Genomic DNA, 72,089 nt, shown 5'->3' with positions numbered 1-72,089 from the left:
GTTGAAAATCATGCACCTATGTGCCTTAGCCTCGTTGTTTTCTCAATTTCACTCAATGCCTTGTACTTTGAGCTGCAACAAAAAAGTATGATAGGCCACTCTTTGTTTCTTTATGCATCTGCGGTAGGTGAGAGTGCCTCCATGATTGTTCCCGTGATCAAATAATCAACCATTAGTGTAAATGAAGATCATAAACCCTCCAAATCATGTTTAGATGCTTAATCCTCCTCTAATTTTAAAAATTAAAAATTAAGTCAAAGCTAGCAATGGGTTCAAAAATATTTTAGAGGACTTTTGAAGCATCAAAACCATTTGTAATTCAAAAGGATATCCGACTACATTAATTTTGGTTGCACCGGTATCGTTCATTCTCATGAATTGAGATGAAGCAATTTCCATTTCAACTATGAGGTAATGGGTTTAGATTCTAATTTTGGCCAAAAGTGAGAAGTGAATTTTGAATGAATTAAATAAATATGGCTCATAAAAATTCTAATTCTAAGAAAACCAAAATCCTATGGTCACGCGAGTCCTAGCATGCGTCAAAAATTTACAAAGTAAGAATAACGTGGGCTCTACTCGTGTGTTTATCATGATAACAAGTCAGGCTAAACATCATGGTCAAGATGAAAAGTCTGATAGGATAGGGATATATGGTTCTAGTTTTCCAAGAAATATCAAATAAAAAATTGGGATGGCTGAAGTCACTAGTTTATGAAAAAGAGAGGAATAGAAAATGACTGAGCGAATAAAACTCCAAATATTATCTTGACCAAAGGTTCAACTTATTTTAATGTTCAGTAGGTATGACGTAGCAAAAACTGTGACTCACGTACTTGACTCTTCAAATAACTCCAGGGTTGTCCTCCCAGTAGCTTATTCTTGACTCGATGATCGGGTTGCCTCCCGCAAAGCGCTTCATTTATAGTCTATAGCTAGACTCTTCAATTATTCACTTCGGACAAGCGCTAGGTGCCGGCACTGTAGTCTTTGGCACCCACTTCTTCACCATCTTTAGCTTTGATGCAGGCACATGCTTGGCTATCTTTTTGGTCTTCACAGGCTGGCATTCTTCCTTCTTCTGGACAATAGCAACTTTTTGTGGTGGCTTCTTTTGTTCTGCCTTCTTGTTCTTCTCCTCTTGCTTGACACGATGATATGGTGGTATATACTTGCTAGAAATCATGTTGCATACCTCAATGCATGGGTGAAACTTGAACACGCTCTAGTGCCATTGATGTCAAACTTGATCTCGCCCTTCCCAACATCTATGTTTGCTCTTTCGGTCTTCAGGAATATCTTTCCCATGATGAGTGGGGATTTAGCTCCTCCTTCCATCTCAAGTATCATGAAGTCAACTGGGACAAAGTGATTCCCGAACTTCACAGGTACATCTTCAGCAATGCCTTCAGGATAGCGAACGGTGTTGTCCGCCAACTCCAGGCACATAGCAGTTGGTTCTAGCTCCAACAGTCGTAGCTTCTTGAACACAGCTTTAGGCATGACGCTCACACTTGCACCAAGATCAAATAATGCCCTTTCAAACATCAGCGCTCCAATTGAACATGGGACGGTTGGACATCCAGAATCTCTTTTCTCCTCGAGAGCTTGATTAGCGATTGCAGCACTGCACCCTTCTATCATCTTGATGTGATCTATAGTGAACTGTGGAATCTCTTGCTTGTTCGTCAGGATAGCCTTGAAGTAGCAAGCATAGGTTGGAACTTGTATAGCGTCCAGTAGTGGCATATTGATGTTCAACCCGCGCACAACTTCAACAAACATCTCAAACTATTTGTCAATTTTACCTAGATGACGGTGTGGTTTCCTTGGGTAGAATCTTTGTGTCATCTTGCTCGACCATGTCAAACTCTAGCTCTTCCTTTTCAATCTCCAAAGTTGGGGTAGATGTTTTCTCCTTTGAAGTCATCTCTGCTTCTGCAGCTGATTTAGGCTTCCTAGCTCCCGCCGGACATTCTAGATCTTCTGTTTCCTTACCTGAGCGAGTTTGAATAGCTTTAGCTAACTCTGGATTCATCGGTTGTCCTGGAAACTTTCCTTGATTGCTTGTAAAATGCCTAGCTAACTGTGTAACTTGAGTCTCTAGCATCTTCATCATGTTCATCACTTGGTGGTTTGAACTTTTGACCTGTGTCACTTTGCTATCAATAATTTCCAGAATCTTGTCCATAACCTTGAACTTAGTGACAGTGTCTTTGTTGATCTTGCCTTGCTCCTCCATGAACTTCTTCAGCTGAATGTGTAGAGGCACTGTGTTCTAAATAGATGAGCTTGCATTGAATTGAGGTCTATTCTATCCATACCGATAGTTGGATTGTGGAAACCACTCACCCTTCTTCATGTAGTCTAGCAACTTTGCTTCCTTTGGACAGTTCTTCCCAACATGGCTATAGACGCTACACTCTTCACATGTCGATATTGCTTGTACTGCCTTCAGGTCTATTGCTTAAGCTTCCTTTATCTTTATCTTCTCCAGTTTCCTCATTAGTGAGTCATTCTTTCCTTCGAGTAATTGATCACACTCTACTTGCAACATTCCTTGTGTATTTCCAGTAGGTTTAGCGGAAATAGGCGCCCAAATGATGCCAATGCATCATTGTCCGCAACCTTCTTAAATAACTTGAAAGCTTGAGTAGGGGTGAGGTCTATAATTGATCCTCCAGCCGATGCGTCGATAATTTCCCTTGATGCTGGTGTTAGCCCTTGATAGAACTTCTGGACTAGGTCCTCTTTTGGGTACTTATGGTGAGGAACTACACGGACGTAGTCATTGAATTGCTCATGAGCTTCAGCAATCGTCTCAGAAGCATATTGAGCAAAAGTAGCTATCCCACTTCTGAGATTTTGAGTCTTGGCTAGCGAATAATGTTCAGTTAAGAAAGCCTTCATCAGCTCATCCCAATTCTGAATTGTTGCCACCGGTAGAGAGTAAAACCATCGAAGAGCTCTTCCAAGTAGAGAGTAAGCGAACAACTTTGCCCTTAGTTAATTCTATGTATCTCCATCCACGTCGATGGTGTTGCATAGCTGCGTAAATGCTTGTAGATGAAGATTAGCATCTTCCTTGCCAGTGAAAGATGAACTCTGCAAGATCCTCAATCTTGAAGTATCGATCCCAAATGGTCGGCCAATGCGGCCCAATTCATGGATAGGTAAGTCATTGATGTTCGGAATGCAAAGTTCCCCAATAGTAGACTCTCGCTCCGGTTGTTGATCTCCTATTGTAGGTTCTTGCGGTACTTCTGGAGAAACTGCTGCTGCTCCTGGACTTGCTGTGGTGTCGACTTTTGAGTAGATGATGATGATGATTTTTCTGACACGTCCAATTCTTCCTTAATAGGTGAAGCTTCGATCTCCAGCTTTCTTGCTTGTGCTAAACATCTTCCTTGCCTGTAAAGTTTTTCTCGATCACCCACAAAATTTTTCAGTTTGTTGGAGAGGTAGCCATCCATCTCCTGTTAGTGTTAGTGAAAGCAAACATATATATACAAGAACTAGATCTGAAATTCTGATTGAGATTGCACAAAAATAAAAATATTAAAAAGAAAATACTGAAAAATCATGAACAAAAAGTTATATCTACAGATGCATAGTTAAACTAGAACTTGACTATTAGTTCCCAAGCAACTGCGATAGAAAAGCTTGTTGACGGTTGTTAGCACACCAATTTGTGAACCGCAAGCGTACAGATCAGTTGTAGCTCTTCCCTTAGAGTATTTCCCCAATGTTTATCAATCCGTGGAACTTATAGCACAAGATCCATTTCAACTAGCATTGTTAGTCTTAACTTGGTGTTTCTGAGAGATTCAGATCCAATCTACTAAGCATTTATAGACAGATAACAGATAGAGTAAAGGTAACCAATCTAGAGCAACCTAGACTATGCATATGTTATAATTCTGAGCATGGATAGCAAAGCAACACATATATGATCTTAGTAAAAAGCATCTTTAAATCTACACCCTTAGTCCGGATCCTAAAACCCCCCACCTTACTGAAGAAATATCCTATCACGATCACCTCTATCAGTGCAAGCAAGTTAAGGGCATGATCATAAGAACATGTCATACTCATCGGTATATCAGGCATGCAAATCTAGTCACCATGACCACAAGAACACCCTAGGCAATCTATCATCGATTCATAGATTGAAAAGCAAGGAAACCCATAAAACCATCAAAGAAGATACTTAGATCGCTAAGAACATAAACATATCTATTAATTCACCATGAATGATTGTACATCACAATATCACCACCAAGATCCTACTTTGATCTTGATGACTTCTAGCTCCAGAATTCCAGCGTGATCTTCCTCACAAGGTGATCACGCTAGCAGAGGTTCGCCTACTCTAGCCCTCGACAACTCCATTGCCCTCAGCTCTCCGGGGAGGTGTCCCTCAAGCTCCTTCTGCTTCTCTGCTACTTCACATCGAGTACGTCATCTTGGATATGGGGCTTAGTGGATTTTTCGGGGTATTTATATTCTAGAGAGCGTGTGGCAAAAATTGGAAGGTGAGGGGGCGAAGTAAACCCCCACTACTAGATTTTAGGGCTATTGCCATGGCCATCATCCCATCAACTCAAATTTCGTTGCAACAGGTAGGGGTTATTGCAACGATTTTGAGTTTTCATTGCAACCGGTAGGCGTTATTGCCACCATTTGAAAATTCGTTGCAATAGGTAGGCGATATTGCCATGTGTGTTTTTCGTTGCAATAATTAATATTTTTTGTTGTAATATCGACAGGTTATTACCATGAAATACGCAATGTTGCAAGGCTTTGACATGTTTGCAACGAATTTGTCACGTTGCCACATAGCCCAAGGCAACAATGGAAAATCTGTTGCAATAGGTCGGTGTTGTCACAACGAGTTGAAAATGGTTGCGAGTTGCTGAACAAATTGCCACGGTTTTTTTGTGTTGTTATAAAGTTTTTTTTGCGTTGCAATATCTAAGGGTTATTGCCACGAATACGTAATGTTGCAAGTAGGAAGCAATATTGCAACGAACTTGTTACGTTGCTACATAGCCTATGGCAACAACAAGAAATTTGTTGCAATAGGTAGGTGTTGTGGCCACGAGTTGAAAAATGGTTTTGAACCCTAGTTTTAGAGACCACACTCCAACACCTTACCATTGCACTACACCAACACATGAGACAAAGTATGGTATCCTATATTTTATACGTTCATTTTCTCGTGTTTTATTTCGAAAAAATTAAAAGATGCGCAATGGGGGAATCAAACAAGGGTCTCCAGAGTTTAGACTTGAGCACCTCACCACCACGCTACGCAATTGTTGGATAATGGATAGGAGCCAAAGTAAAAGAAATAAATTCTATGTTAGTTACAGCAATGTATCTATAGTGTAGGTTAATTACTGAGTTCTTTAGTGCCCACCCTATTGGAGAGATCAAACGCAGCATCATTGAGGTTGAAGAAAGGGAAAAATTACTATTGAAATAGATTGAATAAACATAATTTCTACGAGATATTTGCATTTCAGTGTAACTGTCATGGATCCTATGTGCTGCAATTATTATGTGGTAATTTGGAGATAGAAGTTTGAATTGTCCTAAGAAGACAATTGAATTTTTCATCTATCTCTAAGGCATGGGCTAGAATCGAACATACAAACTTAAATATAATTTTTGTGCATTTTTTGAATCTTATTGGTGGTACACATAGTTCAAGTTAGAATTACTTTCAATAAACACGCAGAAATTCATTTAAATGATAGAAAATACTAAATCTATTAAAAAATTCTTGAAACTCCTACATGACAACTTAGATGTTTTCGATTACATGCAAAAATATAATTAGGGGTATATAAAATAATTATTTTGCAAGTTACTTCACAATGGTGTATTAATTAGTTAGTTACAAAAATAGAAAAATAACTTTTTTGCACAACAAGTGGCAATGTAAATCCACAAATATCAACAACATGTTAAATGTAAGGTTGTGTCCAAATTTGAGGTGCGTACGAGTTCGAACATGTTACGAGGTATTCAAATCTCAAAGTTTGACTTGAGTTGTGTGAATCAATGTGAGGGCTCTATCCATTTTGTGAACAACGTACACTCCAATTTTTATGAAATCTTATGAAACTTTTATGTCAAACCCATAATATAATCAAATAATATGAGTAGAAACTATTATGAAAAACAAGGAAAAATGAAAACAAATGAAAAAAAATCTTTGCCGAGTGCCCAATCTAGAACACTCGGCAAACAAATTTGTTGCCGAGTGTTACACTCAAGACACTCGGCAAAAAAAAAAATCCCGCACCCCGCGCCTAAAATTCGGCAACCGGCTGCCCCTCCACTCCTCTACTCTTCCCCTTCTCCCGACCCGCACCCCTCCTCTCCCGGCACCTGCCCGCCGGCGCCCCCCTCCCCAGGCCCCCGCCGGCCCCTCCCTCCCTCCTCCTTTACCGGCGACCCTCCTCCTCCTCTCCCCTCTTCCCTCTCTCTGCCCCGCCCTTCTCTCGCGTGGCGACCCCTCTCCGGCGGCGACTACAGCCGCTGCCCCGTCCCTCTTCCCTCGAGCCGATGGCCATGAAATCGAGTCGGCGGCACCCCTCCTCTGCTTCCCCTCGAGCCGGCGGTGCCCCTCCTCCACCTCCCTCAAGCCGGCGGTGCCCTTGCTCCGCCTTCCTCTCAATCCGGCGGCGCCCGTCCTCCGCCTCCCCCTCGAGCCGGCAGCGCCCCTCCTCTGCCTCCCCCTCCAGCTGGCGGCACCCCTACTCCGTCCCCCCCCTCAAGTCGATGGCTCCCCTACTCCGCCTCCCACTCGAGCCGGTGGCGCCTGTCCTCCGCCTGGCCGTTCGGTAGCCTGGCCGTGTGGGGTGCACTGCCCCATGCAGCGGCGATGCAGGCTAGCCGTGCAGGGCCCGAAGCCGGTGGTGGGAGCTCCTGGGAGGCGACAGTGGCCCCGAACGACCGCGCCTCCACCTCCGCTCACTCCTTCCTCCTCCGTGCAGATTGAGGTGCCCCGCCAAGGTAAGCCCCTCCAATCGCATGTCCTTGCTGTTATAGGAGAGATGGCATATATGGTTTCAGTTTTGCATGATATAGATTAGACGATGTTTATCGGTAGTTAACCACTACTATTAGGCTCTTCATACAACATATATGTCTTTATATTGCTTACCTTCCTATTAGAATGAAAGAACCATTTACTTGCTTGCTTTGGATCGAAATACTCAAGGCCACTCTATTCTTGGATAGAAATGCATCCTAGGTGTTCAGCATTTCTTGGAGCCTTGCAAATAACCCATTTAATTTTTTTTCTATTAGTAATACATGAACCAGTACTTTAGAATGGTAAGCAATGCTGTGAATTGATAATTCATTTTAAAACTGAGCCATTGGAGCTTTCTCAGGTTTCAAACATGCTCCCCTTGCTGAAACATGGCATTGGCGTGCATCATTCTGGTCTGTTGCCCACCTTGAAGTGATCGAGATTCTCTTCTAGGAGGGCCTGATCAAGGTTAGCAAATTTTATGAATCTTATGATGTCATGAATTGATGTTATTGCTGAGCCTCAAAAGTACCACATTGCTGGTGGTATATCAACACTCAGCTAGCTACTTTTTATTTGGAGCAATGATAGTTAAGTGTAGATGTTTCTATATACATGTTGTACTTTTCTTTTTTGCTTCAAGCAAGAATTTCATGCTTCAAAAACTTAGGTGATAGCTGTTGATTCCTAGCAGAGAGTAGATTCTGCTAGTTGCTACTGTGTTCTAATTCCATAATGAGGCTGGAATAATTCTTCTTTGAGTAACACGTAAAATGGATAGATCAGGGTTGGGACTATGATGTTGGAATAATTCTTCTTTGAGTCATGTTCTTTTATTCTTCTTCTCGGTAATGAAGGTGTTCTCCCGCTGAGCATATTTATAATGTTTCCTTTATAAGACTATGATGTGTGTTGTGACTTCTTATTTCTTGCTAATATTAAAACCTGGTGTTACAGTGTTCAACTGCCAAAATGATGCTGAAAGGAAGTGCTGATAGTTTGAATATGTACATATCATGGATTCCTAGCATTTCTGGCACCTGTAGAGCATATTTGTTATCTATCCTGGTCGAATGATGTTCATGAAAGAAAGGAAAAAGATAAAGACTCGGATGAGCGGATCCTCTCAATCTGATAAATTATTTTGTTAACATTTGTTCTTAAGATGGTTGGTAGCAAGGTCCATTCTGATACTTGCATCCTGAAATCTTGAGTTAGCATGCCAATGCTCAAGTTCTGATCTGCTGTCCATTTCATTGTTTGAGTCCTTGTATGTTTCTTGTAGTTAAAGTGCGAAACTGTTCTATTCTGCGAAACTTGTAGACTACGGAGAGATATTGGCGCAAGACTAGCATTGGCTACACCAATGGTAAATCCTTTCAGCTGATCATTGTTAGCAAAGAAAATTCCTTATTATCATAGCAGCTTTTACATCCCAGTAAAATTGCAAGGCAAAGAATTTGGCATATATTATCATGGTTGTTTGATCTGTTAGGCACCTAACAGGCCTTGTATATTTATCTTCAGATAAGTGCATTTTAGTAGTTGTAATATTAACAGTGAATCTGAGATAGCATTACCTTGTACACTTTGTTTACTTTTCATCAAACTTTAGTGTGCAGCTGGAGCTGTGATGCTACTATTACCAGTGACTAGTTTTGTTCATTGTACTAGTTGACAATACATTAGAGGACTTGTAACTATTTTCTATTACATTTTGATGTGTATTCTTGGTTGTGAGGATTATGTCGGACTACTTGCTCATGTGTATTGATGACTTAATATCAATGCTATATGCTTTTTAATGAATCAATGCAATATGTTCTCGCTATTGATGTATCTTGTGATGACTGAATGAATTGGTGGTATAAAATCAATGCAAAATATGCTTCTAGGATTAATCTTTGTTTTGCATTTTTTTTATCTACTCAGGCATGCCTTTGCAACTTTGTCCATCATTGCCGAGATTTTCCTTTTCCTGTATGTTGGTATGGATGCTTTTGATATCGAAAAGTGGAAGGTTGCCAGTGACAGGTTAGTTTAATGCACTTTCAGCTATAAATACCTTTCTTTATTTATGAACACTCAGTTTTGTTATTTACCATTTGTAGACCTGGAAAATCCATTGGCATAGCTCCATTTTGCTAGGATTAGTTCTGGTGGGAAGAGTTGCTTTTGTTTTTCCCCTGTCTTTCTTGTCCAACTTAATGAAAAAGACACCTTTGGAGAAAATAACCTGGAGACAACAGGTGAGCAATTGTTTAGATCTTTTTTTTTGCTGTAATGACTTTTTCCTATAGGATCATTTCGTTGTCATCTTGGAATAGCAATTCACAAGATCTGGACACGCTCAGCTGCATGGCAATGCGATAATGATCACCAACATAATCACTGTCATCCTATTTAGCACCATGGTGAGTCATCTTGTTCCAATATTCGTATAATGCAATGTGTCAGCTTATCATGTAGTATGCCCTGACATGCATGTATTCACCATTAAGCTAACCCAAAAAGGCTCCAGGTCGATTGTCACATCAAACCAATCAGTGTCTAGGGAATTAAATTTGGAAGCTTGTGGTAGTGAACAAAATCTTATCCTTTCTAAATAGATAACTGACAGGAATGCAAGGTTATGTTATAAGAACTCATAATATGGTCCCCTATTATTCTTACCCCTTCTGAAGAGATCACCTTGCTTTCTTTGATTACTCCTGTTCACAGCATGGCTTTCGAAATATCAAAATAGCTGAAGAAATGCTATCTGCTACTTGTCTTTCATGGCGACAAGTATTTCTTTTGAGAACTACGGTCACATGAATATAGCAACCATGTTTGCTAAAAAGAATGAATATGGCAACCAACTGCAATGTTTCCCAGGTGTTCAGGATAATGACGAAGCCATTGATCCGGTTCTTGCATACATCTTATAAACCTTTGTGTACAGATATTGTAAGTGTTTCATATTTTTTAAGCCATCTTATAAATCTTATACTTATTTCATATTTGTACATTTTCATATTTTTAATATCCTGTTGAATCCAATGTCTTGCAATATAAATATTTGGTTGCCCGTAGCAGCGCACGGGCACGATCCTAGTGACAGTCAAAAAACAGGTGTTGAATGGTCTCCTCTGCATCACAAAAACAACATGACGGGGAGGATCAGAACGGCTTGCAGATGACGGGCCCGAATCTCATGGACAAGATGATGACCGTCCGGGGAACTAGGATTTCCTCTTCAGGTTATGCAAACATGAATGGATGCTGGACCATATTGTTTGTGGCATAGGCAGTAAAGGTTGTCGATCTGATAGATATTTGGCTATATTGTATTGTCGATCTGTTAGATGTTTGGCTATATTGTATTATCTCTACCAGAGACGAATTTGAAAAATTCAATTTTTGCTACATTGGATTTGGTTTGATACAAATTGTGTTGCCATAGAATCTTTGATAATGTAATATTGTCCGTTGTAAAATGAATTATTGCCACCACATATGTTTCCATGGCAATATAGTTTATTTCGACGAAACCAATTTGTGTTGCCATATGATTTGTCACAACATAATATTTTCCATTGCAAACTGAATTATCACCACCAAACATGTTTCCGTGGCAATATAAGTTATTGCCACGAAAGCAATTGTCTTGCCATAGGATCAGTCACCACGTAATAGTTTCCGTTGCAAAACTAATTATTGCCACCGAAAATGGTTCAGTTGCAATATAGTTTATTTCCATGAAAGAAATTTAGTTGCCATAGGATATGTCACAACGTCAAATTTCCGTGGCAATATACTCTATTGCCACCATGTAAATCGTTGCGAAATACCATATTACCACAAAGTTTGTACGTTGCAACTACGTACTATAGCAATGACTTGTTGCATTGCAATACATGCTAATGCAACGAAATCCTCTGTTGCCATACTCTATAATGCAACAAAAAAGTGTGTGGCAATTACTATAAGTTGCAACGGCCCACAAAAAACGTTGCAAAGAGCTATTGCAACGCCAGTACTTGCCACGCCTGCCAACCAACCAGTCGCCATTGCAATTGCTAGATATTGCATCGATTTTGGGCATATTGCAATGTTTTTCCGCCGTTGCAATAGACCAAAAATCTAGTAGTGCCCCAGGCCAATCAGCCTGGGCCTTCCTTTTGGCCCATCACGTCCTGCTTCATCTCCAAGTCTCCTCTAGTGCTTTAAAGTCTTATTTTAACTTGCATGTGGGCCTAGCACGTAGGTTGCTTCTGGATGAGATTGATCTTCAATGACTTTCTAAATCTTTGCTTGATCTTCTTTGATCCCGAAGTAATCCTTGCCATATCTTCACAAACTTAGCCCTTAAGTCATCTCGGAGGATTGCTTGCTAAAGATTAATGTCACAAGGCTCTAGAAGACCCTAGGTCGATTGGCCTGGGCTCCTCTAGGCCGATCGGCCTAGGCCCTTCCTAGGCCCGTTGGCCTCCATCTTCATCTGGTTCGATGCTCGTTTAGTGCTTTATCCAAACATATAGTTTTAGGTCCAATTTTCTACAAAAATAGAACATCCTCCAAAATATGTTGCATATGTGAAAATGACCGGTTTATTAGATGCAATTAATAGTTTAGGTATTAAATTCATATCATTATTGAAGATAAACAGGGGTAAAAGTGTGTCAATAGTGAGCATTAAAAGTTGCTGAGGTGGTGAAGGAAGGGCAGGGGGATGCTCTGCACCGATCATTTATGGCATACGGTGGCCAGCAGTGGTAGTGATAAGGTAAGGTGGCCGGGGTAGATAAGGTGGTAGGGGGAGTGTTGGGGGGTAGTTTGGTAGTCCACCATGGGGTAGACCAAGGTGGTAGATTGTGTGGATGGGATCGCCACACCTAGAGCTAGATGGATGAACATTAGGACACAGGGGTCTTTACAGGTTCAGGCCACCAGATCGATGTAATACCCTACATCCTGTGCTCGAGGTTGTATTCTCAGCATATAGCGTATCAAATATGGCTTGGGTTTTTGAGGGGGTTCCTTTCCACCCTTATATAGTCTGAGAGGGCAGGGTTACAGATCTAATTCAATCTAATCCTAGTCGGTTACAAGGAAATCTACTACCTTTCGGTACTAGTCATCTCATTACATATTTGAACATCCCTATATGTAACTATATCTCTTGATGCAGATCCTTCATCTTGATCCATACGCCTATCCCAAATGTCCCTCACACGAGCCGTGGTACCCCTTTTAGGAGGTGGCCAGGCCCATCCGAATGGTAACTGGGGATTATATCCCCCACAGTATCCCCCAAGCACTTCTTGGCCGAACAGCAACCTCAACTGATCTTTTGTCCGAGTGATTTTCTTCGTTGCCGAGTGGTTTTCATTAAGTCCGAGTGGTTCTCAACTTTCAGCTGAGTGGTTCATGACTGACTCATAGTTGCTGAGAGGTCAAGGAGAGGTCCTCCTATTGTCTTTTTTATCACGCACGTGGAAGGTGAAGTGTATACGCTTAGCCCCCGAGCCTTGGGGAGTTTAGAATAAGCTTGCCAAGGGTATTGATTTGAAGTCTCAACATTTCCTTTCTAAGGATTTTCCCACACATGCATCATCACTTAGCCCCCGAGCCTTGGGAAGTTTAGAATAGGCTTGCCTAGGGTCTAAAAAGTGAGCTTTTAAGTAATATCACATTCATCTCTCTACAGATGAACATATGTCTGCCAGCCCTCGAGCCTTGACTGGATTCAAAGAAACCAGCTAAGGTTCTCAAGATGAGAGTTTTCACTGGTCTATAATAATCTCAATGGGTGCATCTCCAGATGTGCCCATTGGGTGCAGCCCTTGAGACTCAAGTGGATTTGTAGAATCCATTTGAGGCTCTTAAAAGAACTTCTTATACACCTATCATCCCTCTAGGGAGAGGATCCCTCAAATCACTAATTTGGTGCAGTGCCTACTTCCTGCTCTGGCTCAGGGATAGATTTAGCCTCCAAGTGCATTGCTTTCCCAAGGGAAGCCTGCACAAAACGCATGTCAAGTTTGTTTTTTGCGAATCAAGAAAACTTGGCCTTGTGCGGCACATCCTGTGAAGAAATCCTCATGAGGTAGAAGAAATTCCATATCAGGAACCATACCGAGCTAAAGTTCACGATGGATTATCTAATAACCTGGCCCTCTGTATTCTGAACCCTGGTGTTCACGCGGTTATCGTTTCCAAGTGTTCTTAGAAACCCACTCAAATCATAGGAACAATTCGAGCGTGCAGCGGGCATTGACCCTGCTTTCTCTGCCGCTTCCTCGTCTTCCATCTTAGCTGTGGAAGCTCTGCCATTTCTCCATTTGGCTACTCCACCGCACTCAAGCTTCGCATTCGCACCCACCACCATTGAAGCCACACCGAGCCCGCACCACACCCTAGATCCAGTGCCGCTCCTCCGCCCGCAGCCCCTGAGCGTAGCGAGGGCTCATCCGTGTCACCCTACCCTCTCCAGCCCTTGAGCATCGCGAGGGATGATGGTGCCTAAGTCACGCATCGGAGGGAAGAAGGGGAAGGGAAGAAGGAAGGTGCCAGGGAGGCGACGCTGCTATCCCACGACCAGGAGTGGCCAACGTCATGCTCCATGCAGGAGTGACTAGAGGGCCTCATCTGGGATGCTGTGCTGTCGGACCACGCGACAATCAGATGGCGGCAGGTGGCACGTGAGGAATTCCCCACCCTTAGGACCAACAAGGCCGTGGTGTTCGAGTCTTTCTTCCAGCGGGGATTCGGCCTCCCCATGCATCATTTCCTATGCGGCCTTCTTTACTTCCATGGGATTAAGCTTTGCCACCTCAATCCCAACTCCATCCTCTAGATCAGCATCTTCATTCACCCTTGCGAGGCGTATCTGGGCATCAAGCCCCATTTTGATCTTTTCCACTAGTTTTCCATGTCAAGCCTTTCCCTAGCGAATCCAGCTCCCAGAGAAAATCTCTCAGGAGTATCTTTCAGTTCCGACTCCGCCTACAAATAAGGGTTGGCACAACGAGTGGTTCTATACTACCACCTATTATCCTACCGTCCCTAGCAATGTCGACGTCCACCCCAACGTGAGGGACTGCTGGACCGAGGAACTGGTGGCCCTAATCAAGGACCTCAAGAACCACAACCTCACCGGCATCAGGGTCGTGATCAACTACGCGACGCGCCACATCCAGCCGGTGAAGCAGCGCACCTATCCGGTGTTCAAGTTCACTGGGGATGTCGACACGACGCGGGAGGCACCAGAGCCGGCGAGGAAGAAGGACCTCTACAACCGCCTGGAGGAGTTCTTCACCATTGACACGAGGATAACAAGCTGGGGGTGTCCTCCACCTCGGAACTCCTCGTCCGGAGGTAAGTTTTCCTCTTGTGATTTATTTTGTTAGAGTAGCATATGCACCCATTGGGTGTGATGAACATATACCGAGCCTTTGTCTCCATTGCTCCTTTCCTTCATCATCCTGGATCTAATGATACTCTGACTGGACGGATGAGGGAGCTGAAGGAGGAGAGGGCGAGGAAAGCTGTCGTGGAGGCTGGCACTGATAGTGACAGCTCCCAGGCCTCCTCTACGACCCAGGACGATGCTCCGCCGAGTGGTGGGAGGTGGGCTAGGAAGGCGCCGATGGTGCCATTGAAGAAGCATCTCCAGCTGTCGGCATAGGGGAAGGCGGCTAGTAGCATAAGACTGGATAAGCACGCCCTGCACCGTCGCCACCTCGTGGTGACTGACAATGAGGGGTCCATGCGGTCGCTGGGGGTCGGCTACTGCAAGGATTCTAATGAGGATATCACCTACTCGAATACAATCACATTAGCAACTTTTGGTTCAAAGGTGAAATAATTCTTTGTCATGATTGTATTTGATACATTTGATGAATTGATGTTGCACCATGATATGTGTTCATTCTCATTTTCAGAAAAACATACATGGATCAAAAAGAGTGTTAAACACACATGAAAGGCATGAAGGTCCAAAGAAGTTGATTGAGGACCAAGTCCGAGAATTCCCAGCATTCCCCACCAGAACACCACGTCACTTTTGACCCAAGGAAAAGAAAGAGATCAAATCCAACATGTTTCAGAGTTGGATTCGGACTGCACAACAGCATCAAATTGGGACGGTCACCACGGTTGCATATGGACTTGGATTGGGGCATTCAAGTACTTCATGGAAATCTTATCAAGTCTATTTTCATATGGATCTAGACTCATGTCCATATCTTTTTTGAGTTGGTCGCAATCATCATTTTACTATAGAGGCCTTTTTCTGTCTATGGTGCTATGTCACCTTATTTTGGCCCAATGGGCCGTGTATCAAGTGGGGCCCCATAGGGGCATGTCCTAGGGTTGTGGGATGACACCCACCACATCTTGGTCATCTTCTACCCTGTCATATACCACCATAGGTGCCACAAACAGATTGGGTTTTGCTTAGATGTAAGTTTAGTCATTGCTACATCCTTGTAGATGCATGTGTCGACTAGACCATCCATTCTACTCAATTCAGAACCCCAACTTTGTGATTCAGATTGGTTTTTATCTCCATATTTGCAATTGAATTGGTTGTTCTACTTGTTCTTGCTTGTTCCTCGATTGCTTGCAGGAATTACCCTAGTGGTTTGGTTGATCATGCTCCACAACATCGCAATGACCATTGGAGGTGGTGTATCGGTTGAGGCGTAGCATACTTGGATGGTTGTAGTCAGGCCATGAATGTCATCTCCATCCTCAAACCGAGTTAACCCCCCTAGTCGAAAGATCGGGATTCAACTCCACAGGTTCATATTAGACTCCGCCCCGCGCACCTTCCCTGGCTGCTGTCACTACTCCCCCAACTCAGGTCAGTACCTCCTCAACTGTTGCCTACACTTCCCCGATTGCTGCCGGTACTCCTTCAGCTCGAGTTGGTGCTTCTCCAGCTGCTGCCAGTACTCCTCTAACTGCTACCGGTACACCGAGAGCTGCTTCTAGTGCTTCCCTGGCTCGGGTCAGTACCTCTCCCTCCACCGCACCCGGGCAGGCAGCTATTGTGCCGCCTTTTCATCCACAGTTCAATGCGTGCCCCCGAGTGCGCACCTCTGCATGATGAGTGGTTCTGGCCCAAGGATTGTGTTCACCATTTTTTACTTTGTGGTTGTCTGTTTAATCTATAATTTTGGTTGTAGGCCTCTATCTGACGCTGCTTTTGGGGATGCCACAGCTCCTGTACCTCCGGGCGCAGATGCCAAGCCATCCCCAAGCCTTGCTCCCTACACGACACCTACAGGCGCCACACGAGAAGAACCGGCAGTGCGGCTAGAGACCCCGCGCATGCCAACTCCTCCTGCAAGCCCCCAGCATGGACCTGGGATGACTCTTCTGCGGCGCTGGGTGCTCCGACGGCTGCCGATGTGGCAGCCATGGGCGAAGTAGAGGCCATTGTGGAGAAAGTCCACAAAGAGGTCCCTTCGTCTTGGGTTAGTCCTCTGCGCCCTCTATGCACCGTTCAGGCAGTCGCCGGCGGCTACGTTGGGGAGGTGGAAGACGATCCCGAGGTGGAGCGCGAGGAGAATGAGCAGCTTTTTCGGTCGTTGCGCGAGGCTTCCCACCGATCTCGGGTAAGTACATGTTTCTCATCTGACTTGTATGCTGTACTTTCTTTTTGGGTCTGATCATTGTTGTGCAGCGGATCGTTGCACGTAACAAACATAAGTCCGAGATGTTGGAGGAGATGATGCCATCTCACAAGGAGAACCAGCAACTCAGGGCCCAGCTGAGGCACCTTGAGGAGCAGGCGACCGAGCGGTAGCACTCCACCAACCAAGAGATCTGAAGCTTTGGGTAGAGTCATCGGCACTCCAGCAGGAAGCCGAAACTCTTTGCAGCAGCCTCAAAGGTGTGTTTCCGACTACACTTGTTTTGTAATTGCCATCTTCTGCGCTCATCCAACACCTCACATCGCCTTGCAGCTCATGACGAGGAGCAAGGGAGGGCGCATCAAGGGATGGAGGAGCTCCAACAGAAGGTGCAGGACCTTGGCGGCGAGGTCGAGCAAGCTCAGTAGAACGAGGTCAAAGCCAAGAAGGATCTGGAAGGTAATAACCTTGCAGTCCGACTGGTTTGTTTTGTAGTTCTTGATTGCAATGAGAATGATGCTGTGCAGAATATCGCGAGGTTATCCTTGCACAATTTGCAGATTTGGAGGTGCACCGCTTGTGGGAGCAGGAGAGGGCGGACAACCTTGAGGCAGTAGCGTTGTGTCCGGTATTTTAGCTATGCGTGAATGAATCCACAAGCGTACAGATACTATTGTAGCTTTCACCACAGAGTATTCCAAGGGTATCGAATGCAAGGCAACGCGTGTGTATACCCACGACTCTAGTATCCAAGGACAACCAATCCAAGATGGGTGAAAGATAGAGAGGATTCCTATGGATAGTAATGGATAAGTTAAAGGTCAATCTCTTGGTCAAGATACTCGCTTCGAGCACCGGCTTACCCTAAATTAGTCAGGTGCCTCCGGCCAATGACTCTACGCTATATCCGAACGTGGAGGATTACAAAGGACCAATAGGGTTGTGACCACCTACGGCCTTCGTCTAGCAACCCATGAGATATAAGGCAACTGAAGGATAAACCTTAGCCCAGACACCACGTCTACGCTATTGATTACTACTACAATCTAACTACGTCTCTCGGCCCGTAGCAGATATACAACAATCCGTATAAATATGAAGCTAACCCGCGAGTAAGAAAACTCATCACACTTATAAGTAAAGCACTAAACGTAGAAGAATCATGAATACTTACTTACTGATACCAAAGGAAGATAGCATCCGTAGAGGTACATGGATGGGAGTAGAGTGCTGAGGAACTCAGCACTCCTCCAAGCTACTCCCTCTCCCTCTCACTCTCTCCCTATCCTAACCACTAGCCTAAGCAATACTTCACCATGGAGCTCTTCTCTTGAGAGGAGTGGAGGCACCTCTCCTAGTGGAGGTGTGGTGGTAGTTGTTCTCAAATGAGGCCCCTCCCCTCATATTTATAGACACATGGGGGGCTTGGTTCCGAGGGCAATATTCAGGGAATCTTCTACAACCATCATTGCAAGGTCGGTAACTGGCGACACATGGCGGCTGGAGGCGAGCGGAACCAGCAGGGGTTCGACCGACCCCTTGCAACTGCCTTTGGCTAGGTGGCTGCCAGGTGGGTCCTTACTTGGGTACAGGGTACGTTGCGGTAAATCTTGTCATTTTACTCCATGTGCTTGCTCCAGATTGGTTGAAACTGTGTTTCCTTTCTCTTGAAGTGTGTTTTCCCCCTAATGGACCTACATACAAATATTACTTGCTCCAGAATTGTTAGTAATAACTCCTACTACTGCTAGTGCTCATCTTTTTTGTGTTTATGCAGGAGTTGACGGCCCAGATTTGGTACTTATGAGCCGTGAACAACACCCCCACACTTAGCCTTTGCTCATCCTCGAGTGAAGGAGAAAGGACTAAGGTGAATGTGGCAGAACCGACCAAATTAACCCGGCTAAAGTGTGCTCAACTTCACCTAACATGCAAGCCAACACTTTAGTCATGTTAACATGGTAGTCTGTCAGGTTTCACCCGATAAACCACTTGCCTCGGAACAAAACAAAGCATACTCACATGAAGGTGAGTCCAGAGATTACAACAACCCAAATAGAATAAACAGGTCCCAACTTTAGTTATTATATCACACTAGTTTGAAATGCATATAAGTAAGGTTTTTAGAGTTCAAGCAGTGGAAAATAAAATGGAAGTCTAGCGTCGATCAGCAATGCCATGGTGAAGCCTACCATGACATCAGTTACCACAATCCTTGCCGATCGAGGATGGGTCCCACTCGATAATCCAACCTGGAGGGAGTTGGGACGGCCGAGTTACATTGGCAACCAAGTCAACAACAGTACCTGAAAAACATAGCCACAAGAAAGGCTGAGTATACTAATACTCAATAAGGCTTACCCGTCAGGTGGTATCTACTCAACCGACTCCTAGACATGTAAGTCTTTTTGGCTGAGAGGTTTGTTTTGCCTAAAGCTTCTAAAGTAGGTCCTTACCTTCAAGTTTTAGCACCAAGTTCTAGTTAATTAACCATTCTAGGTAAGCACCTATTCTAAGCAAGCATGCTAGAACAAATAAATTAATCAAGCATCAGTATTATTCATCATACTTGTTCCTCTTCTTACTCCGTGCAGCATAGTGATCAAGCAGTCTGAAACTGTGAGAAGCAGACAATTCAAATCGAGTTTCTTAACCTTGCAAGGTGAACCTTAACCCACGATATATGCTACTGCCACGCCGGGTTCACATATATAATCCATTCCCATCAATTCGCGGCATTTGTTCAGATCCCACTTCCCTTGAATACAAGGCCCCACCGGTCCCGGAATGTCGCCGTACTATGGTTGCCCTTGTACCCACATGAGACCTCATAAGAACTCAGTTCCAGAGAGAGTGGGGTAAGGTCCACGCCAGTTCAATCAGGTACTAGGCTTCCCCATCCAATACTAGGTATGAGCTTAGTACTTTCAAACACTTGACCACGAACACTATCACGGTTCGACCTTAGCACATTTATCACAAGACAGACGGGGCGATCCACCATTTCAGAACCAATTGCCCGGCCCCGCCTGTCATCCTTATGGTTCCAGCATAAGTAAATAGGCAAATCACTCGACTTTTACCGAGTCCCTATTTAGCATTGCAGCTACTCGTCTTAACATACTAGTATTCAGCACATAGGTACCTAGGTTCATGCAACTAAGGTTTCAAGCAACTCCTATGAACTTAAATGCACAAACCTAAATATCATAGATATTGCATAAACTTTAAAATCAAGGTTCTTGGTCGGGCTTGCCTTCTTGCCCTAAATTTAAATTAGCCTTGGGCTCTTCCGAACTTTGGTTCGGGCCTTGGTTCACCTCAATTACGTTTAGCTCAGCACGACGGTGTTCTTCTTCGCATTCCGGGCTGAGCTCGTACATTCCGTCAGCAAGGTTAGCTTCTATATGAGATGCATATGCATAAGATTTCATTTATAATCGTTCATGACGTAGATTGCATTTCGTAAACATTGTAAAAGCTCACGGTGCATTACGATCACATTCATCCAGACAAGGTATAACATGTAGCATACACAAGTTAGTATTTTACCTAGTGAGACAGATGCATCAGGAGCCTATCAAAGGTGATCTTGCATTTTTATCCATTTTCTTCAATTTATAGTGCAAATAACAAGATTCAAGTAGCATTTAAGCATTTTAAATCCAAAATCACATGAACATCACCTAGATCAGTAGCACAAGTTTTAGATCTTCAACATGCATGCTACAAGTGAACTAACAAAAGTGGTTTCACAATTTTTAGAGCACTATATGATTGGCTATGCATTTATTGGCTTTTATACAAAATAAAATCTAGTGCTAAGAATAGATCAGCAACATGCATATGAGTATTTTTAAAAGAAACTAGACATCACTAGGAACCTAACAAAACAAGTTTCATATTTTTCCCATTTTTCTATGCCTTTTCAAAGTTTCAGCCTTTTTAGATGTAGGAAATAAAGAAAACTGAGGCTATCTTGCATCTAGGCCGTCAGATCTAAGGTGTTCTCATGCAAAGGTCCCTAGAATATTCCCCATACCCCCTATCTTTTCTCCTTCTTCTCCACACAGCTTCCTCACGCATAAAAGATCACAAGCACGGGACAGAAAAGACTCAGCTAGCCATGGCCCTTGGCCAGCGTCAGGGGGAAAGGAAGGGCGCAAATTGCAAGCAGGCAAGGTGGTGCCTTGGAGGTCAGGAGGCTCACCAGAGGAGGTCATAGCGATGAGGAGAGGCAGCATAGTGAAGCTTCATGGTCAACTAGAAGGGGCGGATGGGCTCGCCGTGGGGAGGACTGTTCGGCGAGGGAGGACAGCCAGGAGGTGGCAAAACGGATGCGGGAGCTCGAGGAGATGCTATGGCTGCGAGGAATCGAGCAATGGCTCACCAATGGCGGAGGATTTGGCTGGCGAAGATTGGAAAATTTGGAGCTTGTGGTATTGGTAATGGTGGTTTGGGAGGGGAAGGCTTCCAGGAGAAGCCGGCACTTGGCTTTATAGGTGAGAGCAGCGCGAGGATAAGGATGACATAGTATGCGGGCCGTGGATTGGCGATGAGGGGCGGCGCCGGAGACTGAAGGCCGCGTGGTGGCCATGCCGTGGGGTCGGGGCCCTTCCCAACCAGTGGTGAAGAGGGGCGTGGGCGTTGTCGTGATAGCCAACCGGCGAGGGGGCTTCATGTGGGCATCGTGGTGCTGCCCAACGGCGATCCTTGGTGTGGGCGCCGGCCAACCAGTGACGGGGGATGGAGGTGCTAGCCAATGGTGAGCGCACAAGTGCAAGCAGAGGAGGAAGAAGACCCTGACTAGTGGGCCCGTGCTTCTTCTTTTTTTTAACTAATAAATTTTCTCCACTCATTTGACATAGCTACATTAGTCCAAAAATTGGCCAAAAATACTCATTCGAAAGATAAATCACAAAGAATACAATGCAGCAAGAGTCAACTCAAGATCTACTATGATTATCATGCAATTAATCAAAACAAAACAGCTAAAATTGAACTTCAAATGAATTTTCGGCACAAGCAAACACCTACAAAAAATTTAGTAAAAGTATTGTAAAATCACTAAATTGTATCTAGTGTTTAAATAAAATAATAGGAGGCATAGTTGTGAAGCAAACATTGGGGTTTCTTCACAATTTTCAATTTTTAACAATGAATAACAATTATCTGAATTTAACAATGCATAACTTCTCCTCAATTTTGAACATCTTCTCCTCAAAATCAGAAGAAATGCTAATAACAAAAGTTGTTTGTTTTGAAATTTTCTACAACTTTCATATTGGCCAAAAGTTGAGTTGTTATATGAAATTTGATTTTCCACTCTTACCCCTTTTTAGTGCTTTTAAGGTATTTTCCAACACTTTGTGAATTTGAAAGGTCTTCAAAAGTTGGGATTTCAACTTTGGGTGTGTTTTCTACCTTCCCAAACTAAATTGCTGGTTTTTCCTATTAAGCTTCTTTGTTGGCCCTATTTTGCTTTCTTTTGCCTTTTATGGTATTTTTAGGAAGTTGATTTGGTTGCAAGCATCTAACATTTAGAGTTTAAGTGTGATTTGGTTGCCTAACACTTGAATTACCTTTACAAAGTTTAACTTAAACTAGGGATGTTACAGTGAAACATAACTTCCAAAGGTATAAAGCGAGCATAAGAGATATTCCAAGCCTTACCTTGCACTTGTGAACTTTGAAGTGTCTATCATGCCATCTTGGGTAGTTGAGGAATGGAACGGTCTTGAATCAAGTCACCTATACTCCTTTTGTCAAGTAACTTAGGATTTTTCAATAAGTTTTCAAAAATAAACCTTGCTTAGCTCCTCATTTGATTCTCTCTTATCACTCAATGTGTGTATGTCCTCACCAAGGCATTAGACTTTCCTCTCTTCATCCTACTTCTAATGATGGCTATATGTGGAGCTCAAGGTAAGGTATGAATGATAAGGCTTACTTGCATCACATATATTGCAAAGTCAAAAATCGGATCCAAGGAGAAAATCAAGTCATACAAACAGATCAAGATGTGCACATATGGGGATATGGTGGATGGAATGGAAACTCCTTCTTGTATGATCTCTCTCCCTTTGTAAATATTTCTAAGGATATGGCTATCTTTATTTTTTTCTTTTTCTTGGACCTCCATGTGTTAAACTTTTTTTTCTTTCAATACTTGGATCTTCATGTGTCCATATTTTTTTCGATAGCCCATGTCTGTTTTGTAACAATAACTGGAGAGAGAGACCAACGCATATGGTGGAGCATTGATTCTGTGGAATGGATAGATGGTACAATGCTAACTCTCATATGAGCATAACAAGGGGAATATGTTGTGCTTGCGAATCTTGATCATGAAAGCATGAAAAGAATTCTCACCAGGGTCACAGCAATTTGACCAAGGTCAATGCAAAAACAAGCAGCATATGTGTATACGGTTTTCAAGATAATTCTATGCACAATATCTCGAGGAGGCTGAGTCAATTGCTTCAAAGATGTCCTTGGATATGATGTAGGGACCTTCCCATGGCGAGTTGCGTTTGTGCAACCCTGATGTGTCCTAGATTCGTTTGAGGACCATGTTGCCTAAGTTAAAGGATCGCTCTTTGATATTGCGGTTGTGGTAGCGTCTTAACCCATCGAGGTATCTGGCTGATTGTATTAGGGCTGTGCATCTTGCTTCTTCCAGACTATCCAGATCTAGTTGTCTTGTTTCTTCTGCTATTCCTTCATCGTATTGTTCAACTGCAGGAGAGTGCCAGATGACATCTGCGGGGAGGATAGCTTCTTACCCATATACAAGGAAATAGGGGAGAGCTCGGTAGACTTGCATGGTTGGGTTCGTAGTCCCCACAGGGCATTAGGTAGTTCTTTGAGCCATTTGCCTCCTTTTGTGTTGCCGATGTCGTGTAGCCTTTTCTTAAGTGCTTCGAGTATCATGCCGTTGGCACGCTCGACTTGTCCATTTGCTCGTGGGTGAGCAACTGAGACGTATCGGACGTCAATTCCACTATTCTCGCAATATTTCCAGAAATCGTGGTTGTTGAAGTTGGATCCCAGGTCGGTGATTATTCTGTTCGAAAAACCATAACGGTGTACGATTTCATACAGGAAGTCGAGGACTCGGTCTGCCTTGGGGCAAGTGACAGGCTTGACTTCGATCCATTAGGTGAATTTGTCGATAGCCACGAGTACTTGGTTGAAACCTCCTAGCTCAATTGGCAATGGTCCTATCATATCTAGCCCCCAGCAAGCGAAGGGCCATGTTGGAGGGATTGTGATTAGCTTGTAGGCGGGCACATGTTGCTGTTTAGTGAAAAATTGACAGCCTTGGCATTTTTGGACCAATTGTTTTGCATCGGCCAACGCCATGAGCCAGTAGAAACCTACTCTAAAGGCTTTTCCTACGATTGTTCGTGAAGATGCGTGGTTACCACAGATCCCTTTGTGTACTTCTTCCAAGATTTCTTAGCCATCTTCTCGGGTGATGCATTTCATGAGGACCCCTGATGATGCACTTTTTCTGTAGAGCTTGGCTCTGACTAGAACATAATTTTTTCCTCGTCGGGAAATTTGCTTGGCTTGATTTTTGTCAGACGGTAACTTGTGGTCTTTGATGTAGTCTATGAAGGGTGACCTCCAGTCGACCTCTATCATCATGATTTCCCGATTAGTTTCTGTAGTCTTGACCACTGGTGGTGTGACTTGTTCTGGTTTGTCGGTTTATGGAGTTCATGTACAAAAATTCCTGCTAGAACTTCTGCACGAGTTGAGCCCATTTTTTATAATACGTTAGTGGCTACGTTGTTGTCACGGACAACATGATGAAATTCCAAGCCGGAGAACTTGTTTTCTAGCTTACGGACTTCATTGCAGTAGGCGTCCATGTTTTCCTTGTTTCGATCCCATTCATCATTGACTTGGTTAATAACGACTAATGAGTCGCCGTATACTAGTAGTCGTTTGATTCCGAGGGAGATCGCGAGACGAAGACCGTGTAGTAGTGCTTCAAACTCGGCTTCGTTGTTTGAGACTTCCCAAAAGATTTGGACTACGTATTTGAGTTGGTCTCCTTTGGAGAAATTAAGAATACTCCTGCGCCGGCTCCTTCGAGCTAGAGGGAACTGTCGAAGTACATAACCTAGTGCTCTGGCCTCTCGACTGGTGTTGGTAATTGGTTTTCTGTCCATTCAGCCATGAAGTCGACCAAAGCCTGAGATTTGATAGCTGTTCTTGGTTTAAAGTCTAAAGATAGAGCTCCGAGCTCTACTGCCCATTTGAAAATTCTACCCATGGCATCTCTATTATGAAGGATTTCGCATATGGGAAAATGGATAACTTTGGTGTCATTATTGCCTCCGGCTGCTTGGACTGCCAACGAGTAGCATCGGAGCCATTGAATTGGGTCTTGCTTACCACCATACTTGGTGATTCCTGTTGGCTTGAATTTTTCAGGTAGTCTTGTTCTCATTACCCGTGTTGTGAAGGTGGGAAAATGGTTGTAGTTGTCGACTTCATGTTCGCGGCGACTATTGATTATTTCCTATAGATTGCTGAAATTTGATACTTCATGATTTTTCCTGAATTAGTGCAGCTGGCCTCTCCAACGTCCTTATGTTGTACTGGAGCCTTGCGTTTGCTCAATCCTTAGCTATGTTGCCTTGGTTGGTTGACTACCTCGTTGTTGTTTCTTTGTGCTTCGTGGAAGCCATTATTGACTGCGGCACCCCTACTGCCCTCTTGATGAGCTGAGTTGCGAGGAATAGATGGGATTGGTGATTCTTTATCGAGTAGCTTGTGGGCTTGTTCTGCAAGTTGTGCAATTAGTCCATTGCCTCGCTGCGCAAGTTGAGCTGTTATTTCATTATCTCTGTCTTGAGGTATGAGAGTTGATATAAGGTTGATTGAGGCAATTGCTGCGAGTGGAGTGTTGTGCTCTTGAGCTTGTACTGCGTCAAATGCTCTTTCAAGGTTTGTGATGGGAATGTTTGTGGCTAGTAATTGTCGACGTTCAGCCCGAGTAATGTTTCGTATCCTTCTTTGGTTTCTTTAATCGGAAGTTTCATCCTGCGGAGCATTAGCCGATGACTCATCCTTTGAAACATTATCGAGCTGCGCTATTCGTTGAGGGGTTCTCTGTTGGCTAGTGCCCACATTGTTATTTTGAGTGATGACAAAGATTTCTCTGTCTGGGTAGTAGCTTCCAGAGCTTGATGTTGCGATTTCTGCAGTGCTCTCCTCGTGGCTTGAAGTGAGCGGGATGCCTTCTTAGTACGGGAGGTTGTCTATGTGAGCGACAAGGCACGACTCGTAGTCGCGGGTAAGAGAGATGGCCTCATTCCTAGCCAGTGAATGAATCTGCCCTGCGGCGTTGAAGTTACTACCAAACCTTGGGCTGGCCCTGATAATGGAATTTCTTGGACGTAGTTCAAGTCAGAGTCGCAGTCCTTGCCTTCCCCATGTTCGAGTTGAGTTCGAGTGAGGAGACCTTGGTAGACTTCGGCTATATTGCGGAGTCCATATGGGAATCGTTTTTGAGTTGAAGTCGACTTGTAAAGTGATTGGGGCTTCGGCTCGTATCGACTAGTCCGAGCTGAGGTCGAGTCCAAACCGTAGTCGAACTCAGTATTGTTGACTTCGAAGACTTGGCTTTTCTTGACAAAATCCCCCATTTTCTACTGAGGAAAGCTTCCGTCGAGAGGTTTCTTCTCCTGGATGGTGATGATCTAACGTTGAAACGATCCAGCACCGTCGACGATGCAGAGCCAAGATCCAAAAACAAAAGTTGTGCCTGCCTCAAAGGTGAAAATAGGCTTGATAATGACAGATGCCATCGAACTCGCGCGGAGAAACTCGACGACTACCCCTACCTGGCGCGCCAGCTGTCGGTGTTTTAGACCGGCAACCCGCCTAGGGGTTACCCTAGGTGGTCTTTTATGCGGTGGGTGTTGTTGAGAATCAAGGAGTCGATGGTGACGCAAGGAACACGATTTAGACAGGTTCGGGATGCTAGATCGCGTAATACCCTACATATTGTGTGTTGATTGTATTGAACTTAGATGATTTGAGAGAGTTGTCTTTAAGGGGGTCCCTGCCCGTCCTTATATAATCGGGGAGCAGGGTTACAGGTTAGAATCCTAGTCAGATACGGTTACAGAGTTCTACTCGGTGTAGACAGAGTAGTTTCCATATGTACGTTGACTAGTATTTGGGAGTCCGAGTAGGCCATGCTCCTATGCCGCGTAGCCCTCGAGTCTTGATTACATCCGAGTACACCCCTTAGTGGGCCGTACAGGGCCTACTTGTGGGCCTGGGATGTATGCTCGACAGGGCCCGACCCTCAAACGCTGGGACTTGATGGTGGGCGACGATGTCTTTGGCGTGGCTTGTCGGGTCGCAGCTAGATCCTTGCCAGCCTTAGTTGTCGTCTCCACCCCTAGAGTAGTCTGCGCCGGGATAGGGTTGGCCCTGGTGGCGGAAGAGTCATCATCCTTCAACTCGATGACTTCCTCTATAGCCGGTAGCCTCTGTCGCACAACTTCAGTAGTCGTTTTTGCCGCCTTTATCTCCATCTCGACTACCTACAACTCGCCAATGTTAGAAATAAGTTAGGCATGGTAGAAAGGAAAACAAACTTACAAGTACTTGATCTTCAAGATCTTATCCTTCTTCGGAAGTAATTACTGGAGGCGGAACTTTATCGGCGGACTACTTCGTCACCACCACTTGACGACGATAGTATGCACCTTCTTTGGGGGTGGTGCCAATTTGGCTTCCAGGTCATCCTTGGCTTCATGCTTGGACGTCCTGGAAGAAGACCCCGCCTTGTTTGAAAGATGGGGCTTCACGACAAACTTGTCAGCAGCTTTTAACTCAGAGCTGCTGAAGGAGAACCAATCCTCAAAATCTTCCTTCTCCTTCTCCTCCTCATCGATCACCTTCTGTACAACCACAAGGGACTGTACACGTGGAGTGACGTGAGCACAAGGTGGAGGAGGGTTGGAGCAGTACAAGTGGAGTTCTTCCTGCAAACAAAAGACAAGTCAGTACATTGACAAACGCCAAAATTAGTACTCAGGGGCTGTAGGCCATGGGTACTTACTTGGTTTGGCGGATTGGCGGTGCAATGTTCTTGCACGATCATCAAGATGCCCTTGACGTGCTTGAAGAAGTGCTTCAGTCGTGCCATCACTTCATCCGCGGACAAGCCTTCCGACATCATCGCGCTGGGTTATTGGGACCCGAGTAGTCGTACCCCCATGTGCAGCATAGCTGCAGGGGCTAGCCTCGCCTCCTCATAAAGCTGAAGGCCACACCGATTCCAGTCAGACCTTCCCTCTTGAGCGCAGTGATCTTCGCTATCAGCTCTGGCAGTTGGAATCTGTCAGCAGTACTCGGCTCGTCCAACTAGTGGTTATTCCATACTGGATGGTGGCCGGTCACCTTGGGAAGAAGGGGTCATGGTTTCCAATGTAAAACTTTAGTTGCTTCCATTCGGAGTGAGAGTCTACGAGTTCATAATCCAAATACTAGCCCTTGATCTGCTCCTGAAGCTGGATCCCTGCCCCATCAACTACTTCGATGTGATCCAATCTGGGCTGGGGCTTCACTCTAAAAAACTTCCTAAACAACTAGAAGTGTGGCTGAATGCCAAGAAATACTTCGCAGAGGTGCACGAAGATGGCAACGTGCAAGATGGAATTGGGGTTGAGGTGGATTAACTCTAGGTTATAGTACCTCAATAAACCCCGGAAGAAGTCGGATGAGGGGAGCACCAGACCTCATTCGACGAAGTGCGCGAAGATGACTATTTCATTGGCAAAGCTCTCCATGGGCCATGGGTTGCCGTGGGCCTCCCTCCAATTGATGAAATCTTGCTCTTGAAGAAGATCAGCATCCACCAACACCTGGATGTCCGCCTCCTTCATGACGGACTTCTTCCAAGCCACAAGCTTGATTCGCCGGCGCTGTCTGATCGGCCTTGCCATACTTCGGCGCCGGCAACTGGATCTCCTTCTCCTTCTTGGTTGCCTTCCGCTTCTTTGTTCTCTGCTGCCTTGCTGGAGGATGCTTTCTTTGGTGCCATTGCCACTAAGGTCTTCTTGTGCATAAGCACGGGGGCTAGGCAGTTGGGGAGGATGGCACTCGAGCTCAAGAATGGCAAGCGGCGGCGCTAGAGCTACAATGCGGAAGATGAACAGGCAGAATGGCTTGGGTGAAATGTAAGGGATGAGTTCCTCCATTATTTATAACCGTGCCATAGTTTACCAAAAGGTGAAAATTACGGGGAATATTCTATTTTTAAAAGCCCTAAGTTATCACTGGAACAATTTCCAATTTTTTTCGGAAGAGATAAGGTTACTATTGGCGAATTGTCACGTTGACTAGTGGTTAACCCTTATACCCAAACTAGTCGTGTAACAGCTTGAGGGCTGTGTGCCACGTGCCCATTGGCTAAAAAGTTTTATCTTCAGGTTTTAAGGTGAAAGAGATGTGAAATTACAAGATTGACCCTTAGCCTGATTCTTCGATTCAACCTAAGGCACGGGGGCTACTCCATATGGAGTGCGATTTTCATCGCACTTCCATATAAGATTCATGATTGAAGATTCAAGATCAAGTTAAATGAGGCTTGAGCACATTCTAGCCGCATGGCAGTACTCGAGTTTCCTTCGAAGAGTCAATCCGATGGAGTACTTAAAGGAGCACCACAAACTAGTCGGATACATCTATAGAAGTACTCAGGGCTGCTACATTTGATTAAAAAGTACTCGGGGGCTTGTCAGCCATACATCTATGGGTCCACTAGGAGGTATGGACAGTCCTAGATTCGGGACTGTATACTAAGACGTGTCATACATGGAGACTACAATGCAGGACGCCGTGGTCTACGTGGAGGATAAGAACTAGTTGAGGATTAGGAAACTACTCGTAGTAATTAGAGTAGGACTCTCTAGTCGAATCCGACTAGTATTCTTATAAACAACCGACCTGTAACCCTGCCCCGGCAATATAAGACGAGGCAGGGACCCCCTCCAAACAAGTTCAATCAATACAATCCAACCAACACATAAGACGTAGGGTATTACGCGACATAAGCGGCCCGAACGTGTCTAAATCGTGTGTTCGAGTTCACCTTCGAGTTCCTGATCTCGGCGAGCCTCACGCATAAAACACTACCTCGGGTACCCTCTCGGTAGATTGCCAGGTTTAAACACCGACGCATACGTAGTTCATGTCTTTTTGTAGTGCTGTCTCAGCACATTCAAGGGGTCATAGGTTCAACCCTTGGTATAGACACTCTATCTTTTTTTATTTTTCCTTCCTTTTTTCATCTCAAACTGATGTAACTTACCAAAACCTCTGCCACTAACTCACCTGACACTTACATGTGGGGTTCGGTTGTGGTTAAGACTTTCCATTCTATTGGTAACAGGTTTGACATGTGGGAGAAGCACGTTTTCCTTTTAGTTTCCGTCCCTATTTATCAGCTTATACTAACATGTGGGACCCTAGTCCTTATATCATCATAAAATTTAATGATGTTTTCAGCCAAAAACATCATAAATTTGTGAAGTTTTGACATTTGTCATAAAAGTTTCATTATAGATCAGAAGATTTCTTGTAGCGAGAGTTAGTGTTTCATGTGCTAGCAAGAAGCTAGTTCCACTATCCTTTTACTTGACCAAAGTTATAAGTTGGATTATTTATCTTGGAGGGATACCTTGTGTCTCACAATTATCCACTATTCATTCTTACCCACTAAAGGTCCAGCTTATACTTATTTAGCATAATTTCATTTGTTTATCAATATTCTTTGCCAAACCAAGTGCTTCCCCAAGAAAATTATGATACTTCAGAATATTTCCAGGTGAAATGCAATAATACGTGGTGGTGGCATGGAGGTCAGGGTCATGGTGGCTTTTGTGTAAAGTACGTGTGTCCTAATCGAAGTACTTCACTACAAACTTAGTTGAAACTTATCTGTCCTCGAGAGAGACTGCACATCGATTTTTATTTTCGAACTTTTCCCTTTAACAAAAGTCCTAAATAACTAAAAATACTATAAAATTCCATAAACTGATTAAAACCTTTTTCACCTAAATTCCATAACAAACAATCCCTATCCAAAATATCTAATTTTATTCATAAAAACTTATCTCATGTACCTGAAAATTATCTTTTACATGTTTTATTTTAGAAAAAATCTAGAAAATTCCTAAAAATACTATAAGTTAGGTTAACATTCCAAACCCTATTTCGAGTTGAATAAAATTCATATATGCCTAATGGTTCCATAACCAACTCTTCTATTTCGAGCACCACAAATCCTAAATACTACTCCGAAACGAGACCCATTTTATAGTAAACCTTTATATTGTTGAAACCTTATTCATTGCTAAGCGGCTCTCATTTTGGACCCTCAATAATTTGCTAATTACTTTTTTTATTGTTTGCTCGTTAGTTTACTATAATATTGCAAAAAATTTACAATAATCATGAAGCTTGGATCTTAAGAAGATGATTACAAGTGGAGCTTTGAATCAATGTGTTATATTATTGCATATTGTTTTAAGCAATTTGTGTTAGTCTCTTCGTCAACTAATTATTTCTATTATATATAAAGGTTAGAATCATCCCTTGATATTTTTTTTATAAAATCCATTTGACTTAGGGCAAGCTCAATGTTTCTGTCTCAGATGGCATTACTGGTGGGGCCTTTACAGGTGGCTGTAACTATGGTCATTTCCACAGAAGTAAAGGGTATGCAACGCAAAATAGGAGGATCCCATTTGGTAAAAAAAAATTAAGTGCCAGAACCACCCGTGAACTCTCATTCATCCATGTCCACCAGATCCTGTACTGAGCAGTAACTTTGTAAAAGATTTGTTGCCGCAAGGTGCATTTTTGTTCCATGCATCTTATGTCCAGCTCCACAGTGGCTAAGGTCCAACTTTTTTATTTTTTAACCCTTTTTTGAAAGATTCTCACAAATAGGCTCCTGGCGGAACCAATCCCAAAAATGGACCCTTAGCTTGGCGCCATCCACGCTGGCGCTAAGCTACAACGTCTCGGCGCCAGCCATCCTGGCGCCAAGGTCTATGCGCAGCTGCTGATGCGGATGCCGACGTGGTGGGGGCTTGGCGCCAGCCATGATGGCGCCAAGCCTTGGCGCCATGGATCTTGGCGCCAAGCTTGACGCCATAGATCTTGGCGCCGAGCTATCTACCCCGTGCGCCATAGACCTGAACTCAGGTCTCAAGGATAAGAAGCTCACCTCCTAACCAGTTGAACCAGAGCTTAGTTTGTTGCACACTCCTCGGAATAATTATACTTGTTTAGTTCAAAACGCGAAGGGGTACGGGGTAGATAGCTCTGAACTCAGGTCTCAAGGATAAGAAGCCCACCTCCTAACCAGTTGAACCAGAGCTTAGTTTGTTGCACACTCCTCGGAATAATTATACTTGTTTTGTTCGAAACGCGAAGGGGTACGGGGTAGATAGCTCGGCGCCAAGATCTACGGCGCCAAGCTTGGCGCCATCATGGCTGGCGCCAAGCTCTCGCCACGTCGGCATCCGCGTCAGCAGCTGCGTATAGACCTTGGCGCCAGGATGGCTGGCGCCGAGACGTTGTAGCTTGGCGCCAGCGTGGATGACGCCAAGCTAAGGGTCCATTTTTGGAATTAGTTCCGCCAGGAGCCTATTTGTGAGAATCTTTCGCAAAAAGGGCTAAAAAATAAAAAAGTCGGTGGCTAAGGTGCATAACACATTGCGGGTGTGCTTGTTGTTGCTAGAGTAAGTTGAGTCGTGCTCCGTCTTAGGAGATATAACTAAGTGGACTCCTAGTCTAGATTTTTCTCTAAAAAATTATTGTATTTATTTACGAACTGAAACGCGCAAGATTTTGAAAGTAAAATATGGAAAACAGAAGCAATATATTTATAATTGTAACATGAAAATTATGTCAATAGAATTTTAGAATCTCATTGTAAATCACAATAGGTAGTCAGCAAATCCTTTTTGGCCTTTCTCCACAAAACCCTCATAAAACGGAAAAGAGTTTCTTGCTTCCCTTCAGAAACCTTCATTTCACGTGAGCAGGGTTGGGAGCCGGGAGCCCAAGTCCCCAATCCCCCAGAATTTTCGTCGAATCGGCTGTGAGATCCGCCCGGTTCGCGCTCCGATCCGGCGCTCTCCGTCGGGGTAAGGTTCCGCCTCCCTCCGACGAGATGGCTGGGAAGGGAGCCAAGGCCACGGCGGCCAAGTCGGCGGACAAGGACAAGGGGAAGAAGGCCGGCGGCCCCGTCTCCCGCTCCTCCCGCGCCGCGCCTCAGGTCAGCTCGATCCCTCCGCTCTGGTTAGCTCGTCGCCTTGCCATCCTCGAGGCTTTTAGATTTGGTTTAGATGCAGTCGTGCCGTGCATTTTGATGTGTTCTCGGGGGGCGCGGTCGTTAGATTCATCTTTTGTTTTCTCCCGAGGGCTCAAATCATGCGATGCGGTTTTGCGGAATTTCAGAGGGTTTTCTTATGGTTGTTGGATACTGGTCAATTTTTTTTTCTTGTACAAGGTTTTGGTAGATCTGGAGAAGGTCGTGGTATGTCTAGTTGGGTCCTGTGGATGAAATGATTGTTAGAAGATTTGGTTTCTGCAGTAGTCGGTTAAAGGGTTTTTTTTTTCGTGTTTACTTTGAGATTAGCAGACAAAAAGCTGGTGTGCCATGGTTACTCTTGGGGCGAAAATTTCGAAATGGTACTAGCTTGTTGATTCTAACTTGCAGATTTTTGAGGCAGCCTAAGTCTTGGCCCTCAATTTGGGTGTATCATCATTTAGTATTTTCCTTGCCCATAGCCTTGAAATTAATTTCTCTTCTTCAACATGAGGACAAATGAAACTGCTTGAGATTAGGTCTCCTTGCTTCACATTGTATGCAATGCTGAAAATTTAGAAACATACTCATTTTGGATTTTCTTTTCTCTAAAGCTGATGCACTAATGCTGTTTTATCCTGTAGGAGAAATCTGCTCCAAAGAAAGACGTTTATCAATTGTTTGCCGAGAAGGTTAGGGATAACAAACAACTGGAATCAAGATGGGCAATCATGCAAGAAACTCGAGTGGAGTATTTTCGTGGAAAAGATTTCACTACCTTCATCAAGAATCATCCAGAAGTCAGGGAAATTTTAGGGCCGGACAAAGATTTAGAAGTGGAGGACATTGTTAACACTTTGCTGACCAAGGACCTTGTGATAAGATGTGACCGAGTTATGAAAACTGTTAGGCCTGGCAAGAAAAAGCTGTCATCATGGCCTGCTCATTTGGAGATACATAATGTAAGTGTTGTATGCTATTTATATAAAATGCAACAGATATATATCTTCTGATTCTGTTGGTTAAGATAACTGTTTAATACTGTGATTCCACCCATTCTTTGTTCTTGAAGTCTCTTAATGCAGCATTTACATTACACTGCATCATCTCTAAGCTAATCATCGTAATCAAACTCCATTAGTAATACTAGAAGGTAGATTTTAGATACTTCAAATGTGGTGCAACTAAACGCCTTTTATTTGAAGTGATAGATGTTTTCAAACCGCATACAAGAATGCTTTTGCAGGGAACGCCACCCTTTTATGTAAAGGCACACTTTCAAGGCACCCTAGCATAATAGTTTAAGGTTATTGATAGGCGATTAGGCATCACATAAGCAACCCACAGCGAAGGGGTGAGTGATATACCGTTAACATACTGCCCTGGAAGTTTACCTAACCTCTATCAGTAATTCTACTTGAAAGTTACATCATTTGCATTCCTCTCTTGATGTCAAGTAAAGGTTTTCTTATGAAGTTATGGTTATGTTCTGCTCTATTAATCATGATATATCTGTTTGCTGCTGTTACCTTCAAATGTGGTAATATGAGACTATAAAAAAGGTGCAGGAAACAGACTTTATCATCTGTTTTCCATAGTTCTTGTAGTTTCTTAATAGCTGTAGTTACTACAACTTGACAGTAAGAAGTACTTATAATGAGTCAAAGTCATTGGGATTTTTCAATATAAGATGACTAATTGAAAAATCTCAATTTTGATGTAGTAAGACCCATCAATTCTGATAATTACATTATCTATTTCTTGTATCAATTTCAGTTCTAATTAATTTTATCTATTCTGTTATCCTCCTCATATCGAAATGAATGGAGATCCGTTTGGAGTTAGTTAATTAGGTTTGATCATGTATCTTTCTCCATTTTATTTTATTTTTTGTTAATGGAGTGATGTCAAACTAAAACACTATTAGAGCTCCGATATGTATTCAATATTTTACTGAATTCATATGTTCTAAATCTCACAATATTTTCTGATATTTTTGATAGCTCTTCATTAAAAGGAGGTATTTTATTTACAAAATGTCTCTATTCCTAAAATTCTGTTTGGTAAATTTGATTATGCATAACAATTCACTACAGAATTTGTTAGTGTTATTTCTTTCTTGGGGTTGTTCTTACGTAAGTGGGTTTGATTTGTACTTACAGGAACAAGTGTTTACTGAAAATGATGGTTTCTTTGCTTGGATGTTTCTCAAAAGGCGGACCTTGTGGCAGACAATTCTTTCATTTGTTTGGCCTCTTTTTGCACTGGCAGTCTGCTTATTTCCAGTTTACCCATACCAATGCAAGATTGTTGTACTTTACTCATGTGCTGGAGCGCTACTTTTCATCGTCTCCATTCTTTTGCGTAAGATCTCCCTCCCTCCTTCTCTGGTTCACAACTGTTGTTTAATGATTGACAGTTGTTTACAACACATCTATGGTTAGTTAATGACAGTTGTTTGCATGTGTTATGTGTGCACACTTCCAACACCCCATAACACTTTGGTCAATTAACCTCTGAGTAATTCATGAATTGTTTTTGCCTGTGTTATGTATGCCCACGTCAGATCCGAGGGTCCGACATCACATCCTAGTCATTATACATCTTTGATTATGTTGCTTGCCTGTTGTTTATAGAAAGTAGATATCAAAAGTTGGCCTTGACTTCCTCAGTGGAAGTTTACAGTATATATTGATGCTCTTGCAGTTGGATATATTTCTAGTTATGGATTAAACCTTAACATGTTACCTATGAAAAAAATCCATTACTTACTAGTTCCAAAAATTCAGGTTACTGCTTTATCAGTTGTCTCACTGTGTTTCAGAGTATATCATATTTCATCATGCTTTTAAGAATGTAAAAGTTAGCACTATAAAATATAGAGTAGACCTACCTAAGTGCTGTGAGAAAATGCTGCTGCATTTGTATGCTCCCTGTGATCCAAAATATAAGTCTCTTAAGACATTTTTACGATCTACAAGTGATGCTTTGACTAGTAATTTCTGTGAAAACGAGCTATCTCAGTAAAAGATGATTACACATTATGTGAGCTTTCATGGTGAGTCTGACATCAACCTTACCTTATCAATCAATCTGACTCTTGATTTCCTGTTGGTCAAGGCTATATAGAAGTTTGACCAACATGAATCCTAAAAGGCCTTACATTTTATATCGAAGGGAGTATTCTAGAACCATAAATAGCTACACTAAGTCGCCAGTAGTAGTAGTAGGAATGTCTTGCTGTTCTTTCATTAAATGGATTGCTACAATAACTTCCCTTTCCTTGTAGCAGCACAGTTGTGTTTGGACTAAATCCGAGTACTTGTGGTTGTAGCCAGGGTTCACTCTCACTGGTAACTCCGATTATTGGAAAAGTTCGGAATTTTTCTCAGATTTCTCAAAGAAAAAGTACTGGAAAAGAAACTTTGAAAAAAGATTTTATATTCAAATTCATGGGCATGGTACAATAAAGTTACAAAGATTCATACTTTAACTATAAGTCGCACAGCAAGCTTAGTGGATAGGTTCTACCATGTGCCAGATGTTGTGAGTTTGGTTATCATTAAAGTGCTATTTGCACCACACTTTAGGGTCGGACCCAAACCTCAAGTGCACCAATTGCTAAATGTAAATAAAAACTGGGGTGGTTTTAAACTCAAGACTTGATACGTGCGGAAGCCATGAGCTAAACAACTTGAGCAACTTGAGTAGCTATTCACTTGTTTCATCACAACAAATTTTCATCTGTTTTCCAATTCAAATGCATCCAAACTTCATTTTTTTTTACCAGATGGGTTTTTTCCTGGATCCACCTGATAAACTAGGTTGACCAGTGGTAACTGACTGGTGATCTATTCTCTTCTTGTGGCTGAGAGTTTGTATTTGCTACTATGATTGGTAGCTGTGAAATGTTGCTTGGAACTCAGTACAATTTATGTTTTGGTTTGGATGACTGTTCGGAAGCCAGGGGTAGAAAATTACTACTTTGTGACTTTCCTATGATATGCCATAGTTTTTAGGAAGCCTATGATAAAAGTATATTTTTCCTGCAAGAAACTATTTCCCAAGAGAATCTCGTAATGAAATAGTATGTTGATGTTCTAAAACGGTTTATGCTTCCAGTTTCAATTCATTTCCCATTAAATATTGGTTTTGAGGATTTACCATTGTTTAAGGAAAAGTCTATCGAACAACGGGTCGCACTCCTGAGCTATCTCGCGACTCATCGTCATCGCGCCGCTGCTGCCGGAGAAGAAGGGGTGCTGGGGGTGAGGTCGCCGGAGCCGCCGGAGCTGCAGGTGGGTGAGGTTGGCAGCGGGGGCGTGGCGGACGGAGTTGTTAGGGGAGGGTGGGGTCGAGGGGCAGCGGTGGTCGGCGAGCGGTGCGGCGAGGTGGCTGGAGCCACTGGCTGTGGGTGGAGGCTGGGGGTGCAGGGGTTGCGCGATCCCCTTTTCCCTCGATGCGTCGCGAGATAACTCTGTCCATTGTTTAAATCTATGCTGACTGACCTAGAATGAGGTATCCATTTTTGGGGTGTAAAAATCTGGTTTAGGTGTTTTATTTTTAAAAGGAATTATTACTTTACGTAAATCAATAGACAAGCTTGAAATTCTTCACATTTGCTGTCTTTGTGTATATGTTGATTTTTTTATGTCCTAGTACAAAGCAATGAGCGATGGATTGCCAGTAATATTATAGTCTTACCAGTTGACTTTTTATATTCTTGCTCTTTGTGCTTGTTTTTGCTGTATTGCTGATGGTGGGGTTGTATGTCATGTGGCCAATCTGCACCACATACTATATTTGTTCCAAACAGCTATTTTTTGTTCTGATGAGCTCATTGCCCTTCTTATCGCTTAGCATTTTGTTTTGTCCCTAACAATCCATGTCTTCTATTTCCATGGGATTGCAGTAAGAGCTGCTATCTTCGGCATCCTATGGGTTCTTCTTGGGAAGCGTGTGTGGTTCTTCCCCAATATAAATGCAGAGGAGACGACGTTTAGAGAACTAGTTCGTTTTTGGCCTGAAAAGGATGAAGGGGAGCGGCCAAAGTGGACATCAAGACTTTTCTATGCTCTTGTTGCTGTATTGGTGATACTGCTCCTTAGGCACCATGCTCCAGATGAAGCAGCTAGAGCCAGGTAATTTCTTATCTGCAAAGATTTTCTTATTTCATGTTCTGACCTAAGAGCCACATTAAGTTAGGAGCAGGTACACCTGCCATAGGAGAAATCTTACTTCATCATTGTTTTCAACACATTTGGAGTTCTAGTTTTTTTTTTTCCTGAGCAACCATCTTGCATTTGTTCACAGTGTCCACCCTTATTAATAGTCTTATAGGCAGCATAATTTTTGTTGGCTGATTGCTCTATCTTCTTGGAAATGTTCATTCGGCTAAGTTTAATAACTTACAGCCCATGAAATAGAACTGCACTTCCAATTATATAGGCAAATTGGAAAGCAGTATGTCCAATTCAAAATGTTGCTTTTCAATGTACTGATATCTTGCTACAGCATACAATCTAATTCATGGATCTGTCATATAATTTTAGATGGTAGGACATCTTTCGTGAGCATCGTCAATGATTTTTAGTGTATTGGTCAGGGAATTTAAACTGCCGTGTCAATGCAGTGAAGTTCAATTTCATGTTCTGAATCGCTTTACTAACCTTTTATTGTTTCTTTTTTGCCCTGTAGGTACCAAAAGAAGGTTTCTAACATAATTGATGATGTTCTGGAGTGGTCTCCAAAGTTGGCGATTTCTGGAATGATTGAAAAGCATACTGGGGCAAATATGACGGAAGCCAGCAACTACACCAGCACGGCTGGGACTAGTCATGCCCCTTCATCTGCAGAAGGCAAGGCTACAGAAGCAAACCCAGATACCCAGGCTGACTCAGATGAAATCCAAGATAGCGAGTATGCTGATGATACGAGAACAAGATCAAGCAAAGCTTAAAACGACTTCAACTTTATCATGTAGTCCTTTTTTAGTACTCTTCGTTGCTGTTCATCTGCAGAATTATATAGATAGGTTACTGACAACAAAAAATCAAAGTGCTCATGTTTTGACCATGTTCCATTCATATATTGCCAGCAATGGCTGTATTCCAAGGTTCTCATAGAATGTTTTCTAGTAGAGCATGACCAAATTTTCATATGGATGCACCTGCGTTCATGCTTTGAGCTTAATGATTCTTGGTAAGATGGTTTGCATTTGCGGTGAAAATCACGGGTCGGCTGCAAGAACTACTGATTTGGGACGGTGGTCCTTTAGAATGTACACCGTGGAATCATATGTTGCCGTGCTCCAAAGAATTCCTATATGGCTATATTGCCTGCTTCTGTGGAAGGCCATACCAAAGGTGGAATTTTGTCAGGAATTGACATTCTTACCTGCTCCAATTGAACTTGAGTGCATCTAAAAAAAATATGATCATGAGTGGCCAACCAATCAAGCGGAGTGCGCTGTGTGCCAAAGAAAATGGAAACAATATAAAGGCTCCGAAAACTAAGACATCGTTTGTGCTCTCCCAGGCACAGATGTACCGTAAAAGACATGGATGCGAAAGCTGGATGTATCATCCATCATCCAGGTTCACCCAATGAACCAAACGAGAGAACAACAATACATTGGCAAGCACCACAGCAGTTTGGTGGGTGAGACAGTCTGGTGGTAGTTGGTAAAGTTAGTTTCGGGAATTGATTTTTTTTCTTGGGTTCATTAAATGGAAAAAAAATTGAAATCAAGTAAATGCTCTGTAAATTTCTATTATTTATAAAATTTGACAAAAAATGATGCAATTCCTATTTGACAAGGTATTTTAACGGTTTGGTTTTATTTGAAAGGACCTATAAACCTGTAAACCAAATTTATCGATGTTAACCAGCCAATAATCTTTTACATCTGTTTATGAGGTGGAGCAATGGTCAAGTAGAATTAAGAATCTAGAAGGTTGTAGACACTATGATTATTCAGCAAAACTGCATTATCATTTAGTATTATCATAAGAGCAATTATGATGGGCATTGCAAATGGCTCTAAGCTGGCCTTTCCTTTAGCTGAAGGTAACGTGATTCCAAATTCAGAGCTACACGTGAGGGAGGTGTGATTTTGTTCTCTATGCCATTTAGTTAAAGAAAAGAAAATGTAAAACTGCTAAATTCGTCCAAATTTACACTATGGCAATGAGAACCAAATGAATTGATATAACATGGGATAGAATTGGAAAAAGTTCAAATTACTCTCCTTAAATATGTCGATAAATATTTATCTGAAACAAAGCCGGGCAATGCATGTCTGGCAAACCAAATCTTGGACATCATTTTGAATCACCATAAAAGGCTGTTGTCTATGCTTTTGTTCTCTTTATTTTTTTTTCTTCCAGCAAGCTTTGTCCACTAACAAACATGAGGATAGCGCTCCTAACTGGAACTACAATTCCAATTGATCAATAGTCTGTCCAGTCCTGACATTAGGAATTGGGCATTTCTATGTAGATGAGCTAGCGACAACAGCAAATTACATCACATATATATGATGACAGCTGACTAATAGGAGGTTAGAAGAGATCTTTTCTCAACCTATACTTATCTACGTTTTGTACTGCCAATAATGTCAGCAACTTATCCATCTCCAACACTATTAGAGACATCTGGGGGGCCACTGGAAGAGCATCTGCTTGAACTGGTGCCTTCTGTGATACTGCTACAATTAATCTGCTTTATGCATTGCTTCTTTGTTTTCAAGTCAGAAGAGGAATCCTGTGAAGATGACAAACAACCATTGAAGTTTTGCTCACTTTTGCTATTTAATCAAATTTTGCACTGTGAAAATGTGTTTCCTAGATATATTTTGTAGTACCCACAAAAAAAAGATTCTATAGATTTCAGCAAATCAAGAACATAAAACATCTACTACATCATATTCATATGGTGAATATTTATATGAAACTGAAAACTATCCTTACCTTGTTAGCGATCTCTGAATGTGAGGGACCTGAAGAACCAGGAGTTTTCAGTTCAAGATCAGTTGCAACATCACCAACGTCACTGCTTCTCACTCCACAGCTTGCTTGCTGCAATGTAGATGATTTGCTTCTACAGTCTCGCGCAGGAGAGTTAGACCGATGACTACTTGAATTGGCAACTGGGCTATTAGGTTGGTTAGATGGCTGATCAGTGGGAGGATGACAGGGTTGAGTGTATGCCATGTAAGGAGTGCATGCATTGGGGATTGTTCCAGAAGTTTGACTTCGGAAAAAGGGGTACGCCTGCAGCTGCGGATGCATGGGTACAGCACCAGAGGGTATGGGAACTGGGACTGGGTAGGGATATGCTGGAGGTGGCCCAATGACAACGGAAGGTTCCATTCCAGCCCATGGGTACAGCACCCGCATTCGTTGCTGATACTGGTTAGTCAAGTTATCAACCTCAGATTTCAGTGAAGCTTTCTCATCTCTAAGCTCGTTCTTTTCTTGTGTCAACTACAAGTACCAGTAAAATGTGTATCAGATGCCAGAAGTTTTCTGTGGCTGACCTGCTTCTTTGTACTAATATTTACCTCACGTGCTTCTTCAGAAAGTGACGTGTATTCAGCTTTCAGCTTGTTCACATGAGAAGTCAAATCTTTCAGCATCTGGATTGTGTCACCAAGGATAGTTGCCTTATCATTCCTGGGACGGTCTGGATCTGGATATTTGAACACGTAGCTGACATGAGATGACGATGAAATTACAGTGGCAACTCTAGCATTTTATACAAATAGATTCAGCTAGTAAGACCAGCATATACAAATTTCAAATGATCATCTTGCATATGCACAAACTATCAAAATTATATCCACAAATAGCAAGGATTCACATCATGGAGTCCAAAATAACTTATTTCCTTAATTTTAGAACCAGCTACACATTTTCATTCGCATGACTTCAAAATAAGGTTCCAGAGTAGATGGCACAGATTAACCTTTCTCAATTGCAGGTGCTACCGTGCCACAAGTCTGCATGTGGACAACTACTGACCAGGGGCGGAGCTTTATTGGGGCCAGGGTGGGCCATGGCCCCCCTGCATTTGTGTAATTTCCGTTAGATACTACAGTATCTAGATGCATTTTGCTAACAAACCTTCATCAAATGGCCACCTCTGGACTCCCTAAATTATGTATGGCCATTTCTAAATTCTCCTCCAAGCTCCACCACTGCTACTGACTATACATGAAAAATCAAGTGCTCTGGCAGCCTTGACCTTTAAAAGTGTTCGAATTGAAATCTTGAACTAACAATACCCCAGGATACTTGACGCACTTGACCTATTCAAAAGCTGTTTTGAACAATGTGGATGCCACATCACCAACCACATAATCTCAGATATCAGGAAATAAAAATCAAAGATGTAGAGACCTAAATGTCAGTCCCCTCCCTACCTTCTTCCTCTTCCTATTCCGCATTACATTTTTTTTATCCTTCTAATGTTTGGCTTGGTATTTTCTACATCAACATCCACACATTAAAACCACTTTACTTGGCATCAGAATCCAACAAGATTGAGTCACAGGGTTTAACGTCTATACAGTTTCATAGCTCAGGGTTGTTCCTTGGACAAGGGGCGCAGTTCAAGGTTGAGGATTGGACTTGTTCCTTCAATAAATTCTTTTTTCAAATGAAAGACAGAAGTAACTGGATGAGAGAAGAAAAGACAACAGAAGCAAGGATTTAGTTCCAAATGTCCTAAATTGCTGCTAAACAGGTCACCACTAACTAGAAGTCAAGAGACTGGCCATTTCGAAAATGTAGTAACGGTGGAAGGTAAGGTTACTTTTTGCCCTGTTGCTCACTGCTCTGTTCATAACTGCATAAGATCAATGCATGGATTAACATACAAGTTGCATCCGAGCAGTTCATTAAAAGAATAATGTCAACGTACACTTTCCAATGCTAACACACAAATATGGCCAACGGACAGGGTATTAAATATAGTAAATGTAAGTATCACATTGATTGAGTGGTCATATTCATTTAAAGCAAGAACATACAGAGGGCAATTTCTATCAGCATGTGGTAGTTTAAACTTCAAACAATGTTGCTCTTTTGTAGAAAACTAGCAGGAATGAAATTAGAAGAAAATGGTTTAGTCAAAAAAAGGCCTTTTGTCATAATAGTAAGGTACCAATACAAAAAACTATCTATGGAAGAACTGAGTCTTATTTGGTAGCACAATACGATACAGATTGTGTCGTAAGCACCTAGCCAAGCATGCAAAGTTCTAGATCTTCACGTTGTAAGACAGCGAAACAAAAAATCCTAAAAAAAACTATGTCAAAAGTCATATGTCAAGCAGGACAAGTAGGAGGCCACCAAACATAGAGACACACAAAGAAGTTATCCCACTGTTTATGCAGTTATGCATATATCGCAGTAACTAACACCATGCAGGTACCTGTTCTTGATGACCCTTCTTTTGTTCAAGCATCAGGTCTGATAAGTGAAATGGTATATGTACTCCATGGTATAGCATTATTGGCAGTTCAGTTTCAATCATGTTCTACTCACTCCAACAGTTTCAAGGTTGCCTATCCCCTACAAGTTGACTACAACTGAACTTAATTTCTTCTCCTGGATCCTCAGTATCACGTAGCTAATATAATCAAGAAATTTTCATTCATACAAGACTACGAGAGTCAATATCTACAATAGAGCCACGGAAGATCAATGTGGGTTGAAGGCATAGGGCCCCATTTGCTACAGTCGCAGCCAGTACAAATTTGGTACAGTAGAGGCGCACTATGTGTTCTTGCCATAAGAGAGTATCCGGATTTATGGGACTTAATGGCCAGATATTGAGCTGCAGCTGGAAATACAGGATGAGCACCAATGGAGGATTAGGTCAGCTTATTGAGCCTTCTTCTTGGGGTTGGTACAGTTCAAGCCATGGAAACTCATATGCAAATCTTGGGCACCAAGATGCAGTCGCTTCTTTGTATGGCTAGAAGTACATAACTGATGGCACACACCCCTGCTTGCCCTTTATGCGATCAAGAAGAGGAACAATTATAACTTTGTCTCTAGTATCCATATGCAATATAGTTTGCAAACATTTATCAAATGACTTTACTATGGTCTAGGTACACGCCACCTGGAAAATGGCAGAGTTGACCATGGATGTGAGTAATAACTTGAGAGGAGAGACTATATTTCATTTTTTAGTGATTATTATGTGAACGGCAGCAGCCAGGTGGCCAAGCCACCTCCCTTGAATAGAGATTGGTCACAGAAGGCCTAGACGACTAAAAACCTAAAAATAAGTTTGGTTTACTAACTAACTAGACATAAGAATAGGCTAACAAGCTAACAAACTAGAGACGTTGTGCTGCTACTTCTTGTAGGGCCTTGCCCATTATGATAAATTAATAAGCAAGTCATGACCAGAACACCGATATTTGCTAAAATCACTGATGGACAAATTTCATGGTCAAAGCTAAAATGTTTTACAAGTCCAACCCATCCAGTACTTGTCCTCATCAAACAGCACATCCTGGCGCTCTGTACGCTGAAATACCGCATACTATTCACTCCACAAAGGGAGTAGATCAGGTCAAACCATGAAGTGGAAGCACATAAATGAACTTCCAACATCACTAGGGCCCCATAAGACTTAACGAGGGTTTTCCCTGTACCATGTACTATTTGTCTATTTCTAGTGTCAGGCTTTAACTATGGTAACTTTATCTATTCTTGCTCAAGCTTGGTGCACAACATGCTGTTTCATGGGAATGCTACATTTGAAATATAAACAATGTAGTACTTTTTTCTTGTTCTGAATTCGCTGTTGTGGCCTGTCCACTCTGATCCTCTTGCTGCGGCTGCACATAGCTGTGTATTTTGCCTGTCCACGCTCTCCTTCTTTTTAATGTAAGAGGCAGCTCTCCTGCCGGTTCATTTCGGGGGAAAAAAATAATGGAGTACTTATTGGTAATACAAGGGTGAACATGTCCTAGTTTGTTCTGTTTAGGTATACACTCTTGCTGATTTAGCATTTATAAATGTGTCTCTTCATAACTCATAGAAGCAAACATACCCATTAAAATTCATGGATAGCCTACATGGAGCAACTATGATTTAGTTTCATCCATACCACCATTTGAGTTGAATATTTCATCTATACCACCAACTCTGTTGATATGTATGACAACAACCCTCATATCATTGACTTAACCTAATGGTATAGGTGAAAGGTGCACTGAAACGATGATTTGGATGAAAATTACCCTATTTTCATGCTCGAGACAGAAAACTGCATCATACCAAGTGTGTTTCCCAATTCCTGGAACTGCTCATTTAATTTATCTCTTCGCATCTTCTCACGATCAGCCTTTTGTACCTTGCGTGCGGAAGACGGACCTTGGGCTTTGCACTCTGTCCTTTGACTGTGGATAAAAGAGGGAACACTAGTTATTAGCAAATTCAGATCAGACGCATGTATGACCGTAGAATATTTTGTGCAAAATCTACTGTTGATCACACTTGATTTAAGTGCATATTCATAGTGTTTTGCTTTACTCGATCATAAGCTGTAGGCAGTTTTTTCCTTAACTATCTTTATAGACCCCGCACGTTATTTCTTAGGATGCCATTGCTATGGAAGAATTATCTTGGGATAAAACGAATCTGTCCTGTAAAAAATTGTCAAACGCACGTAAGTTCACCGAATTCAACTATCAGCTGCTCAATTGACGTCGCCACAGTAAAACACTAGCACTAGAGAATCCATCTAACTCTACGTCCCCCAAAATTCCCCAGATTTGAGTAAGAATTGGATAGCTTATCCCAACAATTCCCACCGAACTGGCTCCTAACCCTACAAAAAAGATTAAAAAGCAAAGCAAATCAGCTGAAGTGGTGTGTGGGCAGGACTACCTCATGTCGGCGTCACGCGGGTGGAAGAAGCCGTCCTCCGGCGGCTGGTGGCCGCGCGGATCCATGGTGTGGGACGAGACAGGAGTGTGGAGACGGGCAGGGCAGGGGGCGCGTGGTCGCCTCGCTTCCCGTGGCGTACGCGCAGGAAGGTCGCGGAGGCAGGCAGGTTGGGCCAGCTGCAGAGGAGAGGAGGGCTCGTGCTCCACACGCGGTTGGGTTATCACCCAGCATTTTCTATTCGGCTAGTTGCAGATGCACCCTTGAAGCATCTCTGTTTCTCTCGTTCCGGTCCAGTTTGCTCAATCTGGCTTGAGGCCTCGTTCGTTTCGGTCGGGATGGCTCGGAATGAGGTCCATTCCAGGTGGTTTGGTCCGACCTGGAATGAAGTCAAGCCTCAATAAAAATTGTTGTTCGATTGGCCTAGTTCGGAACCAAACCTGGAGCGGTTTGGTTTCACTCCTTCACTTCGAGACCCAGAAGCAATCTCCACCTCCAACGCTCCGGAACGAATCCAAGGCGTGATGGCCCTGACTCGCGGCGGCGCTGCGGTAGTCGGCGCGGGAGGTGTCCCGCTTGTCGTCCTCCGCGCGGGACCTCTCCCACCGCGCGATGCCCGACGACGAGTCCGACGAGGCCAGGTTGGCCGGCGCCGACGGGGAGAAGGGTTTCGCGGCCGGCGCGGCCAGGCCGGCGACGCCGACGGGGAGAAAAGCTCGGCGGCCGGTGTGGCCAGGCCGGCGGCAGGGTTCCAGGAGCACGTGGTGGTCATCATGGGCGGTGAGGAGAGGCCGACCTTCCTCGCCATACCGGCGGCCAGCCGAGCCATCGTGGAGCTAGGAGCCATGCCAACGGCGCCGGCCTCATGCGGTGGATCTGGCTCAGGAGAGGAGAAGAAAGCGCCGGTGCAGGATGACAGCGGCTGTGCAGAGCAGACCAGCTCGCAGCTGCGGCTCGGAGCGGACGACGACGCGGGCATCGGGAAAGCAGCAGCAGCAGCACGACGGCGCTGCAAGAAAATTTGCAATAAAAAGCAGGTGATCGAATGATTTCTCTTTTGATTTTCTTCTCCATTTCCCTCTTGACTCTTGACGTGATTGGTTGGTTCTGGGGTGAAAATTTTAATGAAAAACGAGTTTTTGCAAACATTTGTAAACTTTGCGAATGTCCGAAGAACTCGTTTCAGAAATCCAGATGGATCGATGTTCAGGTACAGCCAACAGGCAACAGCTTAGGCAATGTTTAAGTGAAGCACATTAACCTTGACATAAAATAGTTCAGCTCATCTGTTTTATGCGCTTGCTGAAGTAATCAACCAGAAGCCACTGGTTCAGACTTGAGAATAAAAAGACAGGTTGCAGAGTTGCTGATGGCCATGCCGGCCTTGCTGTTGCTGGTAGTGGCATCAGTGCTGACGAGACCAACACAATGCGGTTCCAACTTGGATATGGACACTGGAAAGGTTACAGCTCATGACGTGTTCGTTTCGAGTGGATTAGCAAGATTAAATCCTAGCCGGATTGAGTGATACAGCTAGAATCACTCAAACCAAGCCTGGAAGTAATTCTGGCCGGAATACAATCCGACCGAAACAAATGAGGCCTGAAGCATCTTTGTTTCTCTCGTTCCGGTCCAGTTTGCTCAGAATTAAGAGTCAGTCCATAGCCGTGTTTGGATAGGATTCTAGAGCGATTCTAGTCATTTTAATCTAGCGAACCACCCCAAACGCTTTGATTCTGATACGCTTCCATAAGAATCGATTCCCTAACCATCAAGAGAAAACAGCGTGAGCGCGGAATCGTCCACCTCGTCGTTGGGAAAAAATCCCGCTGATTCTGAGGGGTCAGTTTGCCCTTGAACTTCACACAAAATTTCACAAAAATTGCCATCGTATATAAACCCAAATAGGGTTTGGCTCACACCCCTTCCATCCATTCCGTCGCCCCCGAAAGCAGGGACGAGCGGCTCCTTCCTATCGCCCATCGCTGTCGCCGTCACCCCTTACGGCGAAAAATCGGCCCGCTCCTCGCAGCTTGAGGCCCGTGCGCCGGCGCACCGCCTGACGTCGCCTGGGCCTGGCCGGCGCGGCTTGCGCCAACTAACGCCACCGGGGCCCCTAGCCGGCATGGCCTCCGCCTCCTGACGCCGCCAGGGCCCGTGGCCGGCGCGGCCTCCGCCTCTACCACCTGACGCCGCCTAGGCCCTAGGCCGGCGCGGCCTCCGCCTCCACCGCCTGACACGCCTCCCTCGCCAGTTGCGCCCTTCTGCCTAGCGAGCCGCCAGCCCTCCAGCAGCAACGAGCAGCAAGGCTGGCGGCAGCAGCCTAAGATCTGCAGTGATAGAACCCCCGGAGGCCTCCCTGCAGCGCACACGCTGAACGCCTCCCTGCAGCAAGGTAAGCAAATTTCCCTCCTCTGATTTATCTAAAAGATGGATCTGTTGTTACAAAAATGGGTTGTAAATGATTCATATGTGACTGTTGTGCTATCGATCTACTAATTTTTGCATGATTTCTACAAAATCTATGCATTGACCTTGTAGTTAGAGGGTTCTATCAAATGAACTGTACACTCAAATTGGTGCATTAACCTATGATATATGCTTAGATGGAAAAACCTAAAAGTGTGTTGCAAAGTGGGATCCATTTGCTGCCTTGGTTTTCAATTAGATTTGTGTGGAAGAAGTCAATGCCAAAAATAGGCCGCAGTACTGTCTAAATAGCGTAGGATATGCAAATCTGATTAGGAAGTTTCCTAAAATAACCAAGAGGCAGTACACCCATATGCAAATGAAGAATAGATGGGATGCATTGAAAAGGATGTATACATAGTGGAAGACTTTGAATCTTAGGACCAGTGGTTTGGGCAGGGATCCTAATACTGGATGCATAGTTGCTGATAAAAATTGGTAGGATCAACAGAATGCGGTGAGTTATTTTTTGGGCTACACCACAATGTATTGTTCTAATGCATAACAGTTGTCAAATTATTTCTTGTTCTAACATATTTTTCAATCATATGTTTAGGCTATGCCAGGTTGTATCATGTTTAAAGATGTACCACTTGAGCATGAAGATGATCTTCGCATCATGTTTGATTCAATTATCTATACAAATGAGAGCTCATTTGTACCAGGGGCTACTGAAGATGACCCTACATGTGAAGGTGAGGGTGCCATTGCAGGGGCAGTGGTGTTGATGGTCAGGTTGAGGAAGGGGATGGTTCACCCAAGTTGTCACCCAATGTCCAGCAGCGTATCACAGGGAAAAGGTCTGCTCATGATTCTCCCAAGGGAAAGAAGAAGAATACTTTGAGAGATCAGTATATGAGACGATTGGTTGAAGCATATGAGTTGAAGGCACAGAGTAGTTCTGCAACTTCTCCTGCTGTAAACCCTGTTAGAGATGAGATCACTCAATTGATGGACTTGGTCATTCAGGATGGGGCTAAAGAGGATAGTGATGAACACTTTTATGCCACACAACTTCCTTGTAAAAGGGAGAATCGTGATGTCTTTATGACTTTAAAGACATCAAATGGTAGATTAAACTGGCCGAGGAGAGCATGGGAGGCGAGGAAGCGTTAGTGTGTGTTATGTATAGGCTACTATTATTTCCTTCATGTCTAACACTAGCTTTTCGAACTTATTATGTTCAGTGCCTTATTTGTGTCATAATTGGACCTCTTTGATTATGTACTGAGACCATTGTGATTTAATTATGTACTGAGACCATTGTGATTTAATTATGTACTGATACCACTTTATTCATCTACTGTCACTTATATGAATTATGATGGTGCATGCAGATAAGCTCTTGTAGTGAAAGTGAAGACTCAAGTGATGATGGTTGTATCAACTCAAAAAATATTTACACTGGTGATGATAATGAAGATAATTTTATGATTGCATATGCTGCTCTGAATGTATGAACTACCATGGAGGCTCAGGTATGATGAAGGACTGTTGAAGGTATGCCCTAGATGCAATCATAGAGATGATGATATTCCATTTGTATCCATGATTTGTATATTGTGTTCATTGAATATCCATTAAAGGCTACTTGAATTGATTTGCAATTATGTGAATTGTATGTGAAACTCTTTACTTGTATGGTTATTCTAAAGTTGTCCCTATACGGAGTTCATGTGAGGACACATATGAATATTAGACTAGCACATGTATTAGTTGATGACTATGTTTCACAAGTCATGGACATGAAGATGTTAAACTAATAATGTGGGCACATGTGCAGACATATGCTAGGACTGATCCAACACGAGAAGTAGTTCTCTCTTTACACAACATGTACGCTTTGTCCTTAGACCTGAGATTGTCGCATGTACTCAAGATATGGATCGACTTACTTAGGGGCTATCAAACGCTACACCATGACAGGGTAGTTAAAAAGGTAGCTTTCGGGTTTGTCAAGAAGCATGCTATGAGACATGGTCAATCAAGATGGGATTTGCCCCTCTCTGATTGAGAGTGATATCTCTGGGCCCCTCGAGTGATCGGATCCAAAAATGCATGGTCATGCTACGTACGGTTAAGAGTTAACCTACAAAGGGATTTCGAATCACTGGATCGAGAAAGAGTGGTCGGCTTGGAGCTAGACCAAATATCGTGAGGCAAAGGGAATAGCATGTACATAATGTTGTGATGGTTCGTCTGATATGATCTTCGTGTGCGTATAGGAGTTGGCACGTCTTGCTAGAGGCCGCTACCGACTATTAGGCCGAGTAGGAGTACTCGGGCCATGTCTATACGTATCCGAACCCATAGGGTCACACACTTAAGGGGCTGGAAGCCCAATTCAGATGTGATCTGAGTTGGATTAGGTTTAGAAGTACTAATGGGCCTCGGACCCATAGGCCCGTTAGGAACCTCTATAAATAGAGGGGTAGGGGCGCCCTAGGGTTTACACCTTTTGGCAAAACACATCTACTGGGCCTCCCACGCCCTCACCCTGTTGCATCTCACGGACCTAGCAGTCCGGCTTGCGATGCTTCCTCCCTGCTCGTGTGGATACCTTGGAGCTGTTGCGCCTGCAGCACTTGGACGAGCCACGACGAGCCGACGACGAGCCGCGGCACGAGGACAATCTTGCTGCACGTGGACGAGCTGCTGAGGAGCTGCTGGATGTCGACGTGATCGACTACGTTCGACTATGCGGATCAACTTCGCTGCGTCGAGTGGTAATCCCGTGATCCTTATACGGCAGTTTTCCTGGTTTACGCGGTAGAAAATTTTGATTTGCGCTAGTGTAGCCTACCTCGTATCCCAACAGTGGTATCAGAGTCGTAGCTGTTTAGTTTTGGATTCGGGATGTGTGCATATGGAGATATGCGAGTTTTCAGTTTGATCTATGTCCTGGTTTCGTGTTCTTGCTGCAATGGTAGTGTCACGACATACTTAAGTGATCAATGTGATTGGTCGAATCGAAATCCAGGTTCATACGCCAGGCGCATGAGATGTGCAATAGTAGATTGGATCTACTACCGAGGTCGGGATTTTGCCGTGTGCGTGTGCTTCGGTAAATCAGCCGTAACTTTTTGGTACGATCTCGGATCGGGGCGAATTTTATATGAAAATTGATCTACAGAAAAAGTTACACATAAAATTCAATAGCTTTCCTAAATTCGGCTTGGAAGATGGAGTTTCGAGCCTCTGAAGTTTGGAACGTTAGGATGCTTAACTCTGTTTTTGCAGGATGTATGTATCTTGTGATCAGTATGGCCCTTTTGTGTATGTGATGGATGTGTGTAACTCATTCGTGACCTGCGTGTTGCGCGTACGGCAACACGGCTGGAGCCATATGTGTTGTCACTTTAATGTATTTAATGGTTTGCGTACCAATCTGTGATGATCCAAGCAACTATGTAATCTTATTTACTAGCTTCTTTACTAGCTATTAGGCGTAATAGCATGTTCTAGTTCTTGGAGGACTCATCACCAGGAGGATGGCGTACATGGAACATGGAGATGGAGATCACCATGGTGAATAGGTTTTGTGGAGATGGAGATCGCCATAAGAAAACGGGCCATATTGTGTCACACACTATACCACAGCCCAAAATTACCGTCGGACATCCGACGGTATAAGTGCAAAAGTAACGATGAAAGATCGGTCGGTATCGCATCTTGACGAATGATTGGTCGGTACTTAAGGCTTTTACAAGCCATGATCCGTCGTTATATTTTTTTACATGTACCATTGAGTCATCGGTCGGTACAGCCCAAGAATGGTATCCACCCATCCGTCGGATTAAGTACCACGCAGGCCTAAACTTAACGCTCCCGCATTTTTCCGGCCCAACCCGCGCAAAATTTTTACCCAGGCCCACCGGTCAGAAGTGGCAAACCCTAATCCTCCAAAATCTCCTCCCACGCCCGCCGCCACCCAGCAAAAATCCTTCACCCGCTTCTTCCAAATCGGCCTCCCGCATGTGCCTCCTCCTGCACCGACTGGCCCTGCGCCCGCTGACCATGCCGGCATGCCGACGCGTCTCCGACCTGCGCCGGCCCTCCAACCCGCCGACCGTCGCCACCCCTCCACCCGCCGACCAGCGCCGCCCCTTCAACCCACCGACCGTCGCCGCCCCTCCAACCCGCCGACCGGCGCTGCCCCTCCACCCATCGACTCCTGCGCCGACCTGCGCCGCCCCTCCAACTAGCAGGCAAGCGGCGGCCCTCCTGTCGACTCATGCGCTGCCCCTTCTGTCTGCCGGCCTGCGCCACCCCTCCACCAGTAGGCAAGCGGCGACCCTCCACCAGCAGGTAAGCAGAACCCCTCCTAGCGTTCCTCTTTGGTTCCAGATGGGGCAACATAGGCATTTGAAAAATGGAGCTCTGTAGGCGCCCCTCCTAGCATTCCTCTTTAGCAATTTTGTTGTGGTGAAAAATGGAGCAACATAAGAAAAATGGAGCTTTTTAGTGCCTTTCTGTGCCTCTTTTCACAAGCCGTACAGATGCACAAAGTAAGATAAACACAGTACAGTCTTACACTCTAGCATGGTGCAAAACGGGTCACCTCGGCCAGCGCTGCAAAAAAAAAATCCCGAGCTCCCAGGAGGCCCCCCACACGCGCGCGTCGCAAGTCACAAGTCACACAATTTTTCACGCGAAATATGCGTGTGCGCGCTGCGTGGGATTCGAACCCACAACCTCCAGCCTCGCGTGTAGCTTCCTTGCCATCCCACCTACACACCACATCTGACTATATAGGGGATGCTATCCTTTTGTATTAACTTGTGGGGGACCCTTTTATCCACTCGGGGGGATTGCTTCTGCAGTAGAAATTTGCTAAGGGCAAGAACTCCTTTTTTGCACTTTTTCCCGTCACTTGAAATCTCATCAACTGCAAACATTGTATAATAAAATAAAAAAACATGCCTAAATGTTCCTTTCAGTGCTTTTTCTAGTCTTTTCACATAGGAAAAAAATGTAGCTTTCCTCTCTTTCTATTAAAGCAGATGTTATTATTCTCTTGAAACAGTGAGTTGCTATATTATTACAAGCATTTGGAAACTATCAGGCAATAGCTGGAAGTATTGGAGTAAACGAGCTTGTATAAAGGTATGAATTTGTTTCTCTAGTTCACATGCTTTACTGTCAGTGCCTTTCTTAAACTTTTGAATTAAGCTTTTGATGTGTTGTGTAGTTGTATTCTCTGTGAAAATATTTAGTGTGAAAGTCACTTTATCTCAATGGATAAAACATGGACCAACAATGATGCTAGGTATGTCACAATTATTTCACATTCACTAAAATGGTCGATCAGTTCATGGGATTTGACATAAAAAGTTACGTGTAGGCACACCAAGGAATATCTGCAAGGAGTGAATAGTTTCCTAGCTTTTGCATTTAGGAATTCAGCAGTAGGCAACAAGATATTATGCCCTTGTAGAAAGTGTGTTAACTCATTTTGGAGAGAGGCAAGTGATATACGAGAGCACTTGATATGCGATGGGTTTCTACAAGGGTACACAACATGGAACTTACATGGAGAACCTATCTCCATGAATCATGACAACTTTGAAGGTGTTGAGGTTATAGAGGAGTCTAATGAGGATGATGAGATATCTGGTTTGCTTAGAGACTTAGCTGCTGGTTTAGATGATAGAGGTGATTTTGATGACAATAGTTCTGATCTGGAACCTTGTCCTGAGTTGGTTGCCATTCAAAAATTGGTAGAAGAGAATAGCAAAGAGTTGTATCCTAATTGCAAGAAATATACACAACTGCGTTTCCTTGTCAGATTACTACACCTCAAACTCCTTGGAGGGTGGACCGATAAATCTTTCAACTTGCTACTAGATCTTCTTAATGATGCACTCCCTGGGGGTTCAGCACTACCTAGAAATTTTCATGAAGCTAAGAAATTGGTGAAGTCAATAGGAATTGGGTATAATAGTATTCATGCTTGTGAAAATGATTGCATTCTGTATTGGAAGAAGGATTCAGATTTAAATTCATGCCCAAAATGCAAGGTTTCACGGTGGAAATCGATAAGGAAGAGTCTAGATGGAAGACATACATATAAGGTTCCTAGAAAGGTTCTTCGTTACTTTCCAATAAAGAAATGTCTCCAAAGGTTATTTCTGTCCTCTAAAACAGCAAGTCTAACTAGATGGCATGATGAAGGCCGAAAAAAAGATGGTCTTCTAAGGCATCCTGCAGATTCACCACTATGGAAAGACTTTGATGAAAAGAATGAAGAGTTTGCTGCAGATAGCCGGAATATCCGTCTTGGATTCGCTACTGATGGTTTTAACCCATTTAGATCCATGAATGTTACCTATAGTGTTTGGCCTGGTATTTGTATTCCCTATAATTTTCCACCTTCAATGTGCATGAAGCAATCCAATTTCATTCTTTCTTTCCTAATTCCTGGTAGATACAGTCCTGGTAGTGATATGGATGTTTTTTATCAGCCCCTAGTTGATGATTTGTTGGATATGTTTGAGAATGGAGTTAGAACTTATGATGCTTCAAAGGGTGAATACTTCCAGCTGCGAGCAGTAGTACTGTGGACTATTACTGATTTCCTAGGTCTAGGTTATGCTTCCGGTTCTATCACTGCTGGTGGAGTAGCATGTCCTGATTGCCACTCCAATACATGTTCAATTCAACTTGGTAATGGTAGCAAGACTTGCTATATGGGTCATCGAAGATTCTTGCATGAAAACCATCCATTTAGGTTTGATGCTAACAAATTTGGTGGTACTGAGTTTAGGCCAGCACCTACTCCACTTACCGGAGAGGAAATTTTGGACTGCACCAAGAACCTTAATACAGTTTTTGGTAAGGATCCATCTGGAAAGAAACCAGCAAGCAAGAGACGCAAAGTAGGACAGCCGTTAGTCATTTCAAAAGGAGATCTATTTGGTTCAAGCTTCCATATTGGAAAGATTTAATGCTGCGGCATAATTTTGACTTCATGCACATAGGGAAAAATGTGAGTGAAAGCTTAGTTAACACATTCATGGGCACAGCTAGTAAATCCAAGGATAATTTGAATTCTCGATTGGACATTCAATCTCTAGGGATTAGAAGTGATCTTCACCCCGTTGAAGTTGAAGACCAACTTTATTTACCACCTGCACCATACACAATGAGTCCTGATGAGAAGAAAATATTTTGTCAAGTACTAAAAGGGGTGAAGTTTCCTGATGGTTATGCATCTGATATACGACATAATGTACATGTTAATGAGAGAAAGGTATTTGGACTTAAGAGTCATGAGAGCCATATTATTCTACACCACTTGCTGCCACTTGCTGTGAGAAAAATATTACCTGAAATAGTCAGTGCTGCTGTGATTCGAATAAGTAATTTTTTCAAGAAACTTTGCTCGCATGTCATTCGAATTAGTGATATGGAAAGTCTAGAGGCAGACATAGCTGAAACCTTGAGCCTTCTTGAGGCTATATTTCTTCCTTCCTTTTTTGACATTATGGTTCACTTGATGGTACATCTTCCTGCCCAAGCAAGAATAGCTGGTCCAGTTCATTTTCGAAGCATGTGGCCTGTAGAGAGGTAATTTTCGTAGGCATATTGCAGCATAGTGAATAAAATTTCATATGTTCACATTTTTATAATATTATGAATCTGCCTATTATTTATGTGAATAGGTTCTTGATGAGGTTGAAGGGTTCTGTTCATACAAAAAGTCACCCCGAGGGATCAATTATGGAGTGGTCTATGTTTACTGAGTGCCTTACTCTTTGTTCTCGTTATTTGCATGAGACTCAATTAAACCATCAAGTTAGAAATGAAGATAGTAGTACAACTCCTTTCTTCCATAGCATTGGTCGAGGATTGGCTGGAAAATGCACAGTGAGTTTAGATTACAAGACATGGCTGCAAGCCCATAGATATGTTTTGTTCAACTATGCCAACATAGGACCTTACTTGGAGTAAGTGATATATATTTGTTCATGATTTACTATGTCCATTGATCATTTTGTGGCCTTTGCTAAATTATTTAATGGCCTTTGCAGCAAGCATGCTTGTTATCTATCCTCCATTGGCCATCGAAATAAACGAGACATCAATCGTATGCAACATGAATCCTTTCATGAGTGGTTTAGGTTGCATGTAAGTAAAAAATAAAACTCAGCAGGTGTTATTTTAGAAGAGATTTCACATTTGTTTTAATTGTAGCAGTTCTTAATCACAGGTGGAAGAAAGTTGTGAGGATGTACCCGATGAGATTAAAATTTTAGCCAAGGCTCCAATGATGATTGCACATAAGTATAGTAGCTATAGCATAAATGGATTTAATTTTCACACAAAGTCCTATGATGAGGGTAGATCTGTTCAAAGTAGTGGGGTTGCTGTAGTTGCTGAGTCAAGCAGCTTTGACAGGGGCAATAAAGATAATGTTATAATCAGAAACAAGACCTATTATGGTGTTGTAAAAGAAATTCTTGAACCAAACTATCACCACAAAGGAAATGTGGTGCTTTTCAAGTGTGATTGGGTTGACAACCGTTTGCACAACAAATGGGTAAAAATAGATCAATTTAGCATCACAAGTGTCAACTTTAAACATTTATTCAATACAGGTGAGAAAATGTCAGATGAGCCCTTCATTCTAGCATCACAGGCTATTCAAGTATATTATGTTCCTGATCCAGTCGACACGGATTGGGCTGCTGTTGTTCAATCTAAACTAAGAGATGTGTATGACTTTGATAATTTGGAGAATGAACACACAGATATTGACAGTGTACTTCCATTACAAGTGGCTGATCTGAATGCAGATGTGACTGTAGATATTGTTAATGCGACTATACCTACTGTTAGGACAGACATAGATGGCATACTTGTTGATCCAAAAAAATCTAAAAAAAGCTCTGTAAAGTAAGTCTTGCTTAAATAATGCAGCTGCTGTAGTTTTCTTACTGATTCCTTGATGAGGTTGCTAATTTTTTGTTTTCTTCAGGAAGAAAAATGGCAAGCGCAAGAGGAAACAATAAGGATGGCCTTAGCGAGTACGAGCTGGAGCGGGAAGCAAGGATTGCTAGAAACAAAAGGAGGTTGGAAGCTCTCAAAATCCCTTCTATGAGCATTGAGGTAGCAAAAGGTCCAAGTAGGAAAAAAACAAAGGTTTGTGGTCAGACTATTCTTTTTGTAGTTGCATTTGGTACTCTGTACAGATTAACACCATACTCTTTCTTTCATGTAGAAACCTCATAACAAAAGTGATGCAGCAAGTGGAGATCCCAATCTGCGTGTGAGGTCAAAAAAAAACCGTGCTGAGATTGTAGAAGAGCAGATTGATGAGGATATTTATTGCGACTCAATTGGAGATTTCTTAGGTGACAACGAAGGTATTGTATCTATCTTGTGATTGGAGCATAAAAATAGGTTGCAATTATACAATAAGTTTCTCATGTTTAAAGATTTTTGTATTAGATTTGGACAGCGGTCCACAAAGGAAAAGGAAAGGAAGGGGTATCACTAAATTGGATGACATATTTGGAAGATCACCTACTATGCCTAAAATCAAAATAATGGTCAATGAATATGGTCAGCCCATTGGACAGAATGCTAGGAAGTTTTCTAGTGCAATTGGCTGTCAAGTGAGGAGGACAATATCAGTAGCATGTCCTGATTGGAGGCTTGTGGATGCTGAAAAGAAATTTGAGGTGTGGACCAACATAAAGGTAATTGCATAGTATCATGGCTGCTAGTTCCTGTGTGTATTTGTAATTTCTCCTGCTAGTTCTGTGACTACTTTTCTATGGCTAGTTAGGCAATCTATGATATTGATGATGCTGCCTATAACTGGTTTATGGATACTGCGGGGAGAAAATGGAAGGAATTTAAGTCAACCTTGAAGGAGTTGTATTTTAGTGGAAAACTAAGTGACGAAGAACTGAAGGAAAAACATGCTGATAGAGTTAATGCTGCTGAATGGAATTTTCTCATTGACTATTGGATGACACCTGAATGTCAAGTAAGGACCAATTAATATGGCTCTGTTCTCTTGAATATATTTTTTCATATATATGCATAACCTATTACTTTTTTATCATAGAATCGCACTGAAATATGCAAAGAAAACCGTGGAAAGTTGAGGGTATATCATACATCGGGCAGCAAGAGTTTTGCCTGTTCCAGGCATGAACTGGTACTGAAAACATATATATTTTCTTGCATTTGCTTTACATTATTGTCTTTCATTTTTAGCATTGAAAGTTTAAACACATGTAGGGTGAGAAACTAGGGCGCCCTGCCAGAAGAGATGAGGTCTACATCAAAACACATACAAGAAAGAATGGAGTTCCTACAACACAGGCTGAACCAATAATAGTAAGCTCATTCCATTATTTGTTGCTCATCAGTTGTCACCAGCATGTGAATTATTTTTTCCCTTGCATTGCCCCATGAGTCCTGATCTACATTCAACGTCTGCTCATTCCAACTATTGGGCTGCTCCGGTCAGTTGCCATGGACAACATCAGACTTCTTTTTGTCCCACATATTGCTTGATGGTGCTGTTGTCTTCTTACCCTAAGAATCTTGATCCACATCCATCCCTTGATCCACTTATTTTCTGATGCTGATGGTGTTGCTGGCATATTGCCCAATGGGTCGTGATCCAAATTTTTCTTTAATTTCTCAGGGGCACTGGACTATATCTCCCAGTGGTTTGGTAGCTGCTGCAGCTCCATTACTCCAACCTCCCCAGTCACCAGAATCATTCCCAGCACTTGCATTCTTCCCCAACTCGAGGTCTGAACAAAAGAAATGTTGTTGAATTATCCCAGCAAGAATTATCTTGGTCAAAAAAAAAAAGATTGTCTAGGAGTCTGAACATCCATATTTCGTTTGTGCAGAACAAACTTAAAGATATTGTTGAAGTCTATCCCGAGCTTAAGGAAAGAACAATTGAAGAGGGTGAATTATTTGCTACTGTTTGTGGAGAAAAGAAGCCAAGAGGGCGTGTTCGTGGTTTGGGTCTAGGACCAACTCCTCAAGAGGTTGGTACCCCTGGGTTGAGGAATTACAAACCAACAAGGCTTCAAATGGAAATTCTAGCTCGTAAGAAACTTGAAATAGAGAAAAATACTTTAGAACGTCGCATAGCAGAAATGGAGGAAGCCCATGAAGAGGAAAGGATGGCAAGGCATAATGCATATCACCTCTCACAGCACGGTTCTAATTCAAGACCTCATTCACAGGTTTCCTGCTGTTCAATTCTAATGTTTATTTATTTTGTGCAACTTAATTTCTTACAATTCTAATGCTTGATGTAGAGCCCAAGGTCCGAAGGACATGTCGATGAGGAAAATCATGATGCTGAATCTGAAGATGATGGTTCAGATCACAATGCTCATTCCGATGCGGAGGAATTATTGCTTGCCAATAGGCGTTCAGCAGCCCCATTAGTGCAGCAGCCTCCTCGGTCCCAACAATGCAGCCCCACCAGTGTTGCCCCAGCAACCCTTCCAAGGAATGATGTCACTTGCTCGCCACATGAAGAACTTGTAATCTTCTCATCCAACATATGAATTTTATAATTCTGATTTTTTATAGTGGTTCCATCATATGAAGTGCCAATTTTTTGCTTCAGGTTGGAAAGGAGGTGATATTATATGCCATGTTGAGATCAGAGCTACCTGTTGCTAAGGGAACGATTATGTCAACTAATCCAAACACCATGGTAGGAGGTCAGGTACTTGGAAAGCAATATTGTGAAGTTATTGTGAATTTAGTGCTGAAAAGGGATGCAATTCTGCCTCGACCCTATGCTGAAATGAGCACTATGGCTGATGCTCAAATGATGTCAATTGCATGGCCATATAGAAAAGTAATCACCTGAACTTGTCTTTGTTTATTTTTTTCCATCTCTGGTGATTGACCAAGATGCTAACTGATGGTATGTGTTGTAGTTGAAAGTTTGCAAGGCATCAAAATCCTTCCAGGGTGCTGTAGCTAGTGCAGGTATTTATAGTTGCTAACTGATGATATGTCACATACTTATGATTTAGATTAAGCATGACCTTGCAAACATAGAAGAAGCATGGAATGTACCATATCTTCTAAAACCATAGAGATGCTTGGGTGTTGTATGAGCTACTTTGATGATATGGCATTTTACTTTTCTGCTACTTTGCTCAAAATTATCACTGATTCCATGACATTGCTTTCAGGCAGTTTTGGAAGAAATGCTAGAAGGGTCCCTTGAAGCTGGTTGCAAGCTAATCAAGTGTTCATTGATTTTGTGTTGTTTTGGAGTATGTATAGATGACATTTTGCACTCAACCTTGGCTGCGAGCTTGGATATTTGGCTATGAGCTGAGCTTGGTTGTAGTGAATTTTGATATTTTGGTCTCAAATAGTAGATGCAGAAATGGTCTCAAATATTTTGGCTGTAAGCTGAGCTTGGATGTTTGACTTTTAATGATGTTAAGAACTTGTAGCTGTGTATGATTGATGGACATGATGAGCTAGTGATGTTGTTATGTGGTTCCATTAATTGAATGAAAGCTTTTATACCTAATATGGTCGCTTGCTTTGTGATTTATGTGTGTACATGGATATTAGATTAATCTTTGTTTTGGATTTTTTTGATATATCCAAACGATCTTGTTGAACTGTTGGTCACTATAAACTCGTAAGAGCGTTGAATTATTGGTCGGTATAAATGCGTATAGAGCAACCGACTATTGGTCGGTATAAATTCGTCGGTCGTTATAGCCTTATACCGACGCCACTTATAACGACTAAAGGCTGCGGTCGGCATAACGCTATAACGACCGATGATCCATCGTTACAACGGCTTGTACCGACCAAAACGAAGTCCCTACATTGTGGCTGTGGTATAGTGACAACTGTGTGCATGCTATTCTGTTTATGTTTTTTACTTCCTGCATAATGTGATGTTAGAAGTAGAACGATCCCTCACAAAGTTTAAGTTAGTATGCCCTCCTAACTAAAACTTGCATCGTCCCATGTCTTGTACAATTAGTGGTGGGTCTATGAAATTAGGGTGCCACTAGTTTTCCTTGACTAGACGGGTTTGTGTCGAACACTTACACGCATAAGGGTTGGTCTGCTTAACAAGGTCATCTTAACGGTTAAGGACCTTGGGGCATAAAGGTTGGGTGCCGAGACATGGAGATGTCACCCAACAACGGGAGTCATATGTGATATGATTAGCAAAGAGTTGCTTACCGATCTACCTTGTTTGCTAGCAGTGATGCTAAAGCTCACTAGTAGACTTGTTAGTTGTGGATCCTGAATCACTAAGTATCAATAGAGGGATATTGATTTTAGTGGGAGTAGATTATGTTAAATAGTTTAATGTAATTTGCTCTATCATGGATACGTTTGTCTTAGTGTATTTTGCATTACTTTTGTTGTAGATTAAATGACACCTAGCAACACCACACATTTTGCTTTGCGTTCGGTCCTTGAGAAGGACAAGTTGAATGGAACAAACTACTCGGATTGGATCCGTAACCTGAGAATTATTCTCAGGGCCGATAAAAAGGAAGATGTTCTAGACACCCCACTACCACCAGTACCTGCTGATGATGCATCTGCTACCGTTAAGGCTGCTTACAAGAAGGCATTTGATGCTAATCTTGAGGTAAGCTGCCTTATGCTTGCTTGCATGGAACCCAAGCTGCAAATGCAGTTTGAAATAAAGCACGAGGCACACGATATGATCATGGCACTTAGAGACATGTTCTAAACACAGGCTAGGACTGAAAGGTTCAATGTGTCTAAGGCCTTTGTGGAGAGCAAGCTAGCAGAAGGTGCAGCAGTATGACCACACGTAATCAAAATGGTTGGTTACACTCAACGGTTGGAGAAGCTGGGCTTCCCACTGGGCCAAGAGTTGGCCACTGATTTCATTCTTTCATCTCTTCCGCCTAGCTATGGGAACTTCATCTCGAACTACCATATGCATGGGACGAAGAAGGGTCTAAATGAGCTGTGTGGCATGCTTAAAATAGCAGAGGCTGACATCAAGAAAAACACTAGTAGCAGCCATGTGATGGCTATACAGAACAAGCCTAGCTTTAAGAAGAAGGGCAATTCTTGGAAGAAGAAGGGCAAGGCTGGAACGTCCAAGCCAAACCCAGCACCCAAGGTTAAAGCTGGACCTGGACCTGCTCCAGACAAAGAGTGCTTTTACTGTCATGAACTTGGTCACTGGAAGAGAAATTGCAAGCAGTACCTAGCTTCGTTGAAGAATGACGGAAGTACTCTTCGTTGAAGAATGACGGAAGTAAGAGTATTTCTACCTCAGGTACGCTTGTTGTTAATGTTATAGACAACATATTTCTCGCTGATACAATTATTAATTTTGGGTATTTGATACCGGATCGGTTGCTCATATTTGCAATTCGATGCAGGGAATGATAAGAAGTAGAAGCGTGGAAAGAGGAGAAGTTGATTTCCGCGTGGGCAATAATGCAAGAGTTGCTGCGTTGACCATCGGGACGATGCAACTCCACCTCCCGTCAGGATTTATTATGGGGTTGAATAATTGTTATTTCATTCCTAGTTTAAGTCGAAACATTTTGTCTCCTTCATGCTTGATGAAGGATGGTTATTCATTTGCGAGTGAAAATAATGGTTGTGTGATCTCTAAGAATGATATGTTTATGGCTTTTGCACCCATTGTGAATGGATTATTTGTTTTAAATCTTGATGGTTCACCTGTCTGTAACGTAAGTGCTAAAAGGCCTCAGCCTAATGATTTGAGTCCTACCTACTTGTGGCATTGTCGTTTGGGTCATATAAGTGAAAAGCGCATGAAGAAGCTCCATTCTGATGGACTTCTAACTTCGTTTGATTTTGAATCTACGAGACATGTGAGGCTTGCTTGCTAGGCAAGATGACCAAGATGCCTTTCACAGGATTTCTTGAGAGAGCAGTAGACTTGTTGGAATTCGTACATAGTGATGTATGCGGACCAATGAGCACGACGGCTAGAGGAGGATTCCAATACTTCATAACTTTCACTGATGATTTTAGTAGATATGGCTATGTCTACTTGATAAGGCACAAGTCTGAAACCTTTGAAAAGTTTAAGTAATTTCAGAATGAAGTTGAAAATCAGCGTGGCAAGAAAATTAAGGCCTTATGATCTGATCGTGGAGGCGAGTATTTGAGCCACGAGTTTAGCAATCATCTAAAGAGTTGCGGAATTGTTCCACAACTTACGCCACCTGGAACACCTTAGAGAAACGGTGTATCCGAGCGATGTAATTGAACTTTGTTAGACATGGTTCGATCAATGATGAGCCAGTTGGACCTACCGTTGTCATTTTGGGGATAGGCTCTAGAAACAGCAGCTTTCACACTTAATAGGGTACCATCTAAATCCATAGTTAAGACACCATATGAGATGTGGACTGGAAAAGTTCCCAGTTTGTCTTTTCTAAAGATTTGGGGATGTGAAGTGTTTGTCAAGCGACTTCAATCGGACAAGATCATACCCAAGTCGGATAAGTGCATTTTCGTGGGATATCCAAAGGAAACTTTGGGATATTATTTCTACAACCGATCAGAAGACAAAGTGTTTGTCGCTCAGAACGGGGTTTTCCTAGAGAAAGAGTTTCTCAAAGGAGAAAAGAGTGGAAAGACAGTGCATCTTGAAGAAGTTCAAGATGAGCCGATCGGGCAAGAATCAATGAGTGATTCTAACGTAGCAGAACAAGTTGAGATATCCATGGCAAGAGAAGCCCCGCCACAACCACGAAGGTCGGCAAGGCTCCGCGAAATGCGGGAAATATTATTGTTGGACAATGATGAGCCTGCGACATATGCAGAAGCAATGATGGACCCAGACTCTGAAAAATAGCAGAGTGCCATGTAATCCGAAATAGAGTCCATGGGAGACAATCAAGTTTGGAACTTGGTTGACCCGCCTGATGGTGTTAAAGTCATAGAGTGCAAGTGGATCTATAAGAAGAAAAAGGATATGGATGGAAATGTTCACATCTATAAAGCACGACTTGTCGCAAAAGGTTTTCGACAAGTTCAAGGAGTTGACTACGACGAGACCTTCTCGCCCGTAGTGATGCTTAAGTCCATTCGGATTATTCTAGCTATAGCTGCATATTTCGATTATGAGATATGGCAGATGGATGTCAAGACAGCTTTCCTGAATGGAAACCTAGCTGAGGACGTGTATATGATACAGCCCGAGGGTTTTGTCGATCCGAAAAATGCTGGAAAGGTATGCAAGCTTCAGAGATCCATTTATGGATTGAAGCAAGCATCTAGGAGTTGGAACATTCGTTTTGATGAAGTGGTCAAAGGGTTTGACTTCACCAAGAACGAAGAAGAGTCTTGTGTTTACAAGAAGGTTAGTGGGAGCTCTGTAGTATTTCTAATCTTATATGTGGATGACATATTACTGATTGGAAATAACATTCCTATGCTTGAGTCCGTAAAGACTTCACTGAAAAATAGTTTTTCAATGAAGGACTTAGGGGAAGCGACATATATTCTGGGCATTAAGATCTATAGAGATAGATCGAGAAGGCTTATAGGTTTAAGCCAAGATACTTACATTGAAAAAGTGTTGAAGCGGTTCAGCATGGAAGAGGCAAAGAAAGGGTTCTTGCCTATGTCACATGGCATACATCTCAGCAAGACTCAGTGCCCTTCGACTGCTGATGAGCGGGATCGCATGAGTAGAGTGCCATATGCCTCGGCTATTAGATCTATCATGTATGCAATGATAAGTACTCGCCCAGATGTTTCATATGCGCTAAGTATGACAAGCAGACACCAATCTAATCCAGGTGAGAGTCACTGGACAGCGGTGAAAAACATTCTTAAGTACTTGAGAAGGACTAAAGATATGTTTCTCGTCTATGGAGGTGAGGAGGAGCTCGTTGTAACAGGTTACACCGATGCTAGTTTCCAAACCGACAGAGATGATTCAAAGTCACAATCAGGATTTGTGTTCACGCTAAATGGTGGTGCTGTTAGTTGGAAGAGTTCCAAGCAGGAGACGATGGCTGATTCTACGACAGAAGCCGAGTACATCGCGGCTTCGGAAGCCGCGAAGGAGGGTGTTTGGATAAGGAATTTCCTCATTGAGCTTGGTGTGTTCCCGAATGCGTCCAGCCCATTGAATCTCTACTGTGATAACAATGGGGCAATTGCGCAAGCAAAAGAGCCAAGGAACCACCAGAAGAACAAACACGTAATGCGGCGATTTCATCTCATTTGAGACTTCGTTAACCGGGGTGAGATCAAGATATGCAAAATACACACGGATCTGAACATTTCTGATCCGTTGACAAAACCACTCCCGCAGGCTAAGCATGATGCGCATGTAAGAGCTATGGGTATTAGATACCTTCTAGATTGACTCTAGTGCAAGTGGGAGCTGTTGGAGGTATGCCCTTGAGGCAATCATAGAGATGATGATATTCCATTTGTATCCATGATTTGTATATTGTGTTCATTGAATATCCATTAAAGGCTACTTGAATTGATTTGCAATTATGTGAATTGTATGTGAAACTCTTTACTTGTATGGTTATTCTAAAGTTGTCCCTAGACGGAGTTCATGTGAGGACACACATGAATATTAGACTAGCACATGTATTAGTTGATGACTATGTTTCACAAGTCATGGACATGAAGATGTTAAACTAATAATGTGGGTACATGTGCAGACATATGCTAGGACTGACCCAACACGAGAAGTAGTTCTCTTTTTACACAACATGTACGCTTTGTCCTTAGACCTGAGATTGTCGCATGTACTCAAGATATGGATCGACTTACTTAGGGGCTATCAAACGCTACACCATGACAGGGTAGTTAAAAAGGTAGCTTTCGGGTTTGTCAAGAAGCATGCTATGAGACATGGTCAATCAAGATGGGATTTGCCCCTCTCTGATTGAGAGTGATATCTCTGGGCCCCTCGAGTGATCGGATCCGAAAATGCATGGCCATGCTACGTACGGTTAAGAGTTAACCTACAAAGGGATTTCGAATCACAGGATCGAGAAAGAGCGGTCGGCTTGGAGCTAGACCAAATATCGTGAGGCAAAGGGAATAGCATGTACATAATGTTGTGATAGTTCATCTGATATGATCTTCGTGTGCGTATAGGAGTTGGCACGTCTTGCTAGAGGCCGCTACCGACTATTGGGCCGAGTAGGAGTACTCGGGCCATGTCTATACGTATCCGAACCCATAGGGTCACACAGTTAAGGGGCTGGAAGCCCAATTTGGATGTGATCCGAGTTGGATTAGGTTTAGAAGTACTAATGGGCCTCGGACCCAGAGGCCCGTTAGGAAGCTCTGTAAATAGAGGGGTAGGGGCGCCCTAGGGTTTACACCTTTTGGCGAAACACATCTACCGCGCCTCCCACGCCCTCGCCCTGTTGCATCTCACGGACCTAGCAGTCCGGCTTGCGACGCTTCCTCCCTGCTCGTGTGGATACCTTGGAGCTGTTGCGCCTGCAGTACTTGGACGAACCACAACGAGCTGACGACGAGCCGCGGCATGAGGACGATCTTGCTGCACGTGGACGAGCTGCTGAGGAGCTGCTGGACGTCGATGTGATCGACTACGTTCGACTACGGGGATCAACTTCGCTGTGTCGACGCGAATCTACATCTTCCGCATCTGTGCATCGAGTGGTAATCCCGTGATCCTTATACGGCAATTTTCCTGGTTTACGCGGTAGAAAATTTTGATTTGCGCTAGTGTAGCCTACCTCGTATCCCAACAGAAGGAACATAAGAGAGTGTCCCTCATGATTGGATTTCAATGGGTAGAGAAAAATCTTGAAAATAGTAATGATTGCTATGACATGTTTAGAATGAGAAGGATAGTGTTTCACCGACTGCATGATATGTTGGCCAATGAGTATGGCTTGCAATCAAGTAGAGGAATTTGCACCATGGAAGCATTAGGAATGTTTTTATGGGCATGTGGTGCACCACAATCTTTTAGGCAAGTTAGAAATAAGTTTGGACACTCACTAGAAAACTGTTAGTAGGAAGTTTGGAGAGGTACTGGATAGTATCAATCGCATGGCTGGTGACATTATAAAGCCAAAAGATCCTCAATTTACAACAATTCATTCTAGGATTAGGGATAACTCAAGGTTTGGCCTCATTTTAAGGATTGTATCGGTGCAGTTGATGGAACACATATCCCCTAGAAGGGAAGTATTATCTTGTTGATTTGGGATATCCTAACAGAAAGGGGTATCTAGCTCCTTACAAGGGTCAAAGGTACCATGTATCCGAATAGCCACATGGTCAACAACCGGTGGGCTCCAAAGAGGTGTTCAACCATGCCCATTCGTTCCTTTGAAATGTGATCAAGCGTTGTTTTGGTGTTCTAAAGATGAAGTGGCGCATTCTTTTAAACTTGCCTACCTATCCCATCAACAAGCAAGCTAGAATCATATCTGCAGTTATGGCTCTTCACAATTTCATAAGGGATAATGCTATACATGATGCTGATTTTGAAAACTATGTTGGTGATAATGATGGTCAGGATGGCACAAGTATTATGAATGATGGGAATGCTTCAACATATGATAGTGACATGGGTGCTTTGCGGGATTCCAATGCTGCCGCTTTGGTAGCATGATTGCTCATGTAGTTGCTTTTGTTATTTTGGACATATGAGGAGGGACTGTAATAGGCTCTAGTAATGACAATTGATGCCTTAATTAAAAATTAATGAACCTATAATGGCAAACATTAATGTAGTTATTGCATTCTCTACTTTTTTAGCTACTAAACAAGGTATTATCACCGTCAGGGGCCTATAGGTCATTACACACTCAGCACAGATAATCTTCTAACAGAGAATCAGGTTGCCGAACACTCTGTTTCTCTTGCCAGCAGATTTTGTGGACAACAGCTTTTCAGGGCAGCTAGATTTTTAGAGAATTGCTACTCAGAAAAGCTGAAACAAACAGGGCCCATATCCTTCTTCTTTTTTTATTTTTTTTGAAAAGTGACTCTGAACAAAAGTATTCTCCTATTCTGTACACTGGACATTAGAGGTCGATACTGCATACTATGTTGTACTCCCAGCAAGTCACATTGGTACGCTGGGTGCCCTTCTTGTTCTCACTACCATTTGTCTCATATTTATCTCCTAAAGAAAGACCTTATTCCCTCGATAAAGTCTAAATGCTTTGACGAGTGAGTCTCATATTAAAAATTGACAAAGTAGATTATATGTATGTAAACAGCCTTCCCCCGTGGTTTGAAAATGGTCCGACCTTTAGCCCTTTACTTTTACTGTCTGTGTAGCTAAGGAAAGATAACTACACTTCCAAGTCCTAAGACAATACAAAATACTAAAGGCCAACTATAACTTTTCGGTAATGCTTCCGTAAGGACGTTCGAGCTAATTTAAAATATCAGACACAGTGTCCACGCGTAAACACTCCCGCATTCTTATCCTCTAGCAGACTGCCCCTTTTCTCCTTCGACCACCCGTTCCTCTCCCTTCTCTCTCCCCCACACACATGAACTCTCTAGCTTGCGCACGTGAGCTCTGGTGGCATGACCCCTCCGTTGCACACTAGCCTCCTCCGAGCGAGTCGATCTGCATCTGTTCCTTGTGGCAAGTTTCCTCCACCTTGCACTACCGCAAGCCACACGCCATGTGGTCTTGCAACTCCTCGCCTCGCCTCTGTCGCTCAGGCCGTTGGGATCAAAGGACCACATTGCAACGGCATGCCTGACTCCAACAACTGCAAGAGCTGCTCCCTCTTCTATGCATTGCTGCCTCATCGTTGAGGCCTCCCTGCGCTCGACACCAACTCAACCCTCCCTCTGCATCCTCGCACGCACTTGACTGTCATCTCCAAGCTGGCCCCTCAAGTGTGTCCGTGGTGCCGAGAGTGTGGATGACGTGGTGCTCAAGCATAATTTTTGAATGTTGCAATAGTTTATTTGAGATGTTTCATGCATTTGTTTCATTTGTTTTAGCTGCCTTTTTTTTCTCTCGGGGGATTTGTTCATGTTTTGGATCTTGCAGCAGCTTGATTTGATTGTTGTAAACATGGATTTAGTTTGTTTTGGACAAATAAATTGTACAAATTTGAGGATCTGTCCATGTTGCAATAGGTAAACTAAATTGTTTCAGTGATGCTATCCAAATGTTGTAGCAATAATTTAGTATATTTCTAGTACTTCTCAATGTTGCAACAGTTAATTTCTCTTGTTGCAGCCATAGTTTACATTTATTTCATATTTTCTATTTCAAATATCCATGTTGCAATGACTTGTGTTTCATTTGATTATGCTCTTAGTTTGATGATTTTTGGGGTGAATTTGAGTGGAAGACATAATTGATTTTAGTATTTGGTTCTCAATTTCTCAGACTTAGGCAACTTTTATTGTGATTTTCTACTGCTAGGGATTGACCTTATCACCGGTCTTCTCAATTTTTCTGGATGATCGCAACCCCTCGTAATGTTGTGTGCGAGAACAAAAGGTGATTATCCGCTTCAATTAGCATCAGTGTCACATCGGACGATGTGGATATTAGATGACTTACTTTATCAAACGGAGACTAAAGCGTTCATGCTAGCCCCGGACGTCGGACGTTTGGCCGCTAGCAAGTCCTATAACTTTTTGACCATTAATTTTTAGTTCCATAATTGTTGACGCAAACTCTGATCAACACACCAAAAAGCACTGGAGTGTGGTGTCGTCTATACATTTATGGGCCCACCAGAAGGTTTGTGCAGTCCTAGATACAGGGCTGTACACCAAGATGTGTCAGACATGGAGACTATGGTGCAGGACGGCGTGGTCTACGTGGAGGATAAGAACTAGTCGAGGATTAGGAAACTACTCGTAGCAATTAGAGTAGGACTCACTAGTCGAATCCAACTAGTACTCTTGTAAACAACCGACCTGTAACCCTACCCCGGCAATATAAGGTGAGGCAGGGACCCCCTCCAAACAAGTTCAATTAATACAATACAACCAACACACAGGATGTAGGGTGTTACACAATCTAGTGGCCCGAACCTATCTAAATCGTGTGTTCAAGTTCACCTTCGAGTTCCTGATCTCAGCGAGCCCCACGCACTAAACACTACCTCGGGCACCCCCCTCGGTAGGTAGGGTCTAAACACTGACAGCTAGCACCCCGGGTAGGGGCTCTCGCTAGGAACCCACTAGCAAACTCGATGGCTCAATTCATCATCAAGCTCACTGTCACATTCAAAGTGGGCGCGACATTCATCTTTGGCTCCTATGTTTGCATCGCAGAAGGCGCTTGAAACTTCCACCGCTATATCGCACCGGCCCCGGAGGAGAAGCAGTACGACATCAACCTTCATCACTAAGCTTTGGAGGATTTCGTCGAAAAATTTAACAAAATTTTTGACCTATTTCGAAGCTCGGAGGACGAGTCCGAGTACAACTCAACTTCTCCCACTAGTCGGATTTGTTCCCATGTGCTGGCGCTTAAGCCATCGTGCAAATCGGTCTACATTACAAGTCAATTCCCGTTCGGACACCGAAACTCGGGTGCTTACCAAGCTACCCTGTCCAGATCACAATCCAACTTAGATTTGATCGAGGATCTTGATTACTACTCAGATCTGAATGAGGAGACTTCATTAGCAGGTCCACAATAGGGCCTGGTTATCACATCAACTCTACAAGACAGATTCGTCTACTGGCCTAGCATGAAGCCACCTGTTCTCACCAAGGACAACGAGTCACGCCTTGTTGCCTACCTTGATAACCTCTCGTACCAGGAGGGAAACCCTCTGTCGCCCATCTATGAAGAAGACGGCTCCATAGAGGTCATCACATCAAGCTCAGGCAGTTTTTCTTCGGAGCGGGAACTCTTCGCCCTCTTGACCGCACAAGAAGGTGACGGTGAAGATCAGCCAGAAAGGAATCCGCGATGCGAACGTCATCCAGATGACGTGTCGCAGGATGAGCTCACTGCCAACATAGAAGGAGAAGAAACTGAAGCTCAAAGGAATCAACGGCGAGCAAGAAATATTGCAAGAGCAGACCGTCACCGCTGCCTTGCAGCTGACCTACCCATTATGAACTTGGATCATGCATTTGAAGTAGTTCAGACATGTCAACACCATACTCCTGTCACCACCATCGCATTCATTGACCTGATTACTAGGGCAATGCCACAAAACAAGTACACCAGACAACTGGCTTAGCTGGCGGAACACGCGTACGAACAACTCGATCAACAAAGCCCAATACACTCGGTTCGACACACCTCATCCCAACATGGCAGTAGCCATAGGCGACCAAGTCGAAATGAGGATGCCAGAAACAAGGGTCCCAGAATTGAGGGTGCCAGACCGAGTCAAGCTGGAGTAGAGGGTAGTCGGGTGGACCCCTTGGGAGGCCGTGGCCACCGTGAGCCCCACCCAGAGCCTGAACCCCCCATACGTGACCTTCATCAGAACATCAACAACAGCCGCGACACCTATACAATCATTGAAGGGCGCTACCTCGAGCGCGAACAAGAAGTTGAGTACCTAGGAGAGGATTCTGACGGGTTCCCCGCCTTCTCAAAATGAGTACGAAAGATGGTTCTACCTGACAAATTCAAACCTCCGGGTATCACCAAGTATGATGGCAATGTGGCGAAATCACCCCAAATTAACATTGAA

General features: G+C 43.2%; 3 protein-coding genes across 4 annotated transcripts; 2 read left to right on the top strand and 1 right to left on the bottom strand.

Moving 5' to 3' along the window:
* The first annotated feature begins 32,730 nt into the window (after window positions 1–32,730).
* On the top strand, window positions 32,731–39,239 carry LOC101770322. Its single transcript, XM_004952328.3, has 5 exons — window positions 32,731–33,001; window positions 33,679–33,996; window positions 35,197–35,398; window positions 37,947–38,175; window positions 38,732–39,239. Exons 1-5 carry the CDS (start codon window positions 32,897–32,899, stop codon window positions 38,991–38,993), a joined length of 1,116 nt encoding a protein of 371 aa, XP_004952385.1. The 5' UTR covers window positions 32,731–32,896; the 3' UTR covers window positions 38,994–39,239.
* Window positions 39,240–40,275: 1,036 nt separating this feature from the next.
* Window positions 40,276–46,157, bottom strand: LOC101769913 (transcription factor bHLH121). The gene is made up of 5 exons (XM_004952327.3): window positions 45,949–46,157; window positions 45,337–45,458; window positions 41,598–41,725; window positions 41,005–41,520; window positions 40,276–40,798 (listed from the first exon to the last, which is right to left on the bottom strand). The coding sequence occupies exons 1-5, from the start codon at window positions 46,011–46,013 to the stop codon at window positions 40,661–40,663; spliced, it is 969 nt and encodes a 322-aa protein (XP_004952384.1). The 5' UTR covers window positions 46,014–46,157; the 3' UTR covers window positions 40,276–40,660.
* Window positions 46,158–46,291: 134 nt separating this feature from the next.
* On the top strand, window positions 46,292–50,020 carry LOC101769508. 2 transcript variants are annotated; one of them, XM_004952326.2, is made up of 2 exons: window positions 46,292–46,982; window positions 49,752–50,020. In XM_004952326.2, exons 1-2 carry the CDS (start codon window positions 46,470–46,472, stop codon window positions 49,872–49,874), a joined length of 636 nt encoding a protein of 211 aa, XP_004952383.1. In that variant the 5' UTR covers window positions 46,292–46,469; the 3' UTR covers window positions 49,875–50,020. The 2 variants fall into 2 exon arrangements, with proteins under 2 accessions (XP_004952383.1, XP_012702126.1); XM_012846672.2 differs by lacking the exon at window positions 49,752–50,020 and adding an exon at window positions 48,971–49,589.
* The last annotated feature ends 22,069 nt before the right edge of the window (window positions 50,021–72,089 follow it).

Source organism: Setaria italica, chromosome I (genome assembly GCF_000263155.2).
Source record: "Setaria italica strain Yugu1 chromosome I, Setaria_italica_v2.0, whole genome shotgun sequence".
NCBI lineage: Eukaryota > Viridiplantae > Streptophyta > Magnoliopsida > Poales > Poaceae > Setaria > Setaria italica.
This window is presented reverse-complemented; position numbering and strand designations above follow the sequence as displayed.

What these genes read in the sequence shown, in the direction of transcription:
- LOC101769508 (XM_012846672.2), top strand. Translation starts at nt 46,470, where the DNA reads ATGGCCCTGACTCGCGGCGGCGCTGCGGTAGTCGGCGCGGGAGGTGTC. An exon ending in AAATTTGCAATAAAAAGCAG is followed by an intron (nt 46,983 to 48,970) that starts GTGATCGAATGA and finishes TCATATGTTTAG; the next exon opens with GCTATGCCAGGTTGTATCAT.
- LOC101769913 (XM_004952327.3), bottom strand. Translation starts at nt 46,013, where the DNA reads ATGGATCCGCGCGGCCACCAGCCGCCGGAGGACGGCTTCTTCCACCCG. An exon ending in TTTCTGAAGAAGCACGTGAG is followed by an intron (nt 41,521 to 41,597) that starts GTAAATATTAGT and finishes TGGTACTTGTAG; the next exon opens with TTGACACAAGAAAAGAACGA. An exon ending in ATTCAGAGATCGCTAACAAG is followed by an intron (nt 40,799 to 41,004) that starts GTAAGGATAGTT and finishes TCATCTTCACAG; the next exon opens with GATTCCTCTTCTGACTTGAA.
- LOC101770322 (XM_004952328.3), top strand. Translation starts at nt 32,897, where the DNA reads ATGGCTGGGAAGGGAGCCAAGGCCACGGCGGCCAAGTCGGCGGACAAG. An exon ending in CTCATTTGGAGATACATAAT is followed by an intron (nt 33,997 to 35,196) that starts GTAAGTGTTGTA and finishes TTGTACTTACAG; the next exon opens with GAACAAGTGTTTACTGAAAA. An exon ending in GATGAAGCAGCTAGAGCCAG is followed by an intron (nt 38,176 to 38,731) that starts GTAATTTCTTAT and finishes TTTGCCCTGTAG; the next exon opens with GTACCAAAAGAAGGTTTCTA.